Source organism: Mustela lutreola, chromosome 8, assembly GCF_030435805.1.
Source record: "Mustela lutreola isolate mMusLut2 chromosome 8, mMusLut2.pri, whole genome shotgun sequence".
Lineage (NCBI taxonomy): Eukaryota > Metazoa > Chordata > Mammalia > Carnivora > Mustelidae > Mustela > Mustela lutreola.
The window spans coordinates 32,232,067-32,304,155 of NC_081297.1; the positions used below are offsets into that span (position 1 = coordinate 32,232,067).

Below are 72,089 nucleotides of genomic sequence, written 5' to 3' on the forward strand. Positions count from 1 at the left end.
TGAGCTGCATCTTATGCCAGGAAGCAGACATGGGCCCTCTTCCTGCCAATGGGTAGCTGAGCTCATTCTCTGCCTTCATCCTGCTATCTGCTTTCTTGGACCACTCTTGGTATGAGTTGTGTTAATCTAGACCCCCTGAGAAACAGACATAAAAACAGGGTTAAAAATGCAACCATTTTATTAAGGAAGAAGCCTGTGAGAAAAGGATTAAGGAGACAGCCAGAAAAGTCTGGGAGAGATGTCAGACTCCGAGGCAAGTGTGACCCTAAGTGAAGGAGAGAGGAAAGGTTGGGTGGACCACTCTCGGGGGCTGTGCAGTCTACGGGAGCTCAACACAGATGACAAGGATTCCTTGACTCTATTGTGGCCAGAAGAGGAGTTCCCTGTCTCCAAAAATGAGTCTCTTTCAGTATTTCTACCACTTTCATTCCTTGACTGGGGAGCTGACCCTGGGAGGCATCATCTGACCCAAATGAAAAAATGGATTCCAAAGGATAGCCGCTGGGGCCCTGGGTCATTTCTTCCCCTGGTAGCAGGAGGTCTGTCCATAAGGTGCATTTTCCTGTTTGACATACAGATTTAGTATAATTTCAATTAAAATCTTACAAGGAATTTTTTTGTGTGCAAATTAATGAGCTGATTCTAAAATGCACATAAAACTGTAAAGGGCTTAGAATACTTAAAAAAATTTGGGGAGGGAGGAACAAAGTTAGAGGATACACAACCTAATTTCAAGACTTACTATAAAGCTACAGCAGCCACGTATACCTGTGAAAGAGTGTTTAGTCCAGAAATAAATGCATGGTCTAATTTTTTTTGAAGGTGCAAAGATAAAGTGGAAAGGGTGTTCCTTTTAATAAGTGATGCTGGAACAATTGGATATTGATATACAAAGAATAAACTTGGACTCTTGCCTCAAACCAAAATTAACTTAAAATGTATCATGGATCGAATGTAAGACCAAAAAATATAAAATTTCTAGAAGAGAATGTGAGACCATCTTTATAACCTTGGGTTAGGTAAAGATTTCTGAGGATATAAAAATCATAAAGTATAGGGGCACCTGGGTGGCTCAATGGGTTAAAGCCTTTGCCTTCAGCTTGGGTCACAATCCCAGAGTCCAGGATTAAGCCCCGCACTTGGGGGGGGGGGTCTCTGCTCAGCGGGAAGCCTGCTTCCTCCTCTATCTCTCTGCCTGCCTCTCTGTCTACTTGTAATCTCTGTCTATCAAATAAATAAATAAAATCTTTTTAAAAAAATCATGAAGTATAAAATAAAAATTTAATAAGTTAGACTTCATCAAAACTAACAACTTTTACATTTGAAAATACATTGTTAAGAAAATGGTAAGAAACTGATTGGGAAAAAATATTTGCAAAATATATATCTGGAATACATGCAGGACATATATAAAGAGCTCTTACAACTCAATAATAAGAAGGTAAAATTTCGACTTTAGAAGGTGGAGAGGGTGCAAAAGATTTGACCAGACACTTCACTGAAAAAGGCATATAGATGACAAATAGCATGAAAATATGCTTAATATCAAAAAAAGCATTGAAAAATACAAATTAAAACTACAATAATATACTGGTACATTGAATACCTAAAATGAAAAAGACCGAATATCTAGAATGAAAAAGACTGATGATACCACAGGTTGCCAAGGATGCCAAACCACTGGAATGCTCATATATTGCTGGCAAAATGCAAAAGGGTGCAACTATATGGGAAAACAACTTTGCCATTTTTATAAAGTTAAACAGGCACTTAACATATGATTCAATAATCCCACTCTTATGTATTTGATAAGATGATGGAAAATATATGTTCACACAAAGATGTAAATTAAGGTGTATAACAGCTTTATTTAGAATGGCCCCAAACTGGAATCAATTTCTATTTTTGCTTATCTATATCTTCACACAATGGAAATAGTACTTAGCAATAGAAATGAATGAACTGCTGATACACTCAACAACATACATTAAATCTCAAAAAGATTATGCTAAGTGAAAGGGACCAAATACAAAAGACTGTATGATTTTATTTATAGACAATTCTAGAAAAGGAAAAACTACAGTAGCTGACTAGTGGTTCCTTTTTTTTTTTTTTTTTTAAGATCTTATTTATTTATTTGACAGAGAGATCAGAAGTAGGCAGAGAGGCAGGCAGAGAGAGAGAGAAGCAGGCTCCCCGCTGAGCAGAGAGCCTGATGTGGGGCTCGATCCCAAGACCCTGAGACCCTGACCCGAGCCAAAGGCAGAGGCTTTAACCCACTGAGCCACCCAGGTGCTCCTGACTAGTGGTTTCTAAGGCGCAGGAAAGGGAGATGGTGGAAAATGAGAAGCAGGGAGTTTTTTAAAATTCTTTTGTTTTGTTTTATTTAGTTTTTTAGTGTTATCTTAGTTACCATACAGTACATCATTAGTTTTTGATGTAGCATTCAATGATTCATTATTTGAGTATAATGTTCTATATGTCATCATGGTGGTATTTACTAAGCTCCACATATTTGTCAAAACTCATTGAATTTTGCACTTAAAATTGGCCAGTTTTGTTGTATATAAATAATGCCTCAATAAGGCTATTTTTTAAAAGAAAAAGAAAAATTAAGTGATAGTAGGGCTGAAAAATGGACCCTAGAATAAGAATAAGAAAAACTTACTTATTTAATGAAGCATAAATTTGGTTCTAAGCTTTTTAACTGCTGTCTTGAAAATGGAAATTCAGTCAATTTACAAAATTTACTGCTCTTGGTTCCAAGACCAAACAGGAATTTTCCTCGATGCATAAAATGGACACCACTTGGAATCAAAACAATATTATTGTAGTAGAATCAAAAAAGATTCTGAACTGAACTATCTCTCATACTGGCCCATTATATAGGCTATCTAGGAAAGCTATCTGTGGCAACAGTCATTAAAATGTCATGTAAATATATAGTTCCTTACTTAGTTGTCTTAGTTCATGGTAAGATATTAGAACATCTAAATTTATGGAATACGGTGGGAACTCTGATTCTTTTTTCCTAAATATCTTTTTCAATAGGACATTTTTGAAACACTGGCAAAGAGCTTAAGTTTGCATCTCTTGTCCTTGGGCAGTGAGACAAGCTACTCAATGGAGCCAGTGACCACAGTCCCCTGGCCAGCACTTGAACATGGCATTGAGCTAGAAGTAGAGATAATCTCTTTGTGGAACCCAAAAGCTCTAGAAGAGAGGCATTTTTTATACCTTAAGCAGTATTCTTCTTATGTATTTCACGTAAGAAATATGTAGGACTTAGTGGCTTTAGCTGTTACCTTTTCTGCCAAAACTGAAAAAATTGAGTCAATTGTATATCTTTTTTAAAATTTTTTTATTTTTTTAAATTTCTTTTCAATGTTCCAGAATTCATTGTTTATGTACCACACCCAGTGTTCCATGCAATCCGTGTCCTCCATAATACCCACCACCAGGCTCACCCAACCTCCCACCTCCCGCCCCTCCAAAACCCTCAGCTTGTTTCTCAGAGTCCACAGTCTTTCATGGTTTGTCTCCCCCTCCAATTTCCCCCAACTCCCTTCTCCTCTCCATCTCCTCATGTCCTCTGTTTTATTTCTTATATCTTGATGAGGCTCAAATATATTGAAAAATGAAGACAGGACAAAGCAAGTCTCTAAATATTGTGATAAATTTAAGTGTTAATAATTAATACCTTATTACCAATTATAGTAGTTTGTAAATCTTGTCTGTGTCTCTGTGACTGTATGTTTACCTTCATTTGGAGATAACATCAGAAATTTACAATGAAGCCCTTTTTGTACAGGAAGTCCTAGACAAATGTCCTTCTTGCAGCTATCCACCCCACCCCACATAGCTTCTGTCCTTCTAGAACAAGATATTTAATTACAGCCAGGAAATCCTATGAAAACGGAATCAATAATTTTCTCTAAATGCTAAGAACTCTTCTAGATGCCTTACATATATTAGCCCATTCTTTTTTTCCCCCATAAATGTTGTGAAAATGATATTATAATTATGAAATAAATATTACCGAGATGAGGAAATTAAGGTACAGAGTCGTTAGTAACTTGCCCAAGATCACAGCTACCAAGTGGGAGAAGGAGCTCCAAAATCCACATTCTTAACCATTATAGTACAGGTTGAATCCTGTCACGTGGCCAGTTGTCAATCAATGGTGGTCTACAAAATGAGCAGTTTCATATGTGTCAGCTCATAATGCCGAAATGGACTCAAGCCACGTTCACGTGAGCCTGCATAGATGGGACACATTCTCTTGATTGCCACTCAAGAGTACACATCGACTTTTTATCTGAATTTGGCAAATACAGTATTTATAACGGAGTGCTTTTGGCTCCAGGGCAAAGACATTTTTAAAATTCATGTCTCCTTTGTGAAGAGGTGGGAGGCATAATAAAGCTGATGAGGGCTTAACAAAAAGAAAAACTTTCTAATGACTAATGCTGTCAAAGACGGCTTGATGGCCACTGTAGGCGGTGGTTGGGAACTTCTTGCCTGAGAGGCACCCTTGGAGGTGGCGCTATTGTCAACACTGTTTAGGAAAGTTTGCTTTCTTGCGGCAGCTCAGCCAGCCAGGAGTAGAGCACCAGCAAGCTTACTCCAGTGAGGCAAGCTTATTGGGCTGGCCATGGTCTACAGATGCCCTCATTTTGATCCCAGATGTCAACCTCTAGAAATCAAAGGCAAGGGGATTCTGTTGGACAACAGGCAGGTTCCTTGCACTCCAGTTGAAAATTTTTGTAATTTATAAAAGATTTAGGGAGAAACCACCTCTGATTTCTTTCTTCTGGACAAAGCCCAAGGAGGTCTGTAGATGCACACCGTTGGGATTGCTGGGATTTTTATAAATTGACATGGGCAGGTAATCTGATCATGACCACTCCCTTCATCTGCATTTTATTCATTGACAGCTCTTAACCTGTTTTTAACCTTCAAAGAAGGGACAATCCCAGACCTGCTCTCGGGGGCTGGAGGAAGCTGCACGGCCCTGACGTCAGTGGGAAGCCCCAGGGACAGCCCAGATTCCGAAAACAGGCTCGATTGGCTCCTCCCGACTAATGGGATCGGTGGTATGAACACAGCTGAAAAAAAAAAAAACAAAATCAAAGTGACCTCAAGACTGCACAAGACAAACACAGAACACTTCTGCAGGGTAGAATTTTTTTTCTTCCTTCCACACCACGCCACGGCCAGTTCCCCCTGAGCCAGGTGAAGACACCAAGTGTCCCATTGGCTGTGAAATTTGGTTCTACTGATGACAGCTTGTAACGATCATTTGGCTCAGTGGATCAGATCTTACTTTTCCGAAAGCCATTTTATATGGGCATTAATGTGTTTGTCCCTTGCTTATCCTGATCAGTGGGGCATTCAGTTATAAGAATCAAATTGAAAATAAGGTCTTTGATTTTTTCCTTTGATGTTCCAAAGGGAAGAGAGATTGTCTACATCCCTCTGAGTGCTCCTGGATGGCATGGGAAGCTTTGGAGCAGCTGGGGTGGCGGTGTCTTCTTTTTGACCACTGATTCCTTGATCGATCAGCCAAGATGCTCCGCATGCTCCGGCCTTTTAAAAAATGTGTCTCAGCCACGAGTCACGACTTACCCCTCCAGAAATTCAGCCTGTTTTTCGGGCCGGTCTCGGATCTCTGGAACTAGGATAAGAGTTACATGCCCATCACGGCCTGCTAGTTCGCTCCTATCAGAGGCTGATAGACCCATCACTTTCTGCCCATTTCCTTTTCTTGGTGCTTATGGATCCTGAACAGAAGCAGCACCCAAGAGACCCCCCACCCAGCAAAGTAACTGAGAGCAGGACGGCAGGGCCCATCTACCTTACTCTCTTCCCTGAGCTGTTCTGCATGACTCTGTGCTGACCATGTTCTCACTTCCACGGCTAGAGAAGGCCTGCTCTTCTTGCCTGCTGAGCCAGCCCCCTGGGCCCACGCAAGGTTTCCCCATTCCCTTTGTGCCACCCTACTCCTCCACCCCCAGGGTTTGGAATAATAATAATTTCCAGTTCCCTGGATTGGTTCTACTTTGCGATATATTATTCACTCTCTCCTCCTTCAAGTTTTCCTTTAACATAGTCCATGCTCAAGGCTGCTGTCAAGTCTTTATCACAGGAGAATTTTCAGGTGTTAAGAGAAAAAAAAGACTCATGAAAAATTCCTTTCGCTGCTCCCAGTCAGGCCAAACAGAGTTCCTGATAGGAAAAAACAGGAAATATTAACATGATGTCTGCCATCATCTTAAAGGCCAAGAAGCAGCCATTTCTTTGTGTTGGTGCCTGTATATATTTTAGTCAACAAAAGAAACTTCCATGCCCCAAACACCCTGCCTTTGTGTGTATACAACTGGCCCGGTCTAGAGGCAGGATCTGAGATTACATTCCAAGAGGTCGCACCAATACCTTCAATAACCACATCTTTTCACATCCAGATCACATCAGAAATCCATTTGCTTTATTCAAAAGAAGTGTGAGATATTCCATCTTGAGTCTCCGGTTATTACTGGCATTTGTACATGACTGAGCATAGGAACTTAAGCCTCTGCTCTTGTCATCACGCATTTATGCACATTTAGAACTGTGATTTTTACTTTCTAACCTGGGGCTCTTCAACTTTCCTAAAGGGAGGAATCCAGATGATAACACCAGACCTTATGCTATCATATTAGCTATAGAAAGGAAACAATGGGGAGCGGGAATAAATGCAATAACCAAAGCCAGGTGAGATAATTAAAACCATCTTAATCCTTTCACACTGAGAGAGGGATGTCAGCCCATTTCTTTTCTTTTCTTTTTTCTTTTTTTTTTTTTTTAACTTTGTAAGCTTCAGCTCTTATTTCATTTCAAACAGCTCTCCCCATCAGTGCTTGTTTTACAGATGTGGATCCGTGGAATGAATTAAATTTTGCTCAAGGCCTTTAGTATAGTGATAATGTGCTTTTCAGAGGAAGGAAAATAAAGGGGAAAAAAATTAGCAAGGAGCATCCACCCTACAATGCCAGGTCTGTAATGAAATCTATAGATGCTGAGAGAGAAGCACCCCCTCCCCAAAGCAGGTCTATTATAATTGCCACGTTTCCACGTGATCCCTGAGCCCTACTGGAAAGGAGAGGGAGCATCACTGTCAGAAATCACTTGAAGGGGCACCTGGGTGGCTCAGTGGGTTAAAGTCTCTGCCTTCAGCTCAGGTCATGATCCCAGGGTCCTGGGATCGAGCCCCACATCGGGCTCTCTGCTCAACAGGGAGCCGGCTTCTCCCCTCCCCTCTCTCTGCCTGCCTCTCTGCCTACTTGTGATCTCTGTCTGTCAAATAAATAAATAAATGAAATCTTTAAAAAAAATTCATTTGAAGTATGAAAGTGAAACGAAAGTCATCTTTTAATGGTTGTTGTTAAATATGGAAGAGGAGGAGTAGAAGGGTGAAGGGCAGTCATGAAGGGACACCGATAGAGAAGTCTTCAAGAAGGTGTGACACTGTGGAAGACCTACCAAAAGGTAAGGCACGTGGCTCAGAGTCCCAGGTGCATGAGAGTGCGTTTATCTTTAATGGCCCCGAGGCTAGCAGATGAGCAACCCACCTCAGAATGTTTCGATCAAGCCAAGCTCCGCCACCTCATTTGGAGAAGAAGAGTTAGCCCTGCTCCAGCGGTCACAGAGGATTATGCCAACCAGCCAATGACACGGAGAATCTGAGTCGGCTTTGCCAAGGGTGAAGAGGAAGCCCACGGAGGTAGCCTGAAGTTCCGCACCAGCAACTATGATTTCACATTAAGTCTGGACAAGCTTTCTTGGCACATTCCAAGCGCGGAAAGTAGAAGATAGAAAATCGTGCTTCATTGAAGAGCGACAGAAGGATGGCAAGAAGGGTTTTTGTTTTTTTTTTTTTTTTACTCTCACAAATTTTAGAATACTTCCATAGATTTTTTTTTTAAGATTTTATTTATTCATTTGACAGAGAGAGACATAGCAAGAGAGGGAACACAAGCAGGGGGAGTGGGAGAGGGAGAAGCAGGCTTCCCGCTGAGCAGGAAGCCCGATGTGGGGCTCCATCTCAGGACCCTGGGATCATGACCTGAGCTGAAGGCAGATGCTTAACAACTGAGCCAGCCAGGCGCCCCTCATTTTTTGTTTGTTTGCTTTTTGTTTTTTTAAATGAGAAGTTCAAAGAGAAGCAGCCAGAGTCATTTTTCAAGAGGACATCTGGTCACATTATTCCTCTGTGTAAAATCCCACAGTGGTTTCCCCAATATCTTCAGGAAAAAAAATGGAAATTTGCTGGAATGGCATAGAAGGCACACAGTAGATATCCTCCTGTGTTGAAATGAGTAAGTGAAAAACTGGTCCCAGTGGCCACCAATTTGTGGTTAACAACAATTATTAACATGATAAATGAAAGAATATTGATAATATTATAGTCCACCCTGAGCATAAGACGGCCTTCTTTGTTTAAATGAGAAATTAATATGGGTTACAGATGTGGTAAGGCTGCTCCAGAACACAAGTGAGAATTTCTCTTTGATTTATCAACAGAATTGAAAGAGAATATTTAAATCTCTTTAAGATTTAATTTTTTAAGACCAGCCTCCACACTCAGGCCTCCATCTTATTTTATACATAATCCCTCAAAAGTCACCAGAAATCATCTGTGATCTCCCAGATGAAGCCAGTTTTCCTAATTACAGAGTTATATGTATATATTATATAACATACATATTATTTATATATATAAATCTATTTAATTATATACTCTCATACAACTGTGTACACTTTGTAGCTCTTACCTCACCTTCAATCTTATGTCCTCTTCGGTTATATTTGTTTCTTTTTTTAGAAGATTTTATTTATTTTTTTGATATATATATAGAGAGAGATCACAAGCAGGCATAGAGGCAGGTAGAGAGGGGGAAGCAGGCTCCCTGCTGAGCAGAGAGCCCAATATGGAGCTTGATCCCAGGACCCTGAGATCATGACCTGAGCCAAAGGCAGAGGCTTAACCCACTGAGCCATCCAGGTGCCCCTCTTGAGTTATGATTGATTAGAATGCAAGTTTCATGAAGGTACAGAATGTGATGGTCACTTGTTACATTCCCAGCACTAAGCACCATACTTTGTACAGGGTACATACATGTTTGATACATAATGATTGAATGGGTAAATGAATAGTAATTACAATCTTGTGTAATCAGCTGTATAATGTCTACCTTCTCTTCAAAGGACAAGAAACACCAGGTTTTCACCAATGCATCCTCAGAACAAAGTCCTAATTAAATAGTCCTCAATTACCTGTGCTCAATGAATGAATAAATGTAAATGATGAGTGTCTGGAAATTGTGGTTAGGTTGAGATGTGGCTCTGGCAGGAACTGACTTGCACTTTAATGGGATATTTAGTACTTCAGTCCCAAGTTGAGTACGTTCATCCTTTAGGCCCCGTGGCGAAGTCAAGAGAAGATACATCTGGGAAAGGCAGAGATCTCTTCATTCTGGCTTCCAGTTACACAACTTTTAGGCAGCTGCTTTTCCCATGCGGCAATGTCAGTCCAGATGGGAAGAGGGCAGGTGCAGATTGCACTGTGGCCCCGCTCTACACATTGGGAACCTATTCAGTTGATCACAGAAACTAAATTGGAAGGGAAAAATAAAGGGGAATGAATAGAGAAAGGTTTGAAGCAGACGTTGATTAAAGAGGGAGCCCCAGCTGCCATGTCTGCTAAATGTTGGAGACAGGCTTTAAGATCTAATTGCATAGGGATCTTTGTGTTTTGTTTTTTTTTTTAAATAATATTCGCTTTGTCATTATTGTTTTTTGTTTTATTAGCAGATCACAGAAAGGGAAGCGACTGGGCTGAGAATCTGAGAGAGTCGTGTCTAAGTGGGAAGGTCATTCCAGTTAGAAGAGATTGCTTGAGCAGAACACCATGAGGAAGGAACGTGATAGTCGGGGATGGAAGCAAAGAGAATTGGATGCCTACAAGAGATGTTTAAGAGGTAAAATTCCAAAGAACTTGGTGGTTTGCGTTGGATACACAGACGAAGAGGATGACTCAGGTTCCTCACTGTCACAACTAGTAGAGTGCTGTTGCCATTCACACAGATAACAAACACTGGAAGAAGAGTGGGTTGAATGGAGATGTAGGTGTTAAGATACATACCTCACATTCTGGGTTTGGCAGATGAGGTGGTGAATACTGAGGAGGTTTGGCTTTAGAATGTTGGAGATCAACACAGTTCTGAAAACATTGAATTTGAGGGGCCTACAGGGTTCACCTATACCTCTAAGATATTTCAGGTAAAAACTCAAGACACAGATCTGAAACCTGAAGGGGAATGGCTTCTCCATGGCACCTTGGTGACCTCGCACATATCTGTAGAGGCCACAGAGGCAAAGATACACAGGCAAAGCCAGAGCTAATCTGAATCTTGGCAGGAAGTCTTATAATCCTCTGAGAACAAGAGAGGGTGGGGGGTTGCTCTGAGTCCATCTCCCGTTCCCATCCCCCACTCACCTCCCTCTCTTCTGGAGACTGTCATGAGACAGTTTCCCATTACTTCCAAAGTTCTGTTGAGGTAGAAGCCTTTCTGTCCTGCGCCCCTCAGAACAGAGTTCCAGAATACAAACCTACTTAGCTGGAGTCTGGAGTTGGCTCCTCAGCAACGGAGTAGCCCATGACTCATGGTGTTGGCATCAGCCCCTTTTGTTTCAGTGTTGGACTGTTTGGTGTGTTGGACAAGGACTACAGGAAGCTAGCACCTTTGGCTGCTCTTTCTTTTTCCATAATAAACTGTCTCCCTCTAAAAGTAGCTCATTGTATCTCCACTGGTTCAATCAATGAGGGCTTGGCTTTCCCATTGTCTTTTGAGAAAACCAAGAAGACATAAGGGTGAATAGATTTGGAAGACATCAGTCTGTTGTTGGGATTTTTGTTTCTGATGTATAACTCAAATATGATAAAATCCACAAATCTTAGAACTCTAAGGTGGTGATTTTTTCCATATGTGTGCTCCTGCCCCCACTCTGCAGGTCACGACATGGGAGACTTCCGGCACCTGGCTGATACTCCATATCCAGCAGTAACTGCTATTCTTAGCTCTGTCACCACAGATTAACTGTGCTTGGTTTTGGAACTTTATACAAATGGAAGCCTACAGTGTCTAATCTTTTGTGTCTATATTATTTCAGTCTACTTTATATCAGTGAGGTTTATCCATCTTGTTCCTTGGAGAAGTAAGTTGTTCTTTCTCATCTTTCATTGTATTCCACTGTATTTAATATATCACAATATTTTTTCCATTCAGATGTGAGGGATGCTTTGCTTCCAGTTTTTAGCCATTAAAAACATCACTGTTATAAAGATTCTAGTTCGTGTATTTGGTGGGCACAAGCATGTATTTCTGTTGGATATTTGTCCAGGAGTGTAATTGGGTAACTAGATTACTAGGTAAAAGGATAGATAAAAGATAGTAGGTATATAGGTAGGTAGATAGAGAGATATCCTTACTAGGAGCTGTCAGATACTTTCTCCAAACTAATTGCATTAATTTACACTTTTATCAGCTAAATGTATGAGAGCAACAGTTATCCCACATTCTTTTCAACACTTGGGATTGTCAGTCTTTTAATTTAAGCCACTCTAACATGAACATCATATTTTATTGTGGTTTTAATTTGTATTTTTCTGAGGAATAAACACCTTTTCATATTTTTTTTTAAATTTGGGTATTCTCTTAGGAAGTGCATGTGTTCAAAGTATTTTGCTCATTTTTCAATTTAGTTGCCAATCTTTATCTTATTAATTAGTGGAAGTTATATACATATGATAGGCACATGTCTTTTGTTGGATAGCCTCGTCTAATCAGTGGCTTGCTTCTTTGCTCCGTAATGGCATCATTTATCTGAATAGAGGCTTTTATTTTTAATGATGTACAACTCACCAATTTCTACTTATCAAATTGTTGTCTAGTTAAGATTTTTCCTACTTGAAAGTGAAGATATTAACCTATGTTTCCTTCCAGAAGATTCATGATTTAATCTTTTGTGTAATAAGTCTATAATCTACTTCTAAGCTGTTTATGTATGTGGTATGAGAATGGGATCAAAGTTCATTTTTCCTCCTGCATGGATAGCCAACGGATCTTCCTATTTAAAACAATGATTCTTTTTTTTATTTTTTAAAGAGCTGTTTCTTCTTCATTATTTAGAAATATTTATCAGTAAAACAATTGGGGCCTGGAGTTTTCTTTGTATGAAGGTTTTAGTTACAGATCTGCTAGATACAGAACTATTTAGTTTTTAAATTTTCTTCTTATGTCACTTTTGATAAGTTGTGTTTTTGTAGGCATTTGTGTATTTTATCTAATTTTAAAATTTAAAAATTGTTTATCATAGCCACATACTACTTTTTTAACATCTATAGAACCTATTATTTTTGTCCCTCTTCTGAGTCTTCATATTATTAAGTTCTGTTTTTTGTCTGTGATTTTTGAAATCAATCTTCCTAGGGATTTGTCTGTTTTATTAAACTTTATAAAAAAAAAAAAACATTAAAAAAAAACCTGCTGTCATTTGGGGGTTTTTTGGGGAGAGGGATATAATATACTCCTACTTTTCCTAGTTGGTACAGGAACTTGGGTTTCCAGCTTTATTTCTAAAATGTGAATTGAGGGCACCTGGGTGGCTCAGTCAGTTAAGCATCTGCCTTCATCTCAGGTCATGATCTTAGAGTCCTAGGATCAAATCTTTGCATAGAGCGACTTCCTCTCCCTCTTCAGCCCTCCTTGTGCTCTCTCTCTCTCATATAAATAATAAAACCTTTAAAAAATTAAATGTGAATTTAGAGCTGGAAAACTTCTTCAGAGTACTGCTTTAACTGCACCCACAAATTCTCATAGTTTTACTATCATTCAACTGAAACGTTATCATTTCCACTGTGAGTTTTTCATTGTCCATGAGTTTTTTTAGAAATGTGTTACTTAATTTTCAAACTTTTGATGATTTTCTAAATATCTTTTTGTTATTTGTATTTAAATCACCATTATGTAGTCCAAGACTACTCTATATGATTTATGTGTTTTATGTTCTTTTGTGTTTTTAAGAATGTTCTTTGCGGCCAAGCACATGTCCATTGTGGTCAGTGTTTCATGCATAATAGAAAAGAATGATTTTGCCATTGTTATGTGTAATCTTTATCTTTTTTCTGTCTTAAGTAATCATGTTGTTCAGATCCTTCTATACCATTACGATATTTTTGTCTACTGGATTCTACCAGTTATAGAGAGAACATTAAAATATTCAACTATGATTGAGAATATGTCCACTACTTTTTAAAAATTCTGTTGAAGGTGTCTGGGTGGCTCAGTGGGTTAAAGCCTCTGCCTTCAGCTCAGTTCATGATCCTAGGGTCCTGGGATTGAGCCCTGCATCAGGCTCTCTGCTCAGCAGGGAGCCTGCTTCCCTTCCCCCCTCTCTCTCTGTCTGCCTCTCTGCCTACTTATGATCTCTGTCTGTCAAATAAATAAGTAAAATCCTTTAAAAATTTTTAAAAAATGAAAAATAAAAAATAAATAAAAATTCTGTTGATATTTGTATTATATGCTTTGAAATTTGTTACTGGGGAAACAAAGTAGAATTGTAATATTTCACTCTTAAACTGAGTTTTTAACATCACCTCTAGTAAAATGTCTTATGCCTTCTTCACATATCAATGTAGGTACATTAATTTTCTTTTGGTTGGTGACTGTATCAATATAATTTTTTTCAACCTTTCTCTGCCCTTATATTTAAAGTGTTGTATTGTGAAGAGTTTATAGTTGCTTTTCTTATCCTGTCTGATAATCTTTATTTCAATGTAATTACTGACATAATTGGATTTAAGTTTACCATCTGGTTTATTTTGTTTGTTTGTATTATCATGCCACTCTTGACTGACGCCAGGCATTCTGTTTTTTCCCCTTTTCTAAGGTGTTGAATATCAATACTTACTATGGACATGACAGCAGTCAAAATAATTTAAATGTCTATGACTCAGTCAAGTATATATAAAGCAAGGGGAATCCTTAGGTAAGGAACAAGCACATAGCAAAAGTGATTTTTGTAGACTGCCTGAGGAGGAGAGAGAGAGCACACAGTCTAGGTCAAGAGCCCAAAAAAGGGATTTTTGAATGACACTAGGGGAGGTTTTATTTTCAGATAGCCTCTTCCAGTCTGGGGAGATTTATACGGGCCTGCCTAGGTGCTGTGCTTGCATCTTATGAAAAACAGCAGAAGTGAATGCAAGTTGCATTTATAGGTCCCCACCAGGGGAATTCAGGTGACCATATAACAGTTTTCACATTCACTCTGACAGCCGTTCAATGGTTTAATTAAGTGATTTGATTTAATGGTCTACGTGTGATTTTTCTGGAGGTGACTCAATTCTATTTCTTTATAATTGGGATCTTCTGTTTTTTTCTACTGCTTTATCACCCCTTTTCTTTTTTCTTCTAGGTTAATTGTATTTTAATGTTTTTTCCTTTATTAATTGTTTAGTTTTACATCATTGTAACCTTACATATGTAACCTTACTTTATTATAGTTCACCTTAAGTAAGCATCCTTACTACTTCCCCAAAATTCAAGAACTTTACAACCATGTATCTCCATTTACCTCCAATAATTTATGTAGTATAATTTACTTCATTAACCCACAGATATTATTTTTAATTTTGCTATAAATCATTGATACTCTAGTTGTACCCCTATATTCACATTTTTAGTGTTCTTAATCTTCTTCCATTTCTGAGCTTCCATCTGGAATCATTTTTCTTTGACAAGAACAACTTTCTTTAACATTTTGTATAGTTCCAGTTGTCTGGAAAAAAAATTTCTCATCTTTTTCTTGTTTGAAAATGCCTTTGTTTTTGTCTTCAATTTTGATATTAATTTCCCTACCATTTTCCCATTGAATTTTTATTTGTTTATGTATTTATTTATGTATTTATTTTACTTTAGCACTTTAAAGCTGTCATTCCATTGTCTTCTGGGTTCCATGATTTCCATCAGAATGTCAGCCATAAATTTCATTGTCTCTCATTTGAATGCAATATCTTTTCTTCTCAAGCTACTCTAAAGATTTTTTCTTTGTTTTTGGTTTTTAGAAGTTCAACCACAATGTGCCTATGGGTGGCTTCTTTATATATACTTAAGACTCACTAAATTTTTAGAATCTATTAATTTGTGCCTTCAATCATTTTGAAAATCAGCAATTATCACATCAAATATTTTTTTGAAACTGTTCATTCTCTTTCTCCTCCTGGAATTCTACTCACACATATTCTAGACCTTGGACTAATCCCTACATTTCTCCTGTGCTTTATCTGTTTTCTCCATCCCCCCTTCCCCACTCTGCTGACTTTGTGTTTCACTTTTCTTTAAATTGATTCATCTTTGAGTTCTTAATCTTGTATTTTACTGTCTCTGCTCTTAATTTCAAACCATCCAAGAAGATCATAAATTTGAATAATGCATTTTACATTTCTAAGTCATCCATTTGATCTTTTTTATGAATTATAATCTTCTGTTAAAATTATTTATTTTCATCCATTTTTGTACATCTGTTTCTATATTTTCTTTTAACACATTAATCATAATGATTTTAAAGCCTTTGTATTTAATGTCCATTTTTGGTTTTCTATGGGTCTCCTATTGTCTTTTATTCTATACTGAGTATGGGTTATATATTCTTGTAACTTCAGTAGTCTAGTCAGTTTTGGTAATATGCTGGACAATATCTATTTAAAAAGTCACAAAATCTCCAGATGTCATCTTTAACCAGGAAGTATATCCTCTTGCTTTCCTACTAGGTAGATAAGGTAATGGGATAATCACCTTGATACAGTCATAGACTAAGCTTACACAGGGCTGCTTAGTAGTCTTAGCATGACTAACTTCATCTTTTATCTAACCATTTTTTAGGCTGGGAGAGGTGAATGGCCCTTCTGAGGTTTTTATTAAAAGCCTGACAGATTTCTGCCTCCTTGGCCCTGGAATATTGACAGGAATTCAGTTCCTCACTTCAAGTTGTGGATTTAGCTCTTTTGTATCTTGCTTCCCTCTTCAATACCCTAATTTGCCTCCAACTCTCCCTAATAGCTCTAAAATCAAAGGCATCAAATCAAATCAAATATCTTGAGGCAGAGATAACCCATTTATCCCTAGCAAAACTTTTTCTCTTAAACCTCCTAAGACTATGAAAGATTTTACTGAGTTTTTGAGAAGAATTTGACATTCTTTTCAAGTCTTTTACATGCTATTGCGGTTGTCTGTTGCCTCTTAACAACCAGCCCCCAAAATTAGCTGCTTAAAACAGCAACAATCATTATTTTGATCATGAATCTATAGTCTGGGCAGAGCTTGAAGAAATTGCCTCTTCTCTGTCCCATGAAGCATCAAGTGAGGGTGACCCAACCAAGTTTGGAAGGACCTAGTTCAATGATGGTATACTCACATGTCTGACAAGTTTTTGCTATCTGTTGGCTGGGAGTTTAGCAGGGGCTATTGACAGATTCCTCTCTACATAAGTTTTACCATGGATCTGTTTGGATAGTCTCACAGCATGGAGTCTGGGTTCTAAGAGGCAGGAAATGGAGCTTCAGATTTCTTAAAGTCTAGCTTGGAATTTGTTATAACATCACTTCCATACAGTTTTATTTGTCAAAGCAGACACATAGCTTGCCCAGACTCAAGAGTGCGCGCACAGATCCCAACTCTCAATATCTGAGAAATTGTGACCATCTTTAGTTCATCATGCTCATGCCATCCCATAATTTAATAAATATCTTGTAAGGAGAAAAGGCCACACTTTTGGGTGTCTTAAATTTCTAATATGGTATTTCAAATGTCAGAAGACTTAGTAGTTTCTCTTTCCCTTAGGACTGTGCCTCTGAGTAAGTCACTTCAAGTGTAACCCTTGGTCTTGGCCCCAAGACTGAAAATGTTCCCAGAGATGACATTACTAGGGATCATCACTCACCTCTGAATGGCATCCTGTTGGCTGGAAATTCAAGTCCATCTTTGCTCCATCCATAGTTCTTCAACAACTTGAAACCATGCAATTACTGATACTGCCTAGTGAAAACATACAGAGTAAGTAGAGAAGAAGGTCTAAGAGAGAATTCCAAGAACTTCCAAAATTAAGGGAACAGAGATAAAAATAAGAGTGAGAAACAACAGCCAGAAAGATGGGAAGAAGACCATTAGGAGTGCAGTGCCACAGGAGCTGAGGTTGAGTGTTGGAATGGTGAGAGTGGTCTACAGTGCCACAGAGAGGACGGCGAGATAAGGAATGAAATCCTGCATTGGATTTAGGGACAGGAAGACAAGCTGGAGGAGGGGTTTTGGTGCAAGGATGGGTATAGCAGCCTGAAGGCCATGGATAAGGAGTGAATAGGAGGTGATTGATTAAGTGAAAACAGTGTGAGTGAACAACTCTTTCGATGGATCTTGTTGTGAAGATAAGGAGACAGGGTGATAGGAAGAAACAGATGAGATTAAGTAGGAGTTGAATTTTTATTTAAATGTAGGTTAAACTTGAGTGTGTTCAGATACTGGTGGAAAGATGCCAATAGAAAGTGGCTGAAGTATAGGAGACAGAAGGGATAATTGATGAATAACAAAGCCTCTTGAGAGGCAGGGAGAGATCCAATCCAGAGCAGAGGTGGAGAAATTAGTCCCAGGCTAGGACTGGCATGATGGGAGCTGATGAGGAAGTAGGTAAATTCTCCTCTTCTATTCAATCAAGAAGCAACAAGAATAGATTCTGATGCTGAGTTTTAGGCAGGGTAGCAGAAAATGGAGGGAATTTCTTTAAAATGGACTCTATTTTCTTAGTGAAATAAGAGCTTAGTTCCTTGCAAAAAAGTATACGAAGTTATGCCAGGGTAGACTATTTGAAGGTAGAGGAGGTTTGAAATAACCACTGTGGGGAATGAGAGAGAGAGAGAGAAAGATTGCTGGGCAGCTTTAAGTCTAATTGAGGTTATAAATCAGCATTAGCGGTCTGAGAGGTTTGTAATATAAGAAAACATAGAAGTCAAACAGTTAAGTTGATTTGGAGTTGGAATTTTATGGGGCAGGTGTAACAGAAGAACAATAGATCAAAGGAACCAAGAATGTTGGCAAGTGAGTCATGGAAACAATAGTCCAAGAAGTCTAGGCCAGAAGGATGTACCATTGAAATTAAGTGGTTATATGGAATAAATTAGAGCAATCGCAGATGCTTGGGTGAGGGCAAAGATCTGAGGTACTGTGAGCAGAGGTTTATGACCAGAGAGTAAGATGTGGGAAGGGGCGCCTGGGTTGCTCAGTGGGTTAAGCCTCTGCCTTCAGCTCAGGTCATGATCTCAGGGTCCTGGGATCGAGTCCCGCATCAGGCTGTCTGCTTATCGGGGAGCCTGCTTCCTCTTCTCTCTCTTCCTGCCTCTCTGCCTACTTGTGATCTCTCGCTCTCTCTGTCAAATAAATAAATAAAATCTTAAAAAAAAAAAAAAAAAAAGATGTGGGAAGTTAAGCTTCCACAGTTGGAAGAGCTCCTCGTGATGGCTGGATGGCAGCTATCACCTGAGTGGAGGGCTGAAGTGAAGGGTTGGGGAAAATCCCTGGATGCTAATAGGCTCAGAACTTGAAGGTTTGGTTGCTAAATTAGCTGTAAGAGTGAAATCATACAAAATGCTGATAGGATTAGAGAGTTGATAAAGACCTGAGACCGGATTCCCAAATACAGCATTGGGACCCTGCCCAGGGCATGGATAAATTCAGCAGCAGAAAGAGTAGATGAATACTGGCATAGGTGAGGTATGTGCTTTCTCTGAGCAGGAGAGAGAACCCGAGTGGTGTCGGACAAGGCATTGGGCCTCTAGACGGAAGGAGGACTCCATCTTCTGAGGCTGTGACCCATGGAGTGAAGGCCAATGAGCAATGTCTTTTTACAGGGGCCACAGGCAATAGAGATTTTCACAGATAAACCAGGTATATTTGCCACAAAGTGAAGTTCTCCCTGATACCATTGTCTGCTGTCTGCTGTCACAGGGTATAGATGGGACTTTGCTGAGACAACCGGCTGTTTACAGACGCGTGCTTGGGACAGCTCACCTGACCAAGAGGAGGCATGACTGGCATCAATCCCTCTCCAAATCCCTCATCCCATCTGAAGATTGCAAGGAGCCCCCAGATCTTGGAGCCTGGAGTTTGTTCTTTGAGATGGGGCTGCTTTCAGGGGAGTGGTCTGGTTCCCTGGTCTGGACAATCAACATTTTCTCCCACCTGCTGTTCTCATTCACTGCTAAAGCATCATGACATTATTCGTCACGGGCTGGTGCAGAAAAACAGGCACACACTTCATACATAGATGGAATATTCACATCATGGAAGACCAATGACTCACTGGCATGATCAGTGTCAAAAATTCATTTTGGTCCTGACACAGAAGAATGAGGCAAAGACTGATTCATCCATTTCTCCCCCGATAACTTCAATGGGGCAAACTGTCCTTGGTAGCAGCGGTCTTAACGAATTCATTCATAGGTGATGTGGTTTCTTCAAAGCCCCAGCGGGACATCTCTTTAAATTAATGATGTTCGGGGTACCTGGGTGGCTCAGTGGGTTAAGCCTCTGCCTTCAGCTCAGGTCATGTTCTCAGGGTCCCGAGATCGAGCCCCATGTGGGGCTCCCTGCTCAGGTGGGAGCCTGCTTTTCTCTCTCCTCCCCGTTCCTGCTCTCTCTCTATCACACTATCTCTGTCTCTCTCTGTCAAATAAATAAAATCTTTAAAATTAATTAATTAATTAATGATGTTCATTTATATGTCATTGGTTTTATAGGTTTGTTTCTATTTTATTTGCTGATTTTTTCTTTTTCTATTTTTTTTTTTAAGCCGTATGTAAGCTACATACGTTTGGACATATTTAAGTAGCACTATAATTCAACCCTGGAATGTGGATTTTTTTAAATTTTTTTTTATTTTTTTAAGGAAAGAGAATCTATCTATACATTATTCTAGTTTGAAAAATGGTAGTCTAAAGCAAACCCAACTGCAGAGAAGTCTCAGCTGAAGCTCAATGATAGCGATCCTCCCCAGCCAAGCCTTGCAGTTGCTCTACATCCGCCTGTGAGGCTTGAAGATGAGATCATAAGTCTTTATAATCTTTGCTCCAAATGCCTGGGAAAGAAGAGCTCAGCTTTGCAAACATTGTCTTGCTCAGGCGCTGCTTTAGCTTACTAAGGAAAGGGGTGGGGGAGGGAGGGAAGAGATACTTTCATCTTACGTCTGGGGGTACCCTAGGGAACTTGCGTATGAAATTACACTGTTTCTTACAAGCACTTTTAGTTTGCTATGCCTGCAATTCAAGGATGGCAGAATGCAAGATACCCTATACTATCAAGATGGCCTCAACTCAAAGTGCCTGGAAATGCCACTTGTAATCTTAAAACAAAACCCACCTTCCCCCTTCAAGAACAATCAGCAGTTTAATTATGCTAAGTACTTTTCACCCCAGGAGGCTAAAGGTTGCTGTATTAAGCAACAGAACAGCATTCTTTCCAGGCTTAAGGCTATACATCTAGAAAACTGATAAGTGTCTCAGATCAGAATGCCTAAAGTCTTTTAGGTAATTTCCAAGGACTGCATTTTATAAATCCACCTTCCAGTTCAAGTGAAGTGATGCTGAGAACACCCTAGCTCTTCACTAGTGATCCCTGGCCTTGCTAAGTTTTCCTAGATAACTATGGATGGAGACTTTCAGAACCAACAAAGACAAACATTTGGTTGGACATGTAAATGCAATTATTCAAGCTGTAAATTAAATTCAATTACGTACAGAGAGTAGTATCTTAAGCCTCATGCTAATTATACTGGTGAGTTTCAACTCATTAAACTTGGATAATGTTCAGAAAGAAGGAATCTGGCAGCAGCAAGCCATGCATCCCATAGGCCGACCTCTCTGTGGCTTTCATCACTGTGGTTCGGCATGTTGGCAAAACCAGTTCACATCCAAGGAGTCCAAGAAAAAGTAGAGAGACATCCAGGAGTTGACAGTGGAAAGTGGAGCCAAGAATAGAGGAATAATGTGCACCCTACAAAAGTATTGAAAGCATGTTGCTTTGGGGGTACAAAGAAGCAGATGAGGACTTCCAAGGGAAATGCTGGTCCTGAGAGGTGATGAATCTTTCCCCCTGTCTAACCATCCCCGCCCCCAGGGCAAGAGTCCAGAGCCAGGCAGATTCCATTCCTCCTCTCCTTGGAGGGGGCAGCACAGCTCGTGGCTGGGGCTCTCCTCAGGAATCAGAGCTGACTCAGCCACAGTGGGAAGTGTGTTTAGCCCCCTGTTTGGCAACTGGGACCTTGTCACCCCGCAGCATTTCTCCTCATTTTTGCTGTTTGCCCTCACCCCAACTTTGACCCTTCGGTGACCGAGATCTCTGATAAGTGCGTTCACAGGAAGAGGATGACAGTATGCTAACCCAGCCAGGAATGTTTGCATTTTTTAGAAGCCTCATGGGGAGCACAACTTCAGCACAGAGAATAAATTGCTGATGTTGAAATTTCAACTATTAATCAAGGAGATGTGTGGAGAGAGGAAGCCTTTCCTACAACCTTCAGATCACATTCGGTGGGTCACTCCCAATACCAGGCCAGCGCCAATCACAAACATTAGATTTGTGCAAAAGACATTGGTCAAGCAGCTCCTAGGTTCCTGCCCTGGAGAAGATCTTATAAGAGAAAGTCAGGACTGTAAGTCTCGAAGAGAAGACAGGCCTGAGAGTCCAAATACACTTAGCCAATGGATGTCATGCCATCCTTACAAGTCTGAGAAGATCTCAGAGATTCTTCAGTGTTTTGAAGACTGGTGCCATGTCTCTGTATCACTTATCTATTGCCACAGAGCAAGCCACATCAAAACATAGGACCTTAAAGCAACAGCCACTTAGTGGGCTCGTTATGCTGCTGAGGATCTCTTATATGGGCCTCAGTGGTCTCTGCTGTGTTTGCTCATGTGCCTGCCCTCACTTGGTTAGCTGGCAGGAAGCTGGCTAGGACCAATGGTCTTACTCACATGGTTGGCAGTTGGTGGGATGTTGACGAGGGCAACGGGGGTAAATGGTCCACGTGCCTCTCATCATCGGTCAGGCTAGCTTGGGCTCTTTAAGCGTGGCAGAGGCAGGGTTCCAAGAATAGCTAGAGGGCAAGCCCTGTGTGGAAAAAAAAACACCGAACTCTTTTCAAATGTCTGCTTATGTCAGATTTGCTGCCAACCCATTGGCTCAAGCAAATCACACAGCCCACTAACTCATGATTAGAGGCGTCTGCCCAAAGATGGAGTAGTTACTAGTGCATTTCTACTTATTCAACTGACATAATGCTCCCAAGGGAGGAATCTGGCAGCATCAGTAGGGACCATTACATTGTTTTAAACAAAAAACAAAAACAACAACAAAAAACCCCACAAAAATTAAAAGTTCTGTTTTCTAAAGCAGGGTTTTCCAGACTTTTCAATTTTGTGGACTAACAATATTTAATAAGAAATAGGAAGTGAAGGGCGCCTGGGTGGCTCAGTGGGTTAAAGACTCTGCCTTCAGCTCAGGTCATGATCCCAGGGTCCTGGGATTGAGTCCTGCATCGGGCTCTCTGCTCAGCGAGGAACCTGCTTCCTCCTCTCTCTCTGCCTGCCTCTCTGCCTACTTGTGATCTGTCTCTGTCAAATAAATAAATAAAATCTTTTTTTTAAAGCTTTCTTTCTTTCCTTTTTTTTAAAGATTTTATTTATTTATTTGACAGAGAGAAAGAGAGAGATCACAAGTAGGCAGAGAGAAAAGAGGAAGCAGGCTCCCCACTGAGCAGAGAGCCCGATGTAGGGCTTGATCCCAGGACCCTGATATCATGACCCGAGCCTAAGGCAGAGGCTTTAACCCACTGAGCCACCCAGGCGCCCCTAAATAAATAAAATCCTAAAAGAAAAAAGAAATAGGAAGTGAAAATGTATGTTTTACTCATGAGATTTTTATTTTGTTGACTATGACTATTAAATAACGAACAGGTAATTGCCATCTACTCTCACCATTATTTTGATAAAAGAGAGGACATTTCAATATCAAAGTAGGAGCAAGACATAATTTTAGAATACTCTAGTTCTCTAAATAGAATAAATTAGGTTTTATGAAAAGCTGTCTACATTGCCTTCATTTTTCTCATTTCACTGAAGATCAGTGGAAACCTCATTTAGAATGGCCCTAGTCAGGTGACTGACATCTCTGAGCCACTGGGCTAGAGAAAGATAATAGGGTAAGGCCAGGTTTGCTGATGAGTAGTCATTAAGAGTGTACTGAGTGTGCGTGCTAGCTCTGCCTCACGTGCCTTCAGGACCCGGACAAGGGTAAGACAGCAATTTTCCTCCAGACACTATAGTCCAGCCTGGAAGTGAAGACTGGGCATTAACATAAATGGTCAAAAATTGGAAAGCAGAAATTCCAAGTGAAGAAAAGAAATGCAAAAATAATAAAGATGAGCCTGGAATATGAGTGTGGTACCCACCAGCCAAGAGAAGGTGAGAGAAAAGAATCATCTTGCTAATTCACCTGATGCTTAATTCATTAATCGCAGTTTAAATGAAGGCTTCCTCCAATCACCTCAAAGATCATTTTCTTACATATCTTCAGTATTCTAGCTTGTCAGTTTAGATCACAGTTCCCCAGGACAGAGGCATGTCTGCTTCTGAGCTGGGGACAGCAGTGGCCTGGACTGCCCCCGTTGCATTAGCACTACTGTCCTCCAAACAAGCATAATTTTTACATATGTGCATTTGCTGATCACACTGAAACGAAGAATGAGGAAATGGAGTTTCCAAGTCCATGCTCTTTCAGATTCTTAGAATCTTTCTGCAGAAGTGATGCCAGTCGAGAGGGCACAACTTTGCAAGAAACTTTCCATTCTTCTTCTTTTTAAGACCCTCTAGTTCTTCTTTCTAGTGATAGAAAGAGTACGTGAGCCCAGAGGAGTTTTGCCTAAGTTGAGGAAGTTTTTCCTCATCTCTTGCCAGTGTTTCTGCTCCTCAGCATAGCAGGTTGGCAGGGGCGGGGGGGAGGGCACTTCCTTGAACATGAGCCCGTCAGAAGCTGAAGGACAACCACTGCTAAATTTTGACCACATCCTACATTCAACTAAGATGCCTTCTCTCACCTTTTGGAAGAAATCTAGTTTTAGAATGACTATAATACAAAAATATTCTGTGCAGAAATAGAAGGTCAGATGCCGTTATTTTGTTCTTTGCATAAATAACATTCTTTTTCAACTTTTGTCTGTTAATCAAAACAACAGCCCAGCAGCTAAACTCCTTCACAATTCCAAACCAATGGGTCTTTGCTACTCAGAATGCTTTTGATTGTAGCATCATGGATTTGAGAATCTGGAAAGATCTAGCAAGTTCCAAACCATGCCTCCTGAATTCTCATCACTGATAGGAAAAAATATATATCTATTTGAACCGTGATGATCTAGTCCAAGTTTGCCACTTCTCAGACTAGGAAACTCAGGTTCTAATATCTAATATGAGAATTAGAATCCAGGTCCTGCAGAACGTCAGTGCGTTATTCTTTGAAATCTCCTTTCTGTACTAGGCTCCACCTGAGGAGAAAGCTGTGGCAGAAATCACATGATGTGTTTCCACTTATCCTGAAAGCCTCAGAAAACACTCTCAGAATCAGAGCCAACCACCTCCATAAAGTATGAATCTTGTTCACCTCTCCTAGTCCTTTCACCCGGAAGCAGCTTGTCCCCACAATCATAGATGAACAAAACCTGGCTTCTGGAAACGCTATTTCACTTCATAAACTTGGGATTCTATTAGGAAGAGTCAGGAATTTCACCCACACGTTACCTCAGTAATTAAAAAATCTAATCAAAGGGATTTCCCTTCCAAAGTACTCTCCTCTGAGATGCTTTCCTCTAGCCCGGTGTGTCTGTCACTCCTGTGAATGAAGTCGCCCACCTGTCTAGCTCTTTTAAACCACTACCAAACACCATTTTCAGATAAGCAGAGAATACTCACTGCCAGAGGCTTGCATTAAACATCAAAAGATCATTTAGTCCCTGTCAGCCTTTAGCAGGAATACTGTAGACACGAACAGATGGCCTTTGTTACTCTTCAGAATGACTAACTTTCTATAGAGGTCTTCATGATCAGAAGGTATAAAAACAGTCTCTTCTCACATGATTACTGACCTTCTTCTTCCACTGGGCTTCAATAGTACTCAAATCACACTTCAGTTTTAACACTTAGAAAACTTGGCACGAACACACTTTTTTTTTTGTAATGAGGATGTTGGATCAGGATCCAAATTTCTTGTTACGTATAATTTTCATGATGGTGATCAAGTAAAGCTGTTTCTTTCAATTCTGGAATGAGTGTCCAGTTTTCCCACATTTGTCTATAATTAGTACATCAAAACTTGAGTCTGTGGAAGTTGTGCATGGATCAGTGGGGCCCAAGGGCTTCATAAGGACACAGTGGTGCCCTGAAAGAGAGTGATTCTGTGAGTTGCTTCTTAACACTTGTAAGAAACATTAGCCATGGCTTCCATTACCACTTCCATTACCACTCTCAGTTTTGTGTGAGATCTGGCCATGGTTCAAGGGAAATTCAGGTTTCCACTTATGGGGATTTGTCTACCAGTTTAAAACCCAGAATAATCTAGACTCTCCTTTAACAACAAATCCAAGTTCACTGCATTCTGAAATAGAGTCACTTTTGCTACACGACTGCATTTAAAAACAAAATTGCTGGTATCTCCGTCACATGGCTCATCTACAACGGCTTTTGTGGGTCTTCCATATAATTGGGCAAGATCAAGGCAAGAGAAGAGTTTCTCTACCATTATTAGGTGCCTGCCATTTTAACAGCTGTTTCATTTTTCCTTTGGCCACTCTTGCTCCCAGGATTACGTGTGGCAGATAGTAAACATAGGGGACACATGCATTTCACCTCTTAGTTGAACGCCTTGACCAAGTCTAGTCCAGAGATGATTTCTTAGCATTTTAGGAGACCAGCTAAAGAGGCAAGGTAAGTCACAGCTAGTACTATGCTGGGTCAGAATATGAGTTAAACATATGTGATGGGGCAAGGGAAGCATGGAAGTGAGCTTTTTTGGTGAGGAGATACAGAATGTGTTAAGGTGTGTGCAGCGTGGCAAAGGGAGCTGGGATGAATGGGATGGATGGAAGGAGAAATTTTCCAAGGGAGGAAAATACCATTAGGTTAAGAAAACTGGGCTTGGAAAAGGTTCTGTGTATGATCCTCTGTTTCTTAAGCTTTGTTAGTAGGAAAAGAATTTATTGAATAAGTAAAATTAGGCAAACACATTTTTGTCAGCAAAAAAATACATGCCTCAGTCAGCAAGACACTTGGAGTCTCTGGAATAGTAAAGAGGAAGGAACCATAGAGTTTTGACATCTTTGCAAAGAGGAACTGGAGGGGGCTTTGGTAGGAAATTTGTATAATGGGCATGAAATGAAATTACTGGAGGAGAATGTGAACAGTAGACCGGGGACATACTCAGTCTTCATGCCACAAAGGATTGTGACCTGTTACCTTGCTAGTGGTCTTTGAGGGCGTGTTTACCACCACCATAAACAAACCAAGTCTTTGCAGACTCTCATGGGCTCAACTATTGGCCTGACAGGTCCTTCGATTAATGGACAGCAAAGCTCTTATCCAGGAAGCTTCAAGAGTTGGCCTGAGTTGCTGAAGAGCCAGAGGAGGCAGCCAGCTCCCTGGCTACTGTTTCTCATCCCTCTTCCCTCATACAGAGGCTTGGATTTTCTTACATGAGAGAGCATCAGTGATGGCGCTCATTCTTTGTTTGTTTTAACTAAAGTACAGTTGACATACAATATTATATTAGTTTCAGTTGCATCATACAGTGATTCAACAATTTTATACATTATGAACTCTGACTACGTTAAATGTAGTTATCATCTGTAGAAACTGCAAGTATTGGTGGGGATGAGGAGGACAGGGAATTCTGATCTTGGTGCAGCCACTATGGAAAAGACTGTGGAGTTTCCTCAAAAAATTAAAAATAGAAATACTATATAATCCATTAATTCCACTTCTTGGTACTTACCCAAAGAAAATGAAAACACTAATTCAAAAAGTTATATGCACCTCTATGTTCATTGCAGCATTACTTAAAATAGCCAAGATATGGGAGCAATGTAAATGTCCAGCAACAGATGAATGGACAAAGAAGATGTGGTAGATACATACAATGGGATATTACTCAACCGGAAGAGAGAATGAAATCCTGCCAGTCATAACAACATGGAGGGCCTACAGGGTATTACACTCAGTGAAATAAGTCAGACAGGAAAAAAATAAAATAATAAGCTTTCTTCCTGCTATGCTATGCAAAATGGTGAGTATGAGTGAAATTTACTAATAAATAAATTTACTGAAGTTTATTGAAAATAGAAAGTCTATGTTCACTGGAGCTATGTCCTGAGTCCTAATCCCTAGGTCTTAAATACCAAGAATTAGCTTTTAATTTAATTCCTGGAAACTAAAAAATTACTAATATTGTTGACTTTTCACATGGTCGAAAATACCATATGATTCACTAACGTGTGCAATCTAAAAAACAAGACAAATGAGCAAACAAACCAGAAAACAGAAGCAGACACATAAAGAGATAGAACAAGTGGATGGCTGCCAGAGGGGAGAAGAGCAGGGGATGGTGATGGGAGAAAAAGGTGATGGGGATTAAGCGGCACAAACTTTCATTCTTGCTTTTTGAACCAAAGACCCACCTTTCTCCCAACCCATCTCTCATAGCAAACCGAGTAAAGTAATGAAACAACAAACCAAGCCACAACACAGAATACATACCTTAAAGTGATATCATTCTCAGATGTGTTTCTGACATCATAAGGATCTCCGCATTCTTGGCTAGTGTGGGATTTGTGTATGAGGCAACGGACCAGTTGAACAATTGTATTTTCAGTTACCTGCAATTGCCAAGCCCGGAAATGAAGAAGGTACCTAGTCCCAGACCTGCTGGGTCATATAACTGATGAAACCCTGCCTTGGGACTTTACAATGGCCACTCTTTCACTTTAAGAATGCCTTCCCCTTTTCTGGGATGTGCATCTTCAGGCTAATGTCTTTCCATGCCACCCCCGCCTTTTTTTCTTGTGAAACAAGTGCCTGCCTTAAACGTGGTGGAGAAAGAGGGTTCTAAAGCTTAGAATTGTTGCATGCAAAATAATCTCCTCCAAGTCCTGCATTGGTGCCCACCACACTCCCATTAGAGTACCCCACTAGGCAGTTACTTTGCCCTCAGAAGACACTACTGGGGCAAATATGTCACTCAGGAGGCATAAATACCAATCCACTTACAACCACCATCTATCCATGCTCACCTTAGGTTCTCACATTAGCTGGCAAGGCCAAGGAGAGAATAGTCATAAGAATTTCTTTCTTTCGGGGGTATTTCTTAGTTTACATCCATTTTCTTAGACATTATTTTAGCTGATCTTCACAACAACCCGAGAGATAAACAAATACAACTTCTCCTTGCTGATGAGAAACAGAATATATAAAAAAGTAATAAAGCAAGTACGTGGCATCCAGATTTGGCTAGACCCCGTTCTCCTGACTCCAGATGCCCTTTCCATATATGTCACACGCAGCTAAGTGTATGAATGTGGAAGGACACAAAAAGGAGCAAGGGGATCTGTGAGGGAGAGAGACCAGATGAGACATTGAGGAAGTGGTGGGGGTAGGAAGAAGAATTCTGGGTCTTGAATCTGCAGGAGGTGAGAGGGCAGAGGGGGAAAGGGAAGCTCACCAGACATGAGGGAAGGAGTTGTGGCCAATGTTAGGAGGCACCGGCACCGAGAAAATTTGCATATTTGGGCTTGAAGGAATGTGGTATGGGACAGAAGATAGGGGACTAAGGATAAGAGAGCTTGCGTTGGCCTGGCTCTGCCACAGACAAGCCTGGGCATGGGACTAACCACCCTGGCCTTGATGTCTTCAGGTATAAAACAAAAAACTGAAGTTTTTTGGATCACGTCTAAAGTCCCAGGAGGTCACAACAGTTGTGACCTTGGTGCATGCACATATATGATGGGAGCATGAGGGAGGTGGGTGCTGAGAGTGGTACAGAGTTAATATGGGCCCCAAATAGATCTTCCCTGTTATTCATTTCATGTTTGTTTCCAGCCAGTCTGGGTGGGCCTAGCCTCCGATATGTGGGATCTAGGGAAGAAATCCCAATGACACTGTGATAGGAAGTAACACTTTCACCAAATAGGGACTAAACTTAAACCATTTTCTCTAAGTAAAGGGCCTTTACTCGCCTCTTCCAGATACTTCAAGGAGCAGGACAAGGATAAAGGGAATTCTGAGAACGTGAGTTAGCAGCATCCTTGAAGCCCTGGGGACTTTGTCCGTCTGGGCCGTGTTGTGGGGTGGAGACATTTCAGCATTCATCTAGCCTTCCATCAGCCACCTTTGACCAACACTAAAAGCCCGTTACCAAGAAGGGAGTGAGAATAATTTCTCTCCTCTTAGTCCTTTCTCCTTCCCAAATGTGGTGCTAGCCACTGGGAGTTGTAATTGCAGACATCACCAAGGACTATGGATATAAATTTCACAAAGGGCAAGACCTTCCATTATGAGTGGGAAGATGGCTTTAATTAAAAAAAAAAAAAATCAATATATTGTTTCCAATCATTAGAATCCCATGTCAGTGGCAAAAATCAATCCTTTTCATATTAAAATGCTTACATTCACACTCAGATGTTATATTACACATGAGTCATTGGGGGACGTTTGGGGGGGGAGCCATCTTCAGCCATCTTCAGGCTGAAGTCATGGGCAGTTGGTGAGATTTCCTCAGGAAATCTGCAAACTGGGAAATTCTACACAATACCACAGAGATCTGAAATTCTGTGCGGTGGAAAGCGTGTCTCATCTTAACAGATTCTCTCCTCGTGCTCCCAGATCCTCAAATAAACAAAGAAAGAAAAAGAAAAGCTGGAATGGCATCTTCAAGAGCGGGCATGTTTTCATTTCGAAGGGATTTCCCCCTCACTCTGCCACGTTGGCAGATTTTTACCACAGGGTTCAACCAACAGGCACCAGCGGATTCTAACGTTAATGAAGGGCTCCATTTTTAAAAGATTATTTATCTATTCATCCGAGAAAATGCCTTTGATTTTAATCAGCGGCACAGGGTCGGTTCTCTCCTCTCCTTTTCTGGGAAGTAGGACCACATGGAGACAGGGCGGATCTCCTGGAGAACGTCACGTATTACTGAAATAGACTCTTGACAGCCTTAAATTCCCAGAGGCACTATTCCATTTCCCACACAACATAATAGTAATGATCTTATGGAGAAATTTTGCCTTTATGGAAACTGTTTATTTCGAAGAACATTCTAATGTCAGGCTAAGTGTGAAGCTTTCCTAATAAGGAAGTAAAGGAAAACAAGGGTCCTAATTAAAAACATTGTTTAAGGAGACACTTGTGAGATAAAAGAAAATCACACTTTACATGGAAAGCTTAATCATGTATATTGCTAGAACGCACTGCCGCGTAGTAAAGCCAATTTCCCAGACTCTGTTCCTTGTCACTATTGATATTCTTCAAGCCCAATTCTTCTGGGTCCAGTTTCTCTCCTCTCCAGTTCAACAGTTCCTCCCTTTGAAGTCAGCATGAACCTAATGCCCAAAGGGGAGCTATATGCTCTGGGAGTATCTAACCTACTGGATTCTTTTTCTCATTTCACTGGGTTTGGAGAATGATAGAACAGTCTTGCTGTCAATCAAGCCCTGTCCAGGTTGACTTCCTGTCTGTGGAAACAGAGCAGATATGTCTGTGTGCTACCTAGGCACTCATCAGTCAGAGGAACAAAATGTTTTTATTAACATTCTAGAAAATTATGGGGCTGGTTCAAAAGCTCATCTATTTGCCACTTCGTGATTTATTTCCTGCCTCGGGGAACTGGAGTGCACCCATTGTTCCTTGCTGCCAACAGGATCCTGGACTCAGACTGGTTGGACTCAGATAAGAGCATTGAGCCATTCCTCCACTCTGGAAGTGATTTTACCTCCCTCTGCCTCATTGCTTCTTCTATATACCTTGGGGATAATCCTGTGACCTGTCTAATAAAGGCCTTTTCAGTAGTAAGTCAGCAGATTCATCCAAAAAGCCTTTATCAGATAGGTATTAATATTATCCCCATGTCACAGAGGAGGAAACTGAAACTCAGAGAGGTTGCCCAGCACAGAGGATTTTGTATGAGTTTGGTGATACACAGTAGAGTGCCACCTACGTAGGAAGAGTGTGATACATGTTAGTGGTTATCGTAATTGTCTTAGATCATCCCAGGGATATTTTAAAATAGTGACCAGAAAGGTGGCTACAGAAATACTGCTGGGGAACACCAACCATTAAAAGGCAGGTGGAAGAACACTGAAAAAAGCAATCAGTAATACGAACACAACAACCAGCATCTATGGTTTGTTCACTGTGCGCCACACACGATTCCAAGCGCTTCGTGTGTTTTAAGCCATTTCATCTCTGTAACACTTTGGGGGAGGGAGGCATCATATCCACCCTTTAGAGATGAGAAGACAGAGACAGAGAGGTATGGAGGTTACACTGCTGCTCGGTGGCCCAGTCATATGGGCAATCTAGCTCTGGAGCCCATCTCCTTCATCATGCCACTCAGCCGCTGTCTAAAGGAAACAGCGAGGCAGAGCTGAAGGGTTAGCCGAAGAGCAAGTGACACCAACACCATTCAGGAGGGACTGAATGCTTGGTAATGTTACACTACCTGATACAGGTCTTGGTCCTGGTAGGAAAGAAAGGATACCCCTGAAATTACCCTTCCTTCCCCTCCTGTTGTCTGCTGGGGCTTCCCATAGGCCTAACCTAGCTGGCAGCCACCAGACAAGGAAGTCCATGGAAGCCACTGGTACCATTCAGCTTCTCCACATGCAGAGCAGGGTGAGAAGCAGGAGAAGAGATTTAAAAGAGCTCAGGAATGACATCCAGCAGTGACCCAGAGGAGTTCAGCAAAACAGGAGTCAAAAGTGGTCTGCTGGGTTTAGCAACTCAAACGATACTTGTAACTTTGGTGAGAACATTTTTCAGTGGAGACAACAGGTGTTGGCAAAGCCTCTGAGCTGAACAGTCCATGGTAAGTGACACGATACAGGCAGAAAACAGAGACTGTTCTCAAGACCCAGTGGCTGTTTGGGGAAAGAGAGAGAAACTGGGGATAAATGGTAATAGAGGCAAAGAAGAGAGAAGTGACGGTTGGAATACAGTTGATGGGCAAGGTCCTTGGGAAGCTGAAGTTGCTGTGATCAGGACACCTGTTCTCATGAAGTAGAAAGATGAAGGGAAAGAGATAAGGCTTTATATGGAGACACATAGATGTGTTCTCCTAAGGCACAGGAGATAGATACGGTTGACATTAATTATTTTCCTATATGAGACTGGAAATCCAGTCTTCCCCTGGGATTGATGGCATTATGGAAGGTCTATGAGTGGAGGGTAGTGCTTGAAGGAACCTTACCAGAAACAAGGGAAGGAATTAGCCACATCAAACAGAAGGAATAACCTGGCTCAGGTAGGAGCAGAGAGAATTAAAGAAACATGTATTTACTGCTGTGTTTTTCCTCCAAGGACTCTCATGGGCCTGGATATAGGAGAGGGAAAGGCTGTTGGTTTGGCATTTTCTCAGTCTTGGACAGAAGAATGAGGGAAAAGGAATTGAGGGCATTGGTGAGAAATAGCAGAAAGGATAGATTCTGGATTCTAGCCTGAAGGGGGAAAGAAACAACCAGAGGCTGGTTAGAGAAAACAGCCAAGGTGACCTGGTAAGCTTGAGGGGATGCAAGTGTGCATTTGACCAGACTATGGCTGAGAGGGAGAGGGGGCAGGACGGAAGGCCCTGATTCGAAAGCGAGATGCTAGAATTTGCGATCTGAAGTGATGATAACTTCTTAGGTGTGGCTGTGAGTGAATCGTCACATTTATTTTAGTCTAGTTTCCACAGCTTATCAGTGCTGTAGATGAAACATGAGAGAAGAATGCCAGCCAACTCCAGAGTGAGGAGGGGAAGAGGAGGAAGGCCCACATGATCTTCTCCCAGCAGTAGGATCTGGAGATGGCACTGGGCGCGCCGTGCTTAGCAGGGCCCCCACTGGGGGCGTGGGCAGTCGCACACTGGCTGGCAGCCGGGGTCCCAGCTGGTGGTGGAGGCAGCCGGACAAGGGCCTACCAGACAGCGGGGGACGCAGGCACATGGTGCATGGCGAGTGTCTGGAAGACACTAGATCAGCTGAAAGACCTTTTACGGACGATGGGATTGCGGCTAGATGTTGTGCACGGCAAGTGTGCCCACAGAGAAGCAACACGGCCCCACTTGTGAGCTCCAGAAATGGAGGTGCTGCAGGGGGTCAGGCAAGGCAAGGGCCAGGCCTGGCGCAAGGGCCCGCACTTCTGCGCGTGGGGGGGTGCTGGGTGTGAGCGGGAGGATTGCACTTGGAAGCTGGGCCCGAGTGCTACCAGAAGCTGCTTAACAGCTCCAATCTGGATTTTCGTTCGGGGGGCGGGGAGAATAGACTTCTTTATGACACATAGGATAGAATTGGACCACGTCTCAACTCCAAACTTGCAAAGAAGAATTTATCCCAGAGTATTTGGGATGTCACCACTTATTTTAAAGTTTCTCTTTGGTTTGAGGGTTAGTGGGGGAAGTAATCAAAACATTTCTTTAATTAGAAGAACCCTAAAATAAAGAAGGGGGATCAAGACTTAATTGCTACACACACACACAGAGACACACACACACATGTATATATACAAATTTTTTATATATACAAATTTTTATATATACAAATTTTGCTAAACTATAGTTTAGCAGTGCTATAGTTTAGCAAAATTTGTATCCAGTTAAATGCAGTTGGGCAGTTCTGGGAAGAAATTAGTAAACAGGGGCGGGGGAGATGGGGAGGATGCAGACAGCAGAGACTGTTCCCAAGCTGAGATCTTGTTTGCCAAGTTTCAACAAAGAGCAAAGCTTCGCTCCGAAGGAGAAGCCCTTGAGAGACAGGGTTTAGAATAGTAATGCAAAGAGAAACCCCAAATGAGGCGAGATGAGGAGACATTTCTCAAATGCAGTTCACTCTCAACAGGTGCTGGCAACATCTGTAACGAGACTATCCATGATAAAAAGCTTCTCGTACCTTAATCCCCGCTATATTACATTCACAAACACATCGCCGTCCTCCTCTGTCCTCCCCCTGAGATGCAGGAATAAATAATGTACTATTAAACTCACATCTCTGCTTTCCACCTAAGAACATTAAAAGTAAAAAGAAAAAAAAAAAATAGATTCCACCATCCCATTATTCCCAGGGGAATGCAAGTGGCAAACATGAAGGTGTATTCACGGTGGTCCAACAGAAGAAGCCCTCATATAAGCAGCCTCACCGGCTGATGAAAAAACCTGAAGATTCTATATTGAGCAGGATCCTATGAAAGATATAAATAAAGGAGAACTCTTAAAGTTTTTTTTTAAGGTTTTATTTATTTATTAGAGAGATCACAAGTAGGCAGAAAGAGAGAGAGAGAGAAGCAGGCTTCCTGCTGAGCAGAGAGCCCGATGCAGGACTCGATCCCAGGACCCTGAGATCATGACCTGAGCTGAAGGCAGCGGCTTAATCCACTGAGCCACCCAGGCGCCCCGATAAGTGAGGACTCTTAATTTAGTTCAAACGTATTGCTATAATACAAATGCCCATGTTTGGAAAATGGGATGCATTTCTTCCTAAGAGATGCATAACAACATCAGAGCCTGCCTGTCTCCTCCCCTTCCCTCCTTTCTTCATCCTAAAACAAATATGTACTAACCACTTACTATGTGGTATACATGAAAGTATAAGAATTCAAAAATTAGGAAAACTCAAGGAAGCCCTGTGTGTCACGTTTTAGGGTCTATGGAAAAAAAGGTGGCTAGTAATTAGAGATTCTCCTACCTTCCCACCTTAACTTACCCTACCTGTACTATGGGTTTATTGTGAAGTTCAGTTAACCAGTTTAGCGTGTGTCTGAAGTAGAACTTTACAGCTTGGCACATAGGTGCTCTTCATAAAAATAGCAAGAGATGATTCAGTTTCATGGTGCTGCTCCTCTCGGTCTGAAGAAGATATGCATGAATTGGCTTCCTTATACTTTGCCTTTGATTCATTCATTCATGCATTCATCAAATATATAGTCCTCACCTACAGAGCAGCAGAAAAGTCTTGGTGCTGGCAATGCAAGCACTAATAAGACAGAGTCTCCCCTTCAAAGAAGCTGATCATAAGCAGAATGCGAGATGATGGACATGTTCTGCACAAATTCTTACAGGAGCTGAGAGAGCAGTGGGACGCAAGAGACAAGAGACCATGGGAAGATCTGAAAAATTTCAGAAAACACTTTAAGTTCATGGCTTATGCACTGAATGTCAATGACAAGTAGACATGGGGGATGAGGAAAGAGAAAGACATTTTAGGTGAAGGGGATTGTGAGAACCATGGCATAGATGTGTGGAGAACCAGCCTGATGTTCCTGCAGAAAAGCCAAAGAGATGGGTCCAGAGTGGGTGGAAGAGGACTGGAGACGTGGGAGACAGGAGGATCCTCTGGGTGATGATCTTCCTCTGGGTGATGATTTTGAGTGGTGGGTACAGGTGGAAAGAGGTAACCCTTGTTCAGTGATAGTTCCTTTCTGCTACAGGATGCCTTTACTCATGACATACATAATTCAAGCCTACCTTCTTAAAGCTTTTGTAAAAACTAATACAGATTTATAAAGAAATATGGAGGATCTGAAAAGATGATTCTGAGATTATTATTTGAAGTGATTCTACAGTTTAATGACTGGAACATTTTGAGAAACTGCTGAAATAAAAAGCTTATAGTTTCAAAACAACCGGCCTAACAACTTCATTTGGCAAAATAGAGTCTATTTACCAAAGCAACACAAAGTTTTTTTTAAAAAACTAGAGGTTGATTGCTCTGTAAGAAGTAATATAGAAAATATTTTTTGAATATTCAAATAAAGGGTATCAATAAGGGGTACCTGGCTAGTTCAGTGGATTAAGCATCTGACTTCAGCTCAGGTGATCATCTCAGGGTCCTGGGATGGAGCCTGGCATCAGGCTCTCTACTCAGCGGGGAGCCTACTTCCCCCTCTCTCTACCTGCTGCTTTGCCTACTTGTGATCTCTCTCTCCCTGTCAAATAGATAAATGAAATCTTAAAAAAAAAAAAAAGGATATCAGTAAATATACACAGAAGAATAAACAAAACTGTCTAAATTTCATAGATCTCTGTGAGAGAGGATGTACATACTATGTATATATACATATATATGTATACACACACACACACATATTCATTAATCTATTTTTATACTCACTGGTCTCCTTTTAAGACCAACAATGCTACCTGAACTGACAAAACATTCCATTCCAATTCACAGAAAAAAACAGCAACAGCAAACTTGGATTAGCAAACCTGAGTCAAGCAAAGCTCTATTTACGTATCATGCACAGAAAGAGCACTGGAAGTTCCTATTCCCAGTACATATACACCCAAGTTCAGTGACACAACTACATTTTAGCCCTGCTCTGGGTGTTTTCATATACAAACGCACTTGAAACATTGATCTGAGTCTATTCCACAGTCAAGCATTTCATAGGAGAGCCATGGACGACAACTCAGATTTGAGCTGCCATTTTGTTTCACTATGGCTTCCTACGTGAGTCTGCTAAGGAAGAGTCAAAAAATACTTCAGACCAGTATCTCCAGATTTCATGAGCTAAGAACTTTTTTGGATTGACATGTTTTAAATGTCCCTTTGGTTGTTTTCAAATATGCATCATCTGTGTGTCACCAGCTATACTCTGAGCTCTGAGCATGGTTTCTGGATCGGGTCTTGGAAAGTTCCAAGCCTATGACAGTCACCAAGTGACCAGCTGACTTTCAATGAGGTCTGAAGCCTGAAACTTTATGCATGGTGAATTGAAGACAAAGGATAACCTGTTATCATTTCATTGTTGTTTATAGCAGACTTCCCAAAGAACTAAACAACTTCATCTAGCAGATCAGTTTGCCGAGGTGACCAGAGAGAACATTTTGTAGTTAATTCAGTTGAGCGGGCCTACTGGTGGGCAGTGCTGATCAAAAGCAGGTACTCCACAGGGTGATGCTATTTATCCGAAAGATGGAAAGCTAGAGATACCTGTCTCAAACCTTCTCAAGTTGAGATTGTGTTTGTTTAGTTTTGGCAACATCTCTGGGGTCATTTGTATTAGATTCATGTGTATGTTGATTGAAAAAAAAAAAAAAAAGGTAAAATTCTAAAGTCAAACTTAGACTTCCCCACATAGACTCTGGGGTGGGGCCCCAGAATCTGGACTTATGGGAAATTTTCCAGGAGGCTTGTTTGTTTGCTACAGTTTGAGGATGTCTACTTCATGGCATCCAAAGAATGTTATTTTAGACTTAAGAACAGAACCACTCTCTACAGAAAATGGCGTCCCTGTTCACAGAAACCTCTGTAGTCCACCTCACTGGAAACGTGGGTGCCCTTCCCACAACACAGCACACACAAACCTGTCAACCACGCTGCTTTGTCAGGTGTCTTCCGCCACATCAGCTGTGGTCCTCAGAGATGCTCTCAGTTCTCTCAGGAAGTCACCGTCCAGTCTCTTACATCACAAAGCTGAACGTTTTTATTCCTCTCACCGTTTTGAAAATATACCACGTTGTTAATCTCTTTCCATCCAAATGATCTTTCCTCAACTTCTCAGTAATTACCAGTTACCAGGCTTGACATTCTAAAATACGGTGATGCATTTACCAAGGTGACAGGGTGTTTGGGAGGTTTAATTAATTAAGGCTCACAGAGTGCCTGGAGAAGGCTCTTGTATCAGCATTCAATATTATTATTTATTTGCAATACAATTTAGAACTTTCTCCGTAATGGGGAAAAATTACAAACATCCATTTAATTCCTCAGGGTACTTGAGAGTAAAAAGCTGGCTATAGGAAAGCCGGGAATTACTGTAGTCTCTACTATAATAACCACCAGCATGGAAATGAAATAAGAATATATTACTCCAGGTGGAAGGTTATCTGAAGCCCTAAATGGGCCTGTTGCTGATATACTCACGGCTGGCACCAGCAGAAAACCAGACACTCAGGCCCCCTCCCCTGTCTCCCCTTAAGAGGTCAGCACTGAAGCCTAGAAACACCGAGTGCGTGAAGATGTCAGTGACAATAAATATTTTTTTTTCAGTTAATGCGCTTCATGAATACATAGATTTCAAGTTAAGGCAATTATCTAATTTCAACTCACCACTTGCTAATTTACTAATTCATTATCTAGAGGAAACGGCCGTCCTGCCTGACGTTGGCCTCCTGACAAAGAGAGCTGGGTCTTGGCAGGGATTTATTTCCAACAACACCAGGGACAAAAAGCATGAGATATTTTTGAAGAATAATAAAAAATGGATTAAAGGGAAGAGAAATAATTTATCACGTGCAGATGTGCAGAAAGAAAAGATGGAGACTCTGCAGCCCAATTTTATAAAAACACAGTTCCAGTGGAGGTGTCTCACCCAATGAACGATTTGCTAACACAGGATTCTCAATGTCTGATGAGCTATCAGGCGTACTAGCTTTCCTAAAAATCATATCCTCAAAGGAGTAGTCAGTAAATTTCCCCTCTTCTGACTAACCAACCCCAGACCTTGCAACCTTGATGAGAACGGAAAGAAACACAAGTTTGGCAGATTCTTTGTTGAAATCCAAAGGCTCTGAGTGCCTGTCGGGGCCTCCCTAAGGAGGTTCACATCCGCCGAATGACTTGAAAGTCCTATTCAAGTTCTACTCTGTAGGAAAGGATGAAAAAGATACATCCAAGAAAGGAAGGAAATATGGATTGAGATGTGACTTGCTGCTTCTAGAATCTTCCAAGGAAGGGAGCATTTCCAAAAATCACTTTATGGGTACTTTCCTGCACTGGAGAAGTAAATGAATTACGCAATGAGTCTACTTTCATACAGGGCTAAAATATTTTATTCAGACATTTTCTTTAAAAAAAGAAAAAAGTATCATGGCTTTTAGAAAGATTTACAATCACAATAGTTGCAGCATTTTTCAACTTTGGAACTTGTTTTTTATACTCTTAGAGATGCTCTTTAACAAATAATTGGTTAACCCGTTTTCCTTTTAGTTAGTTAGAGCTTTTCTATCTGTTTTAAAAATATTTCCATACCTAAGGTCATGAATATATCATGTTATATTATCTTCTAAATGCTCTGTTCTTTTGACTTTTACTTTTAGGTCAAGAATCCACTTGGAACTGATTCTTCCAATATGAATATTCATTTGTGCCAGCATTGGTTAGTCCTTTCTCTGTGACTCTGTGGATCACCTTCACCATACATGAGTCTCCATCTGCCATACATGAGTCTCCACCGTACATGGGTCTGTCTCTGGATTTTATGTTCTGTTCCACTGATTTATCTGCTTATCCTTGCCGCAATACCACACAACCTTATCTGCTGTGGTTTTCCATGAGCCTCAATATCTGATAGAGAAAGTCCTCCTCTTCCTCTTTCTTCTTCAGAAACATGTTGGCTATATATCTTTGCACCTATGGAAAATTTAGATCTTTGCAATATTATTCTTCCAAGATATGAATATTCTGTATCTCTCTATTCATTTAGGTTTCCTCTAATTCTTTTCAATTATGTGTCATGGTTTCCTACAAAGAGGTAGTGCACATTCATTGTTAGATAATTTTTCTTAGATCATTTCTGATACTGTTGTATAAGAAACACGTACATACAGCAAAATATATGCTAAGTATTCAGAATACATTTTTTTTCATAAAAACTCAAACCAAAATCAAAGAGACAAAAAGTCCAGCAGCCAAGACCTCGAGGAGTCCTTATAAGAGACGTTACCCAAAGGGTGAATAAAATCAGAAAAGGCACTCAATCTCATTATCCCCAGGAAAATGCAAATTAAAATGACAATGCAGAATCATCCCTGTCCCCAGTTGCTAAAGTTAGAAAGACTGACAATAGCAAATGTTGGCAAGGATGTGAAGCAAGGGAGAACTATCACACACTGCTGGTGAGAGTGTCATACTACTTTGAAAAGTAGTTGGGTACTTTTTACTGAAGTTGATGATACTTTTACCTTATGACCATTCCATTTTACCTTAAAAAATGTCCTAGAGAAATCTGCATATTTGTCCTCCAGATTATGTATACAGGAACATTCACGGCAACATTCTTTATAATAATCCTCTTCCGGAAAAAGCTCAAATGTCTATGGACAGAAGGATGGATGAATAAATTGTGGTAAGTTCATTCAATAGATTATTATGCCAGAATTGCAATGAACAACGTGCAAGTACACATAAAAGCCAGGTAAATCTCACAAACATCATGTTGATTCTAAGAGCCAGACAGAAAGTAATAAATATTGTATGATTCCATTTATATCAAATTTGAAAACAGGCAAACAGCATAAAGAAAGGCAAAGAGCTAATTACCACAAAGTCAGCTCAAAGCAGGAGGAATCTGGAGTTGAGAAGAAGGACCAGAGGGTTTTTAGGGGTTGGCGATGGTCTCTTTCTTTGAACTGGGTGATAATTACAAGGGTGTTGGTTCTACAATAACTGAATAAAATGTACATTTATGTTTCATGTAATTTTCTGTATAGGACTGCATTATAAAATATGACAATAAAAAAGGTTTTTGCAATTTAATTTTAAAAACTTAGAGAACCACACACACCCACACATTGTACCTCATTCTTTAAAGTTTGTGGGTTGTATTTGTAAGAGTGGAAATACAATATGGAGATTGTGTGTTGGCACATTACTTTACATCTTCAATTGTTCATTTTTCAATTACCTTTATGATGTGAACCTCTTGATTATAAAACTCAGTTTTGAAAAAAAAAATGTTTTAGCACCATATTGTATATGTCACCATGCCCTTGATTATAGATATATGCCCATAAAAATATTTAAGGATTCATGCTTTTTGTATGAAGGCTAATAATTAGGTAGTTTTGATAATGAGATTTTATCATTATATTCTATCTTCATATAATCCAATTATATTCTATTTTGCATTTTCAGATGGGTACTCATCTGGTTTTTAAATTTATAAACATTTAGATGATATGAGTATGATATTCCGTAAAGCTGTTGACTAACTTTTATATGGTTAGGAAACAGCAGAAATAATTTTATTTTCTCAGTGGTTAAAATAAGACTTCTTGTAGTTTTCATAAATAATAGAAACAATAAAAATGCTTGACTAGAGTGGTTATCTATTAGAAATATACAATGCAGGGGATGCCTGGTTTGCTCAGTCGTTTAAGTGTTGGACTTTGGTTTCTGCTCAGATCATGATCTCAGGGTCATGAGATGGAGCCTGCTTAAGATTCTTTCTCTCCCTCTGCTCCTCCCCTACCCCATGCGAGCATGTGCTCTAGCTCTCTCTCTAAGAAAGAAAGAGAGAGAGAGAAAGAAGAAAGATAGAAAAAAATACACAATGTTACCTGAATTTGGAACATACATTTCTCTATTTGTTTGTTTGTTTTTAAAGATTTTATTTATTTATTTGAGATAGAGTGAGAGAGAGCACAGGCCAGTATGGGTGGGGGTGGGGGCGTGGGGGTTGGGGGTTGGGAGGCAGAGGGAGAAGCAGACTCCCCACCTTGCAGGGAGCCTGATGCAGAGCTCATCCTAGGACCCTGGGATCATGATCTGAGCAGATGCTTAACCAACTGAATAGCGCAGAAGCCACCATTTTCCCCATTTACACCGTGTGGAGAACACACTGTTCTTACCCTCACCCATCTCTTGTGGTGTGTCTCTGATTCTCAGAAGCAAGTATTCAAGAAGCAGTATTATTTCAAATAGTAGATTGCTGGTTGGTCCTTTAGAAGATTCTCAGCAACCATTTGATAGAAGAAAGGAAAGAGAGAGGAAGAAAGAGATACAGAAGAAAGAAAAAGAAGGGGAGGAAGAGTAAAAGAACTGTATGACAAATTATAGCATAAAGAATGAATGCATGAAACACTAAAGAATGAAAGAAAAAAGTGAATGAATGAATAAAAAGTTACTGATGGATGAAAAATGAATAGATGGGTTAAAGAATTGGTATCTTCTTAAAATTAGTGGATAAATGAAGAAAGAAAATATATAGGGATAGAAGTAAATGAATGAGAAAATGGATGGGTGGGTGAATAAATAAAAATGGGTGAATGACAGGGGTGCCTGGGTGACTCAGTCAGTTAAACACCCAACTCCTAATTTCAGCTCAGGTCATGATCTCAGGGTCCTGGATTGAGCCTCGTACAGGGCTCCATGCTCACCTTGGAGCCTACTGGGGATTCCCTCTCTCCCTCTACCTGCCCTCCTCTTCTCATGCATGTGGGTGTTTTCACTAGCTTCCTCCCCCCAAAAAAGAATGAATGAATGAATGAATGCCAGAAAGTATAATGGCTAAATGAATGATGAATGAAAATAAGTAAATGAAAAGAGTGAACAAAAAAATGAGAGAATGAGTGAATATTTGAAAGAATGAGAACCAAAGAGATTAGTCTAACACTTTCATTTTACATAAGTGGAAACAAGGGGTCAGTTTGATTAAGTGATTTGTTTCTAATGGTGACCAGAGACCAACCAGAACTTAATTTTGCTGAAATGAGTCTTACACACTTCTCATGGAATACTTTAGCTTGGTGTTCCCTAAAATCAGAGCCTGAGACAAGGACTTTGTACAAGCAGAGAATGCATCACTGACAACTCCCTTCCCAGAACTACGCACCCAAAGGATAACAGGCAGGAGCATTCACCCATCAGTGCCAACTCTCCTGTGGTTGAGAATGGTCCCCAGGGGTGTTAACTTCAGCACACATGCCCCAGACAGAGTAATCCCCCACAGGTGTGGCAGATCCCAGTGGACAGAAATGAAGAAGGAAGTCTACATTGAGGCAAAGGTTCATGGTGGTAAATGAGAGCCCACAATGAACTATCTACCCAGAGGTGGTTAAAATCAGAGACAAGATTGTGAGGATCTGAGTCATGGGACCAGAAGCTCCAGGAGCACTTGAACACATGATTATTCTAGGAAAGTTCTAGAAGGTGTTAGAAAAATGTTAGGGAAAGGAAGATGATGGGACAATCATGATTTAGTCGTATGAGTAATTAAACATACCCCAGCCACAAAAATACCATCAGGTTGAAGTCTGTGATTCCTTCAGCTCCAGGTAGTTTATAATTCTATGATAAATCATAGTAGTAGTAATAGATTATTATAATAAAAGTTATTTTCTGTTTCTTTCAACTCATAGCAATGATTACATTTGAAATAAAAGAGGGAAGGCTTTTTAAAAGGTAAGACTCGGGACGCCTGGGTGGCTCAGTTGGTTAAGCAGTTGCCTTCGGCTCAGGTCATGATCCCAGCGTCCTGGGATCGAGTCCCACATCGGGCTCCTTGCTCGGCAAGGAGCCTGCTTCTCCCTCTGCCTCTGCCTGCCATTCTGTCTGCCTGTGCTTGCTCTCTCCCCCTCTCTCTCTCTGATAAATAAATAAATTAATTAATTAAAAAAAATAAAATAAAAGGTAAGACTACATGTAGAAACATTAAGGAAACAGTGTGACTATTTTCTCTGCTGAAAAGCCCTATAACATTGAACAACAATGTGCAGATCATGAAACTATACAGAAAAATCTTCTATCTTATATTTGCGACTGGGGCTTTCAGATTAAACTGACAAAAGACAAATTCACAGGAGAAGAGGCATACAGATCTTATTTAATGGTAATATTTTGATTTTACATGCATGGAAGCCTTCATTAAAAAAAAAAAAAAAAATGAAGATCCAAAGGAGTGGTTTTACCTGGGGCTTCTATACCATTTTAACAGAGAGTGACAAATTTGTGGAGAAGTGACAAGAGAAAGGAAAAGGGGTTTAGGCTTCTGGGAACAGTGAGTTACAGGAAGATAAGCCTATAGGGAAAGTAACAGACGATAAAGATGATTTTTATAAGGTTTGTTTGTGTAGACCCATCTCAGTGCTGACTTTACACCTCTAGTGATAATGGTTGCTTTCCCGCTTCCTGGTAGGGGAGAGGAGAGGGAGAAAACCTTCACAAAGGAAAACTGATATTCTACTTTTAGGCAGATGGGGGGGAGGGCAGAGAGCTCTTTTTGAGTTTGCTGTTTCTTAATTGCCTTCAGCTGAAAACAATCCTTATGCCAGTGTAGGGAATACAGCATTAACTTTTTAGGAGATGTGTTCCTTCAAGCTCATCTTTGCCCCCACACCCTTCTTGTCAGGGCTCCCTCAATCATGCCTTGATGATCTCTGCTGAGCTCCCAATGTGTTCTCAACCTGTCTTCACTGGTAAGGGCCACTGTGGAACTCTGGTCCTCCCTCAGGAAATAGTAATGATCTTCCTTCCACCTTCAAGGCCTCCCCTTGCTAGAGGGCCAAGCTGATCATCTCTTTCAAACTAAAATGTTTAAGGCTGGCCATGGCAAATCAGGCTTTTTTCCAAAGTGGGGTTTACATTTTAACATGAATTTCGGTGTTGTGATCTCAAGTAACAAATACTGCAGAAGTTGCTGGAACTGTCCGGGCCAAAGAGGGAGATTCTGGAGGTCATGAAAGATTTTTTTGCCCCAACTGCCCATTTATGAAAGGAGACTTACCCGGGCCAATAATTTTGCTCCAAAATTCCTGTTCTACTAGGAGCCTTCTGTTCCTTTTTTCCCTCAGGAAAGGGATGAATCCGGAAACATGGACATCAGTGTTCATGCTTCCCTTTTCCCAGCTTTCCCCCCATCCAAATCCTGCCTATTGTCCTGCCTAGTCTCCTTGCCAGGATGTACATTCCTCTCTCCTTCCACTGCTCTAATTTAGCCTTCCAGAGAGGGCCTCATGGAACTCCTACCTGACCAGGACACCACCTGCTGTAGCTCACTGCTACCCCTCACTGCCCTCTGGGCCTGCCTTCCCTTCCGCAGGACACCTCTGCCTGTCAGCAGGATCTCCCGCCACCCCCTCTCCACTCTGGAGACCACACCATGCTCTCTCTCTCGGCTCTGGGTTTCTCACAGACTTTTATTTACTCCTGCATAGCCCATTTCTTTTCCTTCCCCTCCTCCTAAATATGCTCAAAGCTTATTCTGAAGTCTGGAAGCTTCTCCTGACCCTCATCCACTCGGATTTGGTCAAGGGCACCTACTGCATACTCCAGCTGCCCTGTTGTGTCAGTGTCCTGTGGGTGCTGTAACAAATTACCACAGACTGGGGGCTTAAGACAACTGAAGTGTATTCTGTCACAGTTCTAGCTGTTCACTGGCAGGGCTGCCCTTCCTCCAGAGGCTCTAAGGGACGATCTGCTCCTTGCCTCTAGCAGCGTCCCTCAGCTCATGGCTGCATCTCGGTGCCCCACTTCACGTGGCTTCCTTTTCTGTGGGTCTGACTTCTCTTACAAGAATACTTTTCATGGCATACGGCCCCACCTATACAAGCCAGAATTATCTCCTCATCTCAAGATCCTTAATTGAATCATGTATGCAAAGATGGCCTTTTCCAAATATGGGAATGCTCACCAGTTCCAGAGATTTGATGTGAATATACTGGGGAGGGGACATTTTCAAACTACCACTTCAGTACAACTCCAATGGACCAGTCATTGTGCCTTTTAATTAGTGCTTATTAAATTAGTTGCCACTCTGCTAGACCTGTCAGTCTTGTTTGTCTCTGATCTCCATTTGAAAGAGCTGCTCAAGTCTCTTTAGGAGGCCAAGTGCACTAAATATCGAAGTTCAGCAGATCCCCTAAAACTGATTCTCTGCATGGCCAGCCTCCATCCCTACCCCAAGGACACCCCAAGTATCTGCTTTCCCCACAGATTCTTCCCAGGGAAGAAGGTAAAGAGAATGTTCTCTCTAGTTCAGGGAAATTTCCGCTCTTAGCAGATGATCTCTCCTGAACAACCAGTAGAAGAAGGGGGGAGGGGAGGGTGGGGGGAGTCTTTATTTCTCCTGGGGTTGTCTTGGCCTAGCCCAGCTTGATTCTTCTCTTGAAGAACTACCCCCAAAGGAGTCTGCATCCCTCAAAAGACCATCATGAGCAAGCATACAGGTACCATGTGATGCCAAAGTGGTCCCATTTGCCTCCCCATTGGGACCAATGGTGGCCTCCTCCTTCTTCCTTGGCTTTGAGAGGAGGGACTCCATAGAGGTTCTACCATGCTTGCCATTGCTGGCCTCACTCAAGGCATCTGCCATATACCCTCTCTCAAAATTTTCCTGGTACCCCACCTCACTTTCCAATCCTCACCACCAGACAAAATTCAAATTCTCTGCAGTCTCCATAGGCACTCTTTTGGAAACACTGTGATTTCAGCCTCAGGTTCAAGTGTTTATTCCAAAACCCTCTTCCTCCTTTCCACATCTCAACTAAGCAATCAACCAGTGTCTTGTCACTTTATTGGTGGAAATCACCAGCTGCAAGGATCCTGAATCTGCGATATCTTTAAGAAGTCTCCCTCACGCTTTCAGGGCCCAGAGGATACCCTGTTTTAGGGCATAGAGTCAGGACTCCCCAGGGTCCTTATCTAGAAAGTTCAAATACCCTCAGTTGCATCTTCTGGTCCCTGTGGATCTTAGTTACAGAAGACCCACTGTAGCATAGTGGTTAAGCCAGCAGTCTGGGAAATCACTCAGAACAGGATTTTCATCTAGCGCCACAATAATCCCACTGTGTCATCTATAGTACATTTATTTAAGTCTCTGTCTCCTCTTCTATTACATGGAACAATACCCACTCATAGGGTTACTGTGAGTTTTGAATGAAAACATGATTGCTTAACAAAGAGGAATTTCTTCAAGATACTTAGAATGCACGAGATGTCTTCCTCCTCTCTATCAACAACAGGCTTTGCCAAAGGGACATTTCTCTTGGCAGTTAATGGCCATTTCCCCCTGGTTCTCACACTGAGCACCTTTGGGAGCTGCAAGCAAATGGAGTCTCCATGTAGCAGTCTTCTGAGTTGGAATTTTTTTTTTCTTTTACACAGGTATTGGAGAATAAAACCCACCAGTAAGTGTCAAGAAATATTAAGTGTCCCACAATCTTCAAAAATCCCACCATATCTGTGACTTGATAGAGACTGAGATTGCCTGCAAGGAAGAGAGACAAGCATCTTCTTTCTTTACTAGATGCTTGCTGAGCTATTAAACTTGGCACCTACTCTGCTGCTGCCAAGGGACTGGAGAAGAGTTATTTAGGGGATTTCTTGAGAAAGCTTGACACGGGTCCTCAGGCATTTAGACATGCAGGTGAACAGAAAGAGAGATCTCCAGAACATTTGGAGATTTCCAAAGAGAGTAGGCTTGCTGGGATAGACTGAGACAACAGTTAGCGAAGGAATAATAGGGTGATGGGCCTTTGGTTCTCCAAGGCCTTTGGAAAAAAGACCTTAGTGGCTCTGTAGCACCACAGGAAGGACCGTGGCAATAAGAGAAGACTAGGCTGGAAGTGAGAACTGGTGAGTGTGCTGGTGAGGAGGCCAGGTGAAGAGGGGCACAGCCACCCCTCCTGACAGGTGTCTTTATTTATTTATTTATTTAAGATTTTTATTCATTTATTTGACAGAGAGAGAGAGAACATGAGAGGGGAGAAGGTCAGAGGGTGAAGCAGACTCCCTCCTGAGTAGGGAGCCCAACATGGGACTTGATCCCGGGACTCCAGGATCATGACCCAAGCCGAAGGCTAACCAACTGAGCCGCCCAGGCGCCCAGTGATGGGTGTCTTTAGCACAGAGAATAAAACTGAGTTCCCACAGTGGAGACCTCCATTTTAGTGGAAATAGAAGCCAATAAACTGTTGGGTCCATGGTCAAAGGAATGAGACTGATACAAAGCAAATGTCAAGCAAAGCTTTATTTCACGCCAAGCATCGAGAATCAAACTGACCAGCCAGGGCCGTCTCTTGCAAAGAGGCGACCTCTCTCTGCCTTACAGACCAGTTTTTAAGGACAAAGGCCATGTGGTTGGGCTTGGCCACGCACAGGTGACCAATGAGACTGTAACACAGAGAAAGCTGCACAGTGCTGCTAGGTCACACATAAGTGACCAATTGAATTACAATTTACCCTATAGTAGATATTTGAACCAGCCTATCACCTTGGTCAGAATTGGCGCCCAAAGGGCACCCAAAGGGCGGGGCCCATACTCCTTGGTAACTAGGGAGACAGTATGCGCACCCACCGATTGGGTACCTCCACCTGGCCTGACCCACCTTTGTATTTGGGCTTTGTTACCTGCAACTGGTTTCCAGCACTTGTTTTCAAGTAAGTTCCCTGAGGGGGGCAGGGGGGCAGGTTCAGGATGAAGCTGTTCTGGCTAAATAGGCCCTTACAAAACCAAAGAGGATCCAGACATTTCCCCACTGTGACCGTTCTAGCCGTGATAAAAGATGACGCTCTGTCCCTCTATTGCCCCTTTCCCCCTCCACCTTCAAACTTCTCTAGAGGGCAGGAAGGAGCTGTGGGTGTATATCTCAGGGTAAAGGTGCTGGGGGATGCAGAGGAAGGAAAGAGAAGACGAGGCTCCTCCTCATTCCACGGGCCGCGGGCCTCCTGCCAAACCCACCTTAGGGAAGGGGGACCTGGGATTTAAATTGAGCTTGAAGTCAGCACATTAAAATGAATAGGTTTCTTTATTGTATATTTTTAATTGTAATAGTCTGTACATAATCTAAAATCATCATTTTAACAAAAGTGTATGGTTCAGTGTCATTAAGCTCATTCACATTTTGTGTAACCATCACCAAAACATCTTCCTCAGCCCAAACAGAAGCTCTGTCCACATTAAACAATTACTCCCTGTTCCTTCCTCCCCACCATCCCTGCTCTGAAAACTTGTAGGCTATTTTCTTTCTCTCTGAATCTGTCTATTCTAGATCCTTCATATAAGCGAAATCATACAATATTTGTGTTTTTGTGTCTGGGTTATTTCAGTTAGCATAATGTTTTCAAGGCTCATGCATTTTGGAACATGTATCGGAACTTGATTCCTTTTCAAAGCTGAATAAATTATATGCATATGCCACGTTTTGTTTACCCATTCATCTTTGGGTGGACATTTGGGTTACTTCTGTGTTTGGTAAATAATGCTGCTCTGAATATTGGTGTATAAATATGTGTTTGAGGCCCTGCTCTCAATTATTCTGGGTAGTGCCTAGAAGTAGCATTGCTATGTCCTATGATAATTCCATGCTTAACTTTTTAACAATCTGCCAAGTGGTTTCCCACAGTGGCTGCACCATCTTACATTCCTAAATGTGCCACCATTCCAATTTCTACACCATCTTCTCCAACACCTGTCATCTTGCATTTCGGTATAGTAGTCATCCTAATGGTGACAAAGACTCTCTCTTTGACCTAAATTCAGTCAGATCTCTATGAGCCCTCTTTTCATCTGTGCCTCACCTTTGGGGCTTGCTTGGCCTGGAATGCCTAGGCACTAAGAATCTCTTACCCTTGGTGTCCCCTCCTAGTGACTTCCTATCCATTGATCATTCCTCCCCACTCCAACTCTGCCTGATGGCTGAGTGTCCCCAGCTGTCTTTCTATACTTGAAATGGAGCAGATCTTTCTCTTCCATTGCAGTAGTCTGGACACCCATGGCAATAGTCCTGAATAACTTCTTCCTTCCCATTTTAACAAGTGTCATAACAGTTTTTTCCACAACAATGGGTGTGAAGTGGTATCTCATTGTGGTTTTGATTCCCTAATGGCTAGTGATGAGCAACAGGATGGGCTTCAAAGATCTGGAAATATATGGAAATGAAGGTGTCTGCACTGAATTTAAGGGACAGGAAAGAGATTTTTGATAGAATATGGTTGAAGTCAACATACTGAAAAAAAAAAAAAGAGAGAGAGAAAGAGAGATAGATTTATATTGGTCTTCCACCAAGGTAAGACTTCTCAATTACCACCTTCACAAACTGCCCCCCTCCTCACCTACAGACAAACACTGTGGGGACACCTTAATCCCCCTTAATTCTCAAAGCTTGAAGTCTCCATCTTAACTGCTCCTTCTGCCTCCCTAAATTCCAAGTGGTCCCCCTTCAGACCTAATTTTTTTTTTTTTTTAAAGATTTCACTTATTTATTTGACAGACAGAGATCACAAGTAGGTAGAAAGGCAGGCAGAGAGAGAGGGGAATGCAGGCTCCCTGCTGAGCAGAGAGCCCAATGCAAGGCTCTATCCCAGGACCCTGAGATCATGACCTGAGCCGAAGGCAGAGATTCAACCCACTGAGCCACCCAGGTGCCCTGGACCTAAATTTTTAAAAAGGTCAGGCCTGTTAACTGTTCTTTGCGGACAAGAAAAACATGGGCCATCAGCACTCAGCTAACCTCTGAGGACGCGGACATACAACAAGAAATCTGGATGCAAAGTGAGCTGCCCAGTGACAGGGCTTCTTTCTTTCTGACTCCTCCCCCCAACTCTAAGCTGAAAGCTTTCTTTTCTTTTCATTCAGATGACAGCACCTGCCCGTGGAAAGCAGGAAGACTGGGGAGACGGGACTGGTGAGGAATGCCCAGAGAAAAAGCCGATACAATTCTGGTTTTATTGTTGCTAAAGATGAGAATGGCTTGCCAGGAAGGCTGGGCAGTGTTGGCTATTGGAATTGAAGACATAAGAACTCTTTTCAAAGAAAACTAGTTCATAATCCCCTCTGGGACTAATGTCTGCAAAGTGGCATTGGCCTTCTATGAATTGTATTAATTACATTCTTAAGCTCCATGCAAATTGCAAAATCATTTTTTCCAATTGAGTTAATGAAGCCCGTTTACTACAGGCACACTGTCTGTCAGCAGAAAATTAGCCAGGCATATTGTTTGTAGATAAGAGAAATTTGGTGGAGGGTTTTCCTAGGTTATGATTGCAATATGTTCTGGGATGCCCGCTTTGCAATTTTTCTTTTCTGTGAGTGTGATCTATTTCCTTTGAGCTGGATGTGCAGGGGACTGTCACACTTTCTGATGGTGTTTTATCTACCACTGGGGAGCTGCAAATTCATTCTCAAAGTCTCAATACTGAAAGATGTTATTATCACTTGGAAACTTCCACTGAAAATAAGACAGTCTTTGAAGGTGGTGGGCTGCTTCTTGACTGCTCTGACCTTCTGACACGCTGGGCTGCCTTTCCTCTTGAACTCCAGACAACGAAGGAGAAAGTACCCCGCTCTTACCTTCCAGCTCACTGCAAAGGGAACTCAACTCTGTAAGAAGCGGGTTTTCTCCATATTCTTCTGACCTCGCGGTCTGGAAAGTGGTGGACCTGAACTATTGGGCCTGTGCTTCTCTGATGTTTCCATACATTTAGGATGACTTCAGGAGACTTAGAAAAAGGTGTGCCCTTCAGGCAAGGCAGGTGCAATTAGCCATAGCTCTGGGAAACACCTCTCTGTGCACAGTGGCCACAGAGGCTTACTATCTACTGAAGATTTGCGTAGTACACAACCCACACATCTGTTCCTGGCAGCCTTTCTCACAAGGACCAGTCACAGCATGCAAATTTGTGAAGTTTGTCATTAGTGCTTTATGAACTCCCTATTCTCGATTTCATTTTCTCAGAGAAGTCATGGTGGAAGCAGATAACCCAATAAAGTAAATTTACATTAAAGCGAGAATGGTTATTAATGGTTTAATGTACTATCTTTCAGTTGATTTATCTTTTATTGAGAAGTTCTCAGAAATATTCAAATGTTTCTGATTTTTTTAAAAAAATAAGAAGATTAAAAATTTGGAACTGTCTGCCTGAAGGGCGGCAGCCAGCGAGGGAGCTCTATTTGACTGAAGAGCTTTCTCCTCCAGCCTGTCAGACAAGACAACTCTGACCAATACAATTAAAGCAGGAACATGTCAGCTGCCTCATCTCACCCCCAGATGGGATTTGGAGTTGACTTTGCTGCTGTCCAGTCCCTGACACTAAGGTGACTCACAAACCACAGCTTTTCCCTCTTCCCCTACTTGGCAACCATGCTGATTCTTCCCTCTCTGCCCCGAGTTTGAAGTCTCAGAATTCTTTTCTTCACTTTAGTCTGATACTTTACTCACATCCTCTCTCAAAAGGTAGAGTTCTCTACTCCTTCGTACCTGCTGTTGACTGGAGTCCCCTGATAAGAAAGCTGGTTCTTCTCCCTTCCAGATCCTTCAGTACTGATCCACTGGCCTGCGTTCAGTAAGCATGAGATCGGCTGGCTTCCCTAGAAGACCCAGCCTGCATCTTGGCTAACTTTCCAGCTCCTTGTACTGTCTATCCGAATGTATTCCTCTTCCACATCAGACTCTGAATGTTCCACAATGCCCAGTATCTTGAATCTGCCTAATTAATAACAAACCAGCCTTCTCAGTATGGTTCCTCAAATCACATATGATTAGTTCCTGAACTGAGTCCTAGGCTAGTTCAGGTCATTACACAAAAATTAATTTATTTACTTTATTTATTTAAAGAATTTATTTATTCCCTTTAGAGCTAGAGAGAGGGGGCGGAGGAGAGAGGGAGCAGGGAGAGGAGCAGAGGGAGAGGTACAAGCAGACTCCAGCTGAGCACAGGACCCGACACAGGGCTCCATCCCACGACCTTGAGATCATGACCTCAGCTTAAATCAAGAGTCAGATGTTTAACCCACTCAGGCTCCCCTGCACAAAAATTTATGATTATCATTGAATTTCATCCTCACAACAATCTGAGTGTGGTAGGATATCCCAGATCAGAAATAATCACTAACAAGCAAATGGAGATTCAGAATGACCTGCGCACAGTCACACAACCAACCAGTGATGACACCGGGGAGAGAAGCTAAGTCTTTTGGCTTTTGTCCCAATGTCATAACTCTAGGACTTATCACAATGCCAACCTCATCTCATTGTCTATCAAAGTCAATTTTTATCTCGAGAGACTGTTCCCACAGGAGAGCATGACACCCTGTATTCCCAGCTCTACTGGCTAAATAGTACTTAACGTTTAAAGATTTCTTCCAATTTGACAAAATAGAACCCATTTTACTGGTGAAGGTACCAGTTTCCAGAAAACATAGGACGTACCATGCTGGGAGATAATGTAGGTGTTGAATTTAGCAGTAAGAAAGACCACACTTCAGAGAACCCATGGTGCTCCGTGTTCTTGGTAGTTGGTGAAATGCCACACACTGGGGTTCATGGGTCATGCACACTCGCTTGCTTGCGTCACTCCCTCCATGACCTCTTAAAGGACAGGAGACAGAGCACTCGGAACTGACCCAGAGAGGCACATATTTTTAAACCCAGGAATTGTGTGATCATGAGAGGTAGTGGGTGTCTAATAGTCAATGAGTAAAGATCTGAATCTTGTGGAAATTAGAATTTTTTTAACTACATTTCCATTCCAAGTCCTAAGACAAATGTAATTTGTTTACTCATTTGTTTGGTTAGTGTTGGTCTTATTTTACCCAGTATTGTTTGTTCGGTGTCAGCAAATGTTTTCCCTGAGGGACTAGTTAGTAAATATGTTAGCCTTTGCGGGCCATAGGGTTATGTAAGTGAAAGGGCATGGCTGTGCTCCAATGAACTTTTATTTACAAAAGCAGGTGGCCTGGGGACATAGTTTGCCAACCATGAGACTATCTGTGCATTTCTAAATTTAAAAACATTACAACGTTCATTACCAACAAGGAGTGTTCTTATAAACCCCTTCCATGCTTCCACAAAACCATTATTCCAGGCATAGGGTCTCACTAGAAATGAAAATCCACCAACATCCAGCAAGAAAATTCTCTTACCGAATTCAGAAATAAAATCTGTTTATCATTCCACTCCCAAAATCAATTTATTGCTTGATTAAGAGGGTATGCCACCATTAAAGATGAAATTAATGGAAACAATTTGCATTATACAAGAATTTTAGAACGTGAGAAGCCTCACCGTGTATAAGAGAAGTTAGAGGGTTTTCATTCACTGGCAAAGGTTACCTTAGTTCGGCAACCTAATAAAGACAGCTGTGACCAAAAAAAAAAAAAAAGAAAAGAAAAAAACACCCAAGCAATTAATAAATTTTAATTAACTTTTCCAAATTCACTGCAATTTCTTTTATATTCTAAAAATGTTAAATCATAGATAAAATATAAGAGTATCCAAATTTATTTATTTATTTATTTTTAAAGATTTATTTATTTGTTTGTTTGTTTGACACACAGAGAGCAAGAAAGAGATCACAAGTAAGCAGAGAGGCAGGCGGGCGGGGGGGGGGGGAGCAGGCTCCCTGCAGAGCAGAGACACCCCCCACCCCATGCAGGGCTCGATCCCAGGACCCTGAGTATCATGACTTGAGCCCAAGACAGAGGCTTAACCCACTGAGCCACCCAGGCACCCAAGGGTATCCAAATTTTATAGGAATATAAATACATAAGGATATATAATCTATCTTAAGGATATATAAGATAAAGACACAATATTTCTCAGGGATCAATAGATCTCAGGGATCTCAGAGATCTTTATAAGGCAGTAAACACTTGAGTAGAATTTAAATGGTCTGAACAGTCCCTGCCTTTTCACCTCCTCTGGCAGACAGGAACCTGACTCCCTACCTTTCCCCTACACTGCCTCCCAGAAGGGAGGGATGTTATTAATGGGAATATGTTGCTCAGGTAAATGGTGTCAAAATGAAAAAAGTTCTAGAAGCTCTGCACTAAAGCAATTAGCTCCCATGCATCAGTGATCATGGACAGACTGCCTACGTGTTTGGGTTTCCTAGCCGAGGCGCTCACCCAGAGCACGTTCAGGTACTGTGGAGTCTCTTTTCACGCCAGGCGTTCCCAGTGGCCATATCCTAATGTAGGTTGGGAACAAAGGACACATTAAAACTGCAAAGTGCTGTGCTCAGCCTCTCAAAGGCTACCAGCTTTGCCTGCATCAGACATCAGGGAAGAGACGCAAGCATGCGAATAAAGGCGAAAAGGTCTGTAACATACAAGGCTTTAGTCGGCAGCTCGGAGTGAATTCCGAACCAAAGGAAATGGGGCAAAAAAGATGGGGCATCCTGGAAGGACCCCTCTAATCAAGTCAGCATGCCTTTGGGAAGCTCTGCGTCGTAAAGGAAACACGATACCAAGTCCGGACTGAGAAAGGTTCTTACTCCCTACAGCTTTCCTAAATCTCTAAGTGGGGCCTGAAGATAAACTCCTCCCAAAACCAGATTCAATGTAAGCCCTGGTCCCGTGCGTTGAATTAACTATCTTTGTAAGTATTTGAAATAGCCAAATGGATTGCAGGTGCTCTGCGTTTCTGCGGGCGTATACAGATGGCCAACTTTAAGCAAGGAGGGCTCCCCTTCCCAATTTTACCAGTGGTAGTTTTGGCAAGTTGTTCGTGTAAAGGCATACACCCTGACGCAGGAATAAAAGGGCCAGGCTCCCAACTCCTTGCATGGTTTTCAGCAGTTTTCATTGAAATAAATGTACTGGAAACAGCAGAAGTGGAAAATGGCACAAAGGCGATAACGTTTGCATAAAGAAGCCATTAGGAAGGTGTGCCAATGGAACAATTGTGTGATGTTGCGTAACAAATGCACACTTTCGTTTAGTTATTTTAAAGATTCAGTTTATCTAGTAGTTTTTTGCATTTAAAGAGCATGATGCTGAATGATTCTCCATTCCTGAGAAACCAGCAGTTCTTGAAAAAGCATTCAGAGAATGATTAAAAACATAATAAAAGAGTAAATCCAATGTAATATTTATCCAGCCTGAATTTTCAGCTTTAATACATCCAAAGTCATCCCATCCCCCAATTCGCACAATCACAGCTTAATAAAGGACATATTTTAAATGCAGGCAGTTAGAAATCAGTGAGAAAAACCAGAGACAGAACCACAGAACTCCCCCAAATGCCTCCACGGTGGAAACCACATAGACTAGAAACCGGACAGAACTTTCTAGGTGTTGCCTTTTAAGTCCCTCTGTAGGGTAGGAGCTGGAAGGTCTCCATCCCAAGGAAGGCAGAGCAGGGACGGTCCTGGGAGAGGGGTAAGGTCAGTCCGCTGTTCCCAGAAGATTTCATGCAAATGCTCAATGAGCCTGTGGAAAAGGCGGCCTCACAAGTAATCAAGAACACAGGTGAAAAGGAGAAATATGTTTCTGACCTATCCAATTAGCAACTACTACACAGCCTGCTAACTGGTCTTGCTTCCATACTTGCTACCCTACAGTCTCAGCTAAGATGCATGCAGCAGCCTGAGTAATTCTGATAAAATGTGAAAAGCACAGGATCTGTCCTCTGGTTAGAAGTTTCTCGGGACTCGGTTTTCCACTAGAAACAACCCTCCATCACCTCCTGCCCACTGGCTGCCACTCCAAACACCTACTCCTTCCCTCTCTTGCTATACCTATAGTAGCTTCCTGGCCAGGTCTTGAAACTGCAGAGCCGCACCAACCCCAGGACCCTTGTACTTGCTCTCCCGCTGTCCTTGGATCCTCACAGGGCTTCGGTCCCCTCTGTCTTGGGCTCAGGTGTTTTCTACCTCAACTAGTCAGAAACACCTTCCCTGAAACAGCAACACCCACCAGCCCCTCCCCCCGGTTAATTCCTTCATAGAACTTATCCCTGCATAACAGTCTACTGTATATTTATTTATTTTCTCTGTCTTCCCACAAGCACTGAGTGTCCCGAAGACAGGAAATTCTCTCTGTTGTTGTTCATGGCTGTATCTCAAGCCCTCTGAATGGTACATAGCCCACAGTAAATATGTGCCGATGGAATGAACTTAAGTGGCTCACCCCAGGATCATCATGGCTACCCCGTGTGGGCAGGGATGTCGGCAGAGGCATGACGGGAAATCATCAGGCAGTGTTATCTGACACCTGCAAGAAGTTTCTGTGTTTTTGATTCATTGATTCATCACTTTTAGAAATTTCCACTAGAGAAATAATCAGAGATTCCAACAAAGATTTACACATGAAGATGGTTATTCAAGAGTTATTTGTAATTGTGAAAAATGGAAATGATTGGATAAAGAGGAATTCTAACAACTTAGAAAGGCTACCTCTTCTTCTGAAGTGATCAAGTGTTAGGTAAAAGGTTACATTTTTAAAATACTCTACAAACTAGCTATATCCAATTTACAAACGCAAGCACTGAGGCTACCTGCCCAAGGCATCATTCGACCAGCTTTGTGAGGAACAGAGTGCCAAGTTCTTGCTGCCTTGACTGAGCTGCAAGACAGAAAACTGTGCCTGATTTCACCCAACCATGCCAAGCATTCGGTCTTCCTTGGGGGCTGGCTGTGAGGACCAGGGGAGAGGCAGGGGGGCGCTTGGGCGGCAGGCATCACGGCTGCTCTTCCAGCTCTAAACAACCCTGATTCCCTGGGCCCGCGTGCAGGGAACTCGAACCCCGCAGCCCTCTGAAGTTCTGTGTGTGCAGCCTGAGGAGGCTTGCAAACGTTGATCACTGACCTTTAATAGACCAACATGAAGCAAACAAAGTCCTTCCTCTACCTCCGCCCTCCCTTCTTCCCATTGTTGCCAGGGTCGATGGCTTCCTCTCCAATCCCTGAAATGTTCTCCGCGGAGCCTCACTGGTTTCCTGTCTGGGGAGACTTGGCATCCTATCTGCAGGCCAGAAGCAGGCCCAGGAGCCCGCAGCCCCAGGGTCTGTTTCTCCTTATTGTCTTGGGGGAGACCATGGGGCTTGCCCCTCCTCCCCACGCACTGTCACGAGAACCTAGTCCTCGGGTAGGAGGCCATCTGGCCTCGCTGCCCGACCTGCTGATGGGCCGGCTTCCACCCCCTTGTTCCTGCCTCCCACCACACCCCTCCATGCCCCCATCCGCAAGAGGAAACTCAGAATCCCATAGGCTTGCAGCTTCGTGGACTTCTCTAGTCCCCAGCTCCAGATGGTCTGGATTCACTTTTCGAAATGGCTCTGCCTCTAATTCCCCATTTACTGTTCATGTGTTCATTTTAAGATTGTGTCCCATTCAAAAAAAAAGAAAAGAATTGCAGCCCAACCCATTCCATGTTTTCTCCCTCTGCATTTGAAATTATTTTAATTTAAAGCTGATGCTGCTAGCTAATTAATCAAACTTCTGCCAGCCACATACCCAGATACAGCCTCTGTTGAATTGTAGTGTATGTGGACATAGTGTGTGTGTGTGTGTGTGTGTGTGTGTGTGTGCGCACGCGCACGCATGAGTGTGTGTGTGTGTGTTAAAGGGAAAATTCCTTTCACGTGGCCTCTTGTCCCCAGAAATCTAAAAGTTTCTTTGTCTTGGCGTTGTCCCAGCAACACCACTCTCTGCCCTTTTCTTTGGCCTATTCTCAGGGTATTTTGAAAAAAGCCCAAGGGTACTCACAGGGCTGATTTTCACAACAGCGACAAGAAACAGGACCAGCGAGGCCCAGTTAGGGAAACCTGAGTTTACCCAACTAAGGCTTTGCCTGCAGAGAAATTGCGAATGCTTCCTGTGATGTTCCTCTGCTCCCTTTCTTTGCTCCTTTTGGGCATGTCCCTTCCCGTGTCCCCCTTACTTCAGACAGCGAAGGACCCCTGACGGAAGGCAGAGGCTACAGGCCATTTCTCCTTCACCTCCCTTAAGTGTAATTCCATGGGGTCTTGGTGGGGAAAAGAAATGGGCTTAGTTCATCAACAAGCATTCATTCAGAGTTGACCCGTAACGGTCAGCTCAGGCAACAGCCCCAGCATTTAACATTTTGCTGTCTCATCAGCAATAGCTTAACCAAAATGTCATTCAAACGGATCCTTCAGTCCAACGGAGTGGGAAATCTGTGTGAGTCACTCACTTCTCTTTGCTTCCCGGCCTCTCTCTTCTGCCTCTTGACCGGCCCGCGCCGCTGAGCTGAGTTGCCGCAGACCATGGACGTTTCCTGCTAACGTGCACGGTCCGACGAGTGGCCGAGAGATCAAATGAGACATGCGTGTCATGTCTAGTAGGGAGAATCAAGCATGAATCTCTTCCTCAGTCCTCGACTTCAACTGAGGTTTTCCCCTTTCTCTTTGTTTTTCTCAAAGCAGGATGAAGCAGCAGAGGCAAGGGAACGGCGGCGAGGCCAGGGGACAGGGTCCCCTTTTTAATACTGTTTTTGTTGATGATGCTCCATCCAACGCCCGTTTCCTGGCTCTCTCCCCAGCTGCAGTATATTCAGTTATATTTTCAGGATTGTGTGCTACAGAGATCCTCCTGCCTCATTCTTTTAAAAACTGCTGGGATTTGAAACAAAGGGGACTGTGTTTTTGAAGGAGGAGGGAGAAGGGAAACAAAACCGTGGTGTCTTTCTGAGCAGACCGATGACTGGTGAGCCTGCAAAGTCTGCCTGGCTGGTATCTTTGCCTGCATTTCCATTCCTCCAGCACGGAAGGATGCCCTGCCTCTGCTCTGAGGACAGGCTCCCCCAGTTACTAGAAAGACAGAAGGCTCCATGTGGACAAGTGTGCAAGGCAGACTGGCAGGTGACTGTCCCTCCCTCCCCCCCGCCGACATCCCCGACTCTCCTCCACCAGGACAAGCCATGGACTTATGCAGAAAAACAAAACCCAGCCAACCCATCCTGCCAAGGCCAGTCAGTGAAGTCTGGTTGATTCGTGTGACTTCAGCATCGTAGAGTGGGTAGAAGGGTCAGGAGACCAGAGATCTAGGCTTAATTTTTTAGCTCTGCCATCTGCTACCTGCAGGTCAGGAAACACACCTTCAGCATCCCCCAGAGTCTTCGTTTCTGAGTGAGCGGAAGAAGGATGGGAACAGTCCTGTACCCCTGGAGCCATCAGGAGGATCAGGTAAAATGTCACTTGGAAAAAACTAGCTTTAACGGGACATGTTGGGATATATAACCAGTCTATCGGTGGAATAGAGAGTAGCTTAGACTTCAGAGGACATCGCCCCTGCCCATCCCACAATAGGGGTCCCCAGTTTGCAGGGGATGAGAAGCTAGCACACAAAACTGGGTGACTTTGGGGCACCTGGGAGGCTCAGTGGGTTAATGCCTCTGCCTTTGGCTCAGGTCATGATCCCAGGGTCCTGGGATTGAGCCCCACATCGGGCTCTCTGCTTGGCAGGGAGCCTGCTTCCCTTCCTCTCTCTCTGCCTGTCTCTCTGTCTACTTGTGATCTCTTTGTGTCAAATAAATACATAAAATATTTAAAAAAACAAAAACAAAAACAAAATCTGGATGACTTTGAGAGTAGTAGGACCATTTCTAACTTTAAAGGAAACCACACATTTCCTGCATAGTTTTGAAGATGATCTAGAATCTTTGTGGGGTCTATTCTGAGTCAGAGATTCAGTCTCAGCTTTGACTGTGTTTCTCAGTGATGCAATGCCTCTGAGAAGAACAATCTCTCACACATGTGGGGCCTCAGGAGATTGGGTAACATGAAGTTAGTCGTCCTCCGGTGAAGAGAAAGGAACACACATGATTTATGATAACGTGGACTGTGATTCACTTGCCAGTGCATCCGCTTCTGGCAAAATAGTACGAGCTCTCATAACTACTAGCTAAGCATTTCTCAACTAAACTTCATAGGCCCATGAACCAACTGCTACCGGAGGGATTAGCTAACACACAAGGCTAAGCGGCCCCATCCAAAATTAGTTCCAAAGATATACCTTAGGGATTCATAGTGGCAGTTTCTTAAATTTTAAAATATAGCACCAGTTTTCAGTAGTTGAGTCCTTTTATGTTTTCTTGTTACTGAATGCTCCTTTGAAACCAAAGGTATTGATATATTCCACCCTGCAGGGAAATCAATAAAAACTTTAATCACAAAATTAAATAAAAACCAAAGCTACTGACATGACACGGTAACACTCACTGAAGCAACGACTCGGAGTTTTATGGTTCTCCTGCGGCGGACTTATTATTTGTAGGAAAATCAATATCATCTTCAGAGTAATTTGGGATGCATCTTGTCATCATAGAAAACAGGTTACAGGTAGACTTGACTAAAAGGTAAGAATGGGGCATTAAAATGGATTTGCCCATGCAGAAAGTGATGATTGCTTGATGGCAGGAAAAATGCAAGTAGGGTGGCCACCAGTGACATCTTCAACTGTGTCTCGAAGCACATCATCGCGCAGGGTGCTGGGCCACGTTCCACAAACACACTCTGCTCTCGTTGATGGGTCACGGGCCTTTTCTGGGATGATTAAAAGCCTGGGGTAGCACATGAGCTAAAGCGTCCCCCAAAATGCAGCCTATGCCTCATAGACTATATATTAGTATAATCTTTGTGATGTTAAGTAATGAAGGATCCTGTTTCACATTTGGGTAGATAGATAGATAGATAAGCTTTTGCAAGTCACAGCATCATAGAATAGGACGAAACCTTAAGAGGCATCAAGTCCAATAAGCCCAGCCTCTCTATGATGCAGAGAATCTTCTAGAGGGTTCCTGAAGGATACAATTCCTCTTAACTCTTATGTTTTCTTCCTCATCATTTGCGGCAATGCATATCCAGAAATATGTCTGTGTTTACAACCTTTCATCTTCATGAGCTACGCGTTTTCCAGTTCTGATGAATTATTAGGCTGCAAGCTTGTTCTTTCCCCCCATAGCTGTCTGTGTGGTAAGCCACAGAGTGTAAAGTGAAACCATTGGCAGCCTGAATCATCAAGGGCTTCCCAGACAGTGATGTGGTAACACGCTTTCAGTGAACTTTTAAGAGAACTCCGAGTTGCGGCAAGAGTTTACGGGAGTCTAACTCGATATGCTTTCGTCCCCTGTGCCCATGTGTTAGATCTTCAAAACGTCTTCCTCGGGACGTGGGACTGCTTGCTCAGAACAGAAAGCAGAACCTGAAAATGGGGCCTCCTAATGCCACGGCAGGAACCAGTTGAATTAAGAGCAGAGGTTTTGAAAGTCAGGAAATGAAAACCAAAAGATTTTGCAAGGGTGAAGACAATGCTAAATCCAGCCAAGGTCAGCGTTTAGAGGCTTGGAGTCATCAATCTTGAATCAACAAATCAGGGCTTAGAATCCAGACACCAGGTATGAGCACTATTTTGGAATGCAAGAGTCAAAGTCTACTGCTAATGATGCCATTCTTGGGAAGCAGTAGAGCTCTTCACATAAGACTGTGAGCTCTGAGGTGTTCAAAGTCTTTATCACGTATTGCAGGGATTTCTGATCAGGGAAGCAGCGCCAGGAATTGGGGTGGCAGGTAGGTGAATAGAGGGTGTGGAACATGCGAGGTCAGTAAGGGCAAAGAAATCAAGGGGGCAATTAGCTGCTTGTTGGCTTCTGTGCCAGTACCCTATAACATCAGCATTTCTGTCCTAATGTTCTTCTTTTTTTGATCAACTTCCCCGATTAAGTAAGTAAGGCCACTTCAAGATAATTTTCTATAGACAATCTGTTCCAGATGGTTCTCTCAAATGCATAATCCACATCTTCATCTATTGCAACCAGGTGTTCTCCAGCAAACCCACCCAGATATGCTCATCCCCACTCTCCAACCCACAGTCTCCAGCTTGAGCTTCCTTTTCTTATGCTACACACAAACAAGCCAACACCAAGGAAAACTATGCGTATTTGTCACTGAGCTTAACAAATTGCATTAAAAAGTAATGCACATGAAATTGCCAGTATTAATCACTTTTGACGTAAAAATGATAATTTCACGTGGGGACTCAAACTAATATCTGTTTCTGTGGCTATACCCTCAGCCAGATCATTTTTTGATTTTCTGTTTATGTAATCAAATTTAATATGTCTTTGCTCATCACTGGTTCTCAGTCATTGGCAAATGAATGAATGAAAGAATGAATGAATGAATTGAGATCCTGGGCTTCAGGACATGGGCCATCTTCTTGAGGAAGATGGCTGTGGTTGCATATTTGACAATAAAGAAGCTACGTGACCTAGAAACAACCCTTCCATCTCACAGAACTATAAACAGTACATATTTCTGGATAATCTATTTCCTCAATAAAAACATGACCACACTGACCAGTAAACATACTATTTTATGTTCCAGCCAAATGATTTTCCTCTTAGATTAGCAGTTCTTCCAACACCTCACGGGATGGGAGCCAGGTTGTGGGTCCACTCTTTCAACTAGTATGTACATGTTGTCCACTGACAACGAAAGCCAGGCATTTTGGTCAAAGACATTGAGTTTAAAAACTTTTGCACAGCATTACATGGGGCAAATCTGGTTCCTGGTTAGATGCTGACATGTGTACAAATCTTATTTCCTTCCCTAAGTGTTCTCTTTATGGAACTCACAATCGTGCTATTTCTCTTCTGTACCTGACTCACTGAGCCTTGGCTAATTTGATATTTGTGATCAGGCTGACTTAATCACTAGCTAGCAAAATTTCTGAGGAATCTTGCAGAAATGTCTTTAAGGCAAGAGATTTTCTTTATGGTTATGTTCACATCTTTTCAAACTCAGATGGAGATGCTCTTCTAACAAAACATATGATAATTTCTACAATAAGGTTTTATCAAGAGCAAAGTCAAATGACCTCAAATTTAAGATCAGCAACCTCTTGGGAAAAAGGTGGAGACAGACAAAGAAGAGAAGTAAAATGTGAGGTGAAATTAGCAAATTTGCTTTTCTTTCTGGTTGTCATCATTTTGTTTTTCTTTTTGGTAGGTATTGTGGGAGGACGTTGAAAAATCCAGCAACTTTGGGAAAAGTAAACAAAAGTTTTTTATCTTGGTGTTGAATTTCTCTCTAAAGTAGATGGGACAATTGTTCTGACTGGACACATTTACATCGACAGCAATGAGACCCGTTCAGAGTTTAAGAGTCAGACACTGTTCAGAGTGGGATGGGGAGGGTGGGGGAGGTGGGAGGGACATGGAGAATAGGTGATGTGAGTGTTGGGGGGTGCGTAGGTGTGCTCAGTTCCTGCTTCTGAAGCTCCGGGCTATGAACATTCCAGATTGAATTTCAGTTTTCACACTGCTTTGGTTCAAAATGCCAAAGAGAAAAATAATTTTAGAGATAAAGCTCCATATGTTTGTATAGGCATATTTCATACCAACCAGCTAATTTGCACTTGACATTCTCATCTTCAACACCTTTCCATTAGGAATCAAATCAGATTAGCAGTTTATTGGTACTGAGAGCTATGAGTGGGTTAAGTAATAAAATATTCAGCCCACTTTAAAGTTTCAAGTAGAGAGTGAAAAACAGAGTTCTGTTTAGGGACAGTTGTCTTCCCTGCTCCTCTGTATATGTCCAACTTAGGGAATCAAGAATAACAGGTGGTGAGATCTGGGATAATGTGCATATTTGTGTTATATTTATGGTGGGATTTAGGTGACACTGTACAATACCTAATTCTTGGTTTCTCAGGCTCTGTCAATCTGGGGATCATTCAGGGCTTGGGTGACAACCACAGTGGTGTTTGGTGCTGAGACACCACCCAGTTTTGTTACTTGGCACTCAGTATTTGTTCTGAGGACAAAAGACTGGAATCACATTGGATCACACCAACAGCATTCCTTCTAACCACATGCTAATATCTTGGAAAGGGATCTTTGCTCTTCAGATGTCTCTAGCATATGGCAAGTTCTTGGCCTTCTAGAGATAATCTGACTCATCTTCCTCACACTCATTTCATTGAACCATTTTGTGCTTCTCTTTTTGGCCAAGCATCTTAAGAGTCTTAATCGAGTGTCTTTATGAGACATCTCAAAATTCATTTCACCATTTCTTTCTGCGGTGGTGGTAGAACAGATATTTTATGCATAGAAAAATCTTCCTTGCTCTGCTGGAGTTCTTGAATACAGGTGACCTTCCCCCATCCATATATCTAACATGATCTTCAAAACCATTTCCCATCTCAAAACATCCAGTAGAACTCTCTCAGGAATAAAAGCCAATAGCTCCGCTTTATAGAAAAGGAAATGGAAACCAAACGCTGTAGTTATATAAATAGTGAACAATTTGTAAGGATTGGTCATTCATAGAAATTGTCTGGTTAGGAAAGAAGGCAACATGAGTTGCCTGTCATTTGCCTGACACACACCTGCCTGAGAGGAAGAAGACATTTCTAAGATTGGGTAATATCATCTGCAATGGAAGTAAGGCAAGATTGTCACTTACCCTCTCTAAGGAAAACTAGGATTTCCTTTAAAAAATGTTCCAACTTTAAAGAATGGTTTCAGACTTAAGTGACAATCAGTGTAATAGAGACCACAATCTGTAGAAGATGATATATACAAACGGGACGGTAACTATAAATCAAAAACCAATAATAGATATGCAAAGAATAAAGAAAAAGGAATCCAAATCTATCACTAAAAAAAGCCAGCCGACAATGAAACAGAGCAAGAGAAGAAAGGATCAGAGAAAAACTATAAAACAGAACAAGTGACAAAATGAAAATAAATACATATCTCTAAATAATTACTTTGACTGTAAATGGACTAAATGCTCCATTCAAAAGACATAGGGTGTCAAAATGGATAAAAAAAAATAAGACCCATCTATATGCTGTCTACAAAAGACTCATTTCAGACCTAAAGACACATGTAGATTAAAAGTGAGGAGAAGGAGATATATTTATCATGCAAAAGGATATCAAAAGAAAGCTGGGTTAGCAATACTTGTATCAAACAAAGTAGAATTTATTTTTTTAATTTAAATTTCTTAGGTAACATACAGTGTAATCTTGGTTTCAGGAGTAGAGTTCAATGATTCATCACTTACATGCAACACCCACTGCTTATCACAAGCACTCTCTTTAATACCAATCACCCATATAGCCTCTCCCCCAAACACCTCCCTTCAACAACCCTCAGTTTGTTCTCTGTCATTAAGAGTCACTTATGGCTCGTTTCCCTCTTTCTTTTTTTTAAGTTAAAAATAGAACTACCTGTGATCCAACAATTGCACTACTAGGGATTTACCCAAAGGACACAAAAATATAGATTCAAAAGGGTACATGCACCCCAATGTTTATAGCAGCATCATCAATAATAGCCAAACTACGGAGAGAGCCTAAATGTCCATTGACTGATGAATGAATAAAGAAGACGTGGTGTATTTATATCTATCTATCTATCTATGTGTCTATCTACACACACCCACATATAATGGTCTATTGCTCAGCTTTCAAAAAGAAAGAAATTTTGCCATTTGCAATGACATGGATGGAGCTAGGGTGTATTATGCTAAGAGAACAAAACAGACTTTAAAACAAAGACTGTAACAAGAGTAAAAGGAGGACATATATAATCAGAAAAGAGACAATCCATCAAGAAGCTATAACAATTGTAAATATTTACGCATTCAACATGGGAACACCCAAATACATCAAACAGTTAAAGACAAACATAAAGGAATTAATCAATACTAATACAATAATACTAGGGGACTTTAACACACCATTTACATCAATAGATCATGCAAACAGAAAATCGGCAAGGAAACAGTGGTTTTGAATGACACACTGGACCAGGTAGATTTAACAGATATATCCAGAATATTCCATCCTAAAACAGAAGAATACACATTCTTTTCAAGTACACATGGATGATTATCCAGAATAATCACATGTTGGGCCACAAAACAAGTCTCAACAAATTAAAAAAGATCAAAGTCATGCATGCATCTTTTCTGATCACAATGCTAGGAAACAAAAGTCAACCACAAGAAAAAAATCTGGAACGACCAAAATGCATGGAGATTAAAAAACATGCTACTAGACAAAAAATGGGTCAACCAAGAAATCAAAGAAATCAAAAATTACATGGAGAAAAATGAAAATGAAAACACAATGGTCCAAAATCTTTGGAATATGGCAAAAGCTGTTCGAAGAGGGAAATTTAAAACAATACAGGTCTACCTCATTAAGCAAGAAAAATGTAAAAGAAACAACCCAAATTTCAACTAAAGGAGCTAGAAAAAGAAAAACAAACAAAACCCCAGACCAGCAGAAGGAAGAAGAAAATAAATATTAGAGCAGAAATAAATGACATAGAAACTAAAAGAATGAGAGACCAATGAAACCAGTAGTTGGTTCTTTGAGAAAATCAACAAAATTGATAAACATTTAGCCAGACTTATCAAAGTGAGAGAGAGAAAACTCAAACAAAATCAGAAATGAAAGAGGAGAAAAAAACAGCCAATACCGCAGAAATACAAAGGATTGTAAGAAAGTATTAGAAAAAACCTATATGTCAGTGAATTGGACAACCTAGAAGAAATGGATAAATTCCTAGAGACATATAACCTTCCAAAACTAAAGCAGGAAGAAATAGAATATTTGAACAGACTGATTACCAGCAATGAAATTGAATCAGTAATCATAAAACTCCCCCAAAAGAAAATTCCACGACCAGGCCATTTTGCAGACTAATTCTACCAAGCATTTAATGACAAGTTAATACCATCTTCTCAAAATATTCTATAAAATAGAAGAGAAAGGAAAACTTCCAAACTCATTTTATGAGCCAGCATTACCCGGATACCAAAACCAGATACAGACACCAGAAAAAAAGAAAACTACAGGCCAATATCTCTGATGAACTTAGGTGCAAAAATTCTCAACAAAATGCTAGGAAACCCAATCTGACAATACGTTAAAAAAATTAATCCTGACTATCAAGTGGGATTTATTCTCAAGATTCAGGGATGATTCAATATTTACAAATCAATCAAGGTGATACATGGCATATATAAGAGGAAAAGATAAAAATCACATGGATCATTTCAATAGATTTAGAAAAACCATTTGAAAAGTACAATATGCATTCATGATAAATACCTTCCACAAAGTAGGTTTAGAGGGAACATACCTCAACATGATGAAGGCCTTCTATGAAAAACTCACTGGTAACCTCATTCCCCAATGGGGAAAACCTGAGTGTTTTTTTTTTTTTTTAATTTTAATTCAAGTAATTAACATATAATGTACTATTAGTTTCAGAGGTAGAGGTCAGTGATTCATCAGTCTCACATAATACCCAATGTTCATTACATTACATGTCCTCCTTAATGTCCAGCTCCCAGTCACCCCATCCCTCTACCCTCCTCCCCTCCAGCAACTTTCAGTTGGTTTCCTATGATTAAGAGTTTCTTATGTCCTGTCTCCCTCTCTGATTTTGTCTTGTTTTATTTTTTCCCTTCTTCCCCTATGATCCTCTGTTTCATTTCTTAAATTCTACATATTAGTAAGATCATATGATAATTGTCTTTCTCTGATTGACTTATTTCACTGAGCATAAGTTTCATCTGCATTATTGCAAATGGTAAGATTTCATTTCTTTTTAAAGGATGCACAGTATTCCATTGCCTATGGCTATGCCTCCTTGATTACACCTGTATGGAGTTTCCTCAAAAAGTTAAAAATAAAGCTTCCCTACAACTAAACAATTGTATAAAATACCACTGCTAGGTATTTACCCAGAGAATATAAAAACACTAATTCAAAGAAATACATGCACCCCAATGTTTGTAGCAACATTACTTACAACACAGCATTAGCTGACACCCAAGAATGATAAACAGAACCAGAGATCCTTCACTGCTTGAACCTAAAGAAGCAGTAAGTGTAAGAGCGGATCGGGATGGCACCAAGACCTTATCTCAATCACGCACCCACAGACTGACTTCATGTTTGATTCACTAACTTCCTAGACCTTTCTGTTATCTTGTTTATTGTGTGGTTGTCTTACATTCTGTTCTGTGTGTCTCGTGAGGAGCCAAGTCTAACCATATGGTGATGTGTCATTGAGTTTTGAACCCTGAGCCTGCTGTATCATTGTGATTAACTTTGCTTTATGATTGAATAAAGCTGACATTGTGGAAAGACACAACTCATGGGTGCACCTTCATAGCATGTTCATGATGTAAATATGTATGTAATAGATATAGTACATATATAATATATGTATTTTATATACACAACACAATGGAATATTACTGAGCTATAAAAAAAGAATGAAATCTTGCCATTTGCAATAACATGGATGGAGCTAGAGAGTATTATGCTAAGCAAAATAAGTCAGTCTGAGAAAGACAAATGCTTTATGATTTCTCTCATGTGTGGAATTTAAGGAACAAAACAAATGAGCAAAGGATAAAAGGAAATAAAATGAAAAATAGACTCTGAACTGTGGAGAACAAACTGATGGTTATGGGGGTGGGGGAGGATGGGCGAAATAAGGGAAGGGGATCAAAAGTACACTTATCTGGATGATCACAGAGTAATACATGGAACTTTTGAATCACTGTTTTGTACACCTGGAACTAATGTAGTAGTGCATGTTAACCACACTGAAATTGAAATTTTAAACATTTTTAAAAAAATGATGTTCCAGCGTTCTTTAAGTAGAAAAGATAACTGGTCAATAGGAAATTATGTTTTAAAACACCTACTTGGTTGTAATATCATATGGCTTTTCATAGATACATCACCCGAGGCTAAAACAACATTTATAATAAAATCTTTGGACAATGTGTAAATGTTCAGTAGGTCATATAAATGCATGGGCTTTTTATGTATTTGACTTTATTTGACTTCTCAGTATGTGGAAAGTTATAGCATGTGAAAAGTTGTAGCTGCCAACCACATTTCACAGTATCTCAGAATACTTCGCTTGGGCTTGGCTTCTAATTTTGAAAAATTTTCTTATAGATGCCCAGACATTTATGAAGAAGTGAGGGCCATGCTTGATCAGGGGTGATAAAGTACTTTCCTACAAATCATACGGATACTTAAGGTCAGGCTCTCAGCATTTTAGAGGGCTCACCAGGAGCTGGAAGAAGCCACAACGGACAGACTGGCAAGATGGAGTGCCAGGGGCTCCAGCCTTGGAACAGCACAGGTTAAGAGGTTCCAAATGTCCCCCGTCCTTGGAGCCAACCCGCTGGGAGTGATGGGGCTCATCAAGGGAGTTGGAACCAAGACTGGCCTTTAGCACGATTATGGAGTAGACAGAACTTATACTTAGTACTTCCTTTCTTCATCTTCTTTGTTCACCTGATACCATGAAGCTGTCGATATTTACACGGGCTCTCCTCCCAGCTCTGAGAAGAAAGAATAAAGGTCCTCCTGCGACTCGGACCACGTTTTTCATTCTCACGCATCTCTGCCGCCCTGATGTCCTCTGACCCATCCATGCTCCTGGATTGTCTTCCTCTGAGAACACGTGTTCATTTAAACAAGGGCCCCTTGAGAGAGCTATTTGCCTTTGTGCAAAATGAGTCCGATCACAAACATGTGAGTGCTGGAAACACAGTGTGATGGGGTAGGGGGTCCCTATTTGGGGCAAGTGGAACCCCCAAACCCACATAAGTGGCTCTCTGCTCTGTGACTTGCTTTCACACTCTGAGGAGGTCATTTCTAAATCCCCAAGACACCAGGGATCAATGTCAGCGTGATCACTAAGAGCTGTTTTTGCTCCAAGAGCAAACAAAAACCTTTCTCACCCAGACTGTCAAAAAGAACAATCTGAATTAGTGAAGGGTGGAGAGTAGAATGTGTTTCTACTTTCAAATGTATACAATTTATATATCTAGATTTTTTAAAAGTCTAATAGAGGTCCTGGGGAGCTTGTTTTAATGAACAGATAAGAATGATTTGTAATTCAGGCATTAATTGCTTATATGTAAATAGCTGCTTCTGGAAGGCTTAAGGGTCTGTTTGAAGTCAGTTTGTTCTCTTTAAACCTTGGCCGGCAATTTAATTTGCATTCTCAATGTACTCCCAAACCCCTTATTTTATAGATAATGCAAAGGTAAATTCCAGCTAGCTGATCTAGACATGAGATCCAAATTTCTGTGGTTTTTATAGAGTGGCTGGGTTTGAATCCTGGGGTACCTGTTGTTTCATTATGACTAATGCTCAGTTTTAAGGCATGTTTAAAATATGCAATTTTGCTGTCCTTGCTTCACAATGCTAATTTTAGCCAAGGCTGCAGTGATAAAAATCTACATAAATAAATACATAAATAAATAAAACCTACAAGGCTTCCTGGAACTACCATTTTCTTGAAACAATAGTTTCCAGAAATGATTCTAATTAGTGAGTGTTCCATTGGCTCCAGTGGACAGTTTTATAGATGGTTTTCATTTGCGGGAACTTGTTCACAAGATACATCCCACTTTCATAAACACACACATGTGTGCGTGTGTGTGCGTCTGCGTGTATGCTTTTTGTTAATTTGTTGGCTTCAGTACGTGCCATCCACAGTTCAAATTATCCTGAAACTAAATATTAAATATGGTTTCAGTAGGGTCCTGCTGACGTTCCAAGTGCATATCACGGTGGAAATAACGCAGAGCTGTCCTTAAGAGTTCTGGTTCCTGATAAATCTGTAATCCTTTTTATAACATTTCTATACATTGAAAAATAGGGATCCAGGATCTCTGAAATGCACACAATGGAAATCCCAATGGCCACGAAGGGGATATTTTGCAGGTGGCCCCCTTTAGTCTTGGGAAAGAGTCGACTTCCCATGTAGCTCTTCCAAACAGCTGGAGAAATCCAACCCCAGTGTCAATCAGATTCCAGCGAGTGGAGGTCAACACTAACATCTGGCCAGGCTGTCTTACTCCAGCATATCCTCACACTCGGCTCTTTCCTGCACGTGTTCACTCCTCAGGAAATATTTTATTTATTCCACCGTCTGCAAGACAATATGGCCTCTGGAGCATAGATGAGCACTGGACCCCTTCTTCAAATTTATCTTGGGTCAGTGAACAACTGTGCCCCAGAAAGCATTCTTTTTGCTCTGACAGAGTGATTAACAATGCTCACCTCTCTTTTTTTTGGAGTTAGAACTTTTATTACGTCTCCTATGAGCAAAGATTAAGCCATGAACTTGTAGTGATTTTCTTTTACAGGGTGAGAGAATGACAGCATCATATCAATTAATGTTGGCATATTACCCG

The 72,089-nt window shown here is 41.4% G+C and overlaps 1 long non-coding RNA gene across 2 annotated transcripts; it reads right to left on the bottom strand.

Moving 5' to 3' along the window:
• Positions 1–3,665: 3,665 nt before the first annotated feature.
• Positions 3,666–28,175, bottom strand: LOC131838310 (uncharacterized). Of its 2 annotated transcripts, XR_009356557.1 has the most exons (5): positions 27,938–28,175; positions 22,115–22,250; positions 17,038–17,132; positions 4,957–5,108; positions 3,666–4,188 (listed from the first exon to the last, which is right to left on the bottom strand). It is a non-coding gene; the product is annotated as an uncharacterized LOC131838310 (long non-coding RNA). The 2 variants fall into 2 exon arrangements; XR_009356556.1 differs by having other exon boundaries at positions 3,666–5,108.
• Positions 28,176–72,089: the final 43,914 nt, after the last annotated feature.